The 72089-nt window shown below is 38.7% G+C and overlaps 1 protein-coding gene across 2 annotated transcripts; it reads right to left on the reverse strand.

The window, feature by feature from the left end:
* Positions 13800-41279, reverse strand: RAD21 (RAD21 cohesin complex component). Of its 2 annotated transcripts, none has more exons than XM_018058370.1 (14): positions 41026-41279; positions 33635-33809; positions 28274-28403; positions 27009-27108; positions 25453-25559; positions 24953-25159; positions 24372-24497; positions 23925-24047; positions 22077-22300; positions 20749-20908; positions 20190-20335; positions 17127-17276; positions 16122-16205; positions 13800-15487 (listed from the first exon to the last, which is right to left on the reverse strand). In XM_018058370.1, the coding sequence occupies exons 2-14, from the start codon at positions 33776-33778 to the stop codon at positions 15296-15298; spliced, it is 1893 nt and encodes a 630-aa protein (XP_017913859.1). In that variant the 5' UTR covers positions 33779-33809; positions 41026-41279; the 3' UTR covers positions 13800-15295. The 2 variants fall into 2 exon arrangements, with proteins under 2 accessions (XP_017913859.1, XP_017913860.1); XM_018058371.1 differs by lacking the exon at positions 41026-41279 and adding an exon at positions 40765-40980.

Here is a 72089-nt window from a genome sequence, read left to right on the forward strand (position 1 = left end):
ACACTTCAGAATGTCTGGCTCTGAGTGAGAGATTACATCATCATGATTATCCCGGTCATTGAGATCTTTTTCGTACAGTTCTTCTGTGTAAAAAGGTAAAGTGACAGAGCTGGGATTTTAAATTCAACTGTGTCTGATTATGAAGTCAGTAGTTTTTCTACCAGGGAGTCTAATGTTATATTTTCTCATTTTTTTTCATGGTTTCAAGAGACATGTTATGGTTGAAGACATATATAGTGGTCTTTATTGGATTGTGCTATACTAACCAGTAGGTCATACCACCTTAGAAATTTAACAGCATTTTTCTAAATGATAGGAATGTTTACTTGCTTTTAGGTTAGGATGATCGCAGGTGACTCATTCTAACTTCTAAGAATTTATAATTATTTTTCTATTATTTAGCATTGTATGGTTTAATATTTTTGGAACAAGATCCTTAAAAGAAAGTGTATTAAAATCTGCAGTTTCTTTCAAAGAAAGTGGGAAAGTTTTGCCAATTAACTATAATGATCATTCTTTCATTCATTTTTTTCTCTAAATTTATTGAGATTATATTGATATATAACATTGTACAAAGAGCACAGCATGTTGATTGATACACCTATCTATTACAAAATTATTACCAATATGGTGTTCACTAGTTCTGCTATCTCTTCACATAATTACCATTTCTTTTTTTGTAGGGAGGATATTAAATATCTGTACTCTCAGCAACTTTCAAGGATATAATAAAATATTCTTAATGATAATCACCGTCATATACATTAGATTCCCAGACTCATCTCATAACTGAAGTTTATTCTCTCATCAACAACTCCCCTTTTCCCCCACCTCTCAGCCTGTGGTCCTACCATTATACTCTGCTTATATAAGTTCAGCTTTTCTGGATTCCACACGTCAGTAATATCACACAGTATGTGTCTTTCTCTGACTTACTTCACTTAGTATAATGTCCTCAAGGTCCATCTATGTTGTAGTAAATAGCAGGATTTCCTCATTATGACTGAATAATATTCCATTGTCTGTGATGTATATTTACATACATTTGTATTTACATTGTATATTCACATTTTCCCCGTTTTTGTTGTTGTTGTCGTTCAAAAACACTAAAGTTGTTTCCGTCAGTTCAGTTCAGTTGTTCAGTCATGTCCGACTCTTTGCGACCCCATGAACCGCAGCACGCGAGGCCTCCCTGTCCATCACCAACTCCTGGAGCCTACCCAAACTCATGTCCATTGAGTCAGTGATGCCATCCAACCATCTCATCCTCTGTCGTCCCCTTCTCCTCCTGCCCTCAATCTTTCCCAGCATCAGGGTCTTTTCAAGTGAGTCAGCTCTTTGCATCAGGTGGCCAAAGTATTGGAGTTTCAGCTTCAACATCAGTCCTTCCAATGAACACTCAGGACTGATATGCTGAGGGACTCTCAAGAGTCTTCTCCAACACCACAGTTCAAAGGATCAATTCTTTTGCGCTCAGCTTTCTTGATAGTCCAACTCTCACATCCATACATGACTACTGGAAAAACCATAGCCTTGACTAGGTGGACCTTTGCTGACAGAGTAATGTCTTTGCTTCTTAATATGCTGTCTCAGTTCAGTTCAGTTCCATTGCTCAGTTGTGTCCAACTCTTTGTGACCTCATGAATTGCAGCATGTCAGGCCTCCTTGTCCACCACCATCTCTTGGAGTTCACTCAAACTCACGTCCATCGAGTCGCTGTCTAGGTTGGTCATAATTTTCCTTCTAAGGAGTAAGCATCTTTTAATTTCATGGCTGCAATCCATATCTTGGCTTATTCTTTGGTGATAGCCATTCTAGCTAGTGAGAGGTGATATTTCATTGTGGTTTCTATTTTTTCTTTTTTGCTTTGAAGTTGTATGACTTCTTTGTATAATTTGAATATTAACTTCTTATCAAGCAGATGATTTGCAAATATTTCCCCAATTCTGTAGGTTACCGTTTCATTTTTTTGATGGTTTCCTTTGTGCAGGAGCTTTTTACTTTGTAATCCCACTTATTTTTGCTTTTGTTGCCTTTGCTTTTGAAGTCAAATCCAAAAAATCGCCAAGACCAATGTCAAGGACTTTACACCCTGTGTTTTTGTCTAGGAGTTTTACAGTTTGAGGTCTTAAGTTCAAGTCTTTAATCCATTTTGAGTTGATTTGTCTGTGTGGTATAGGATAGGGGCCCATTTTCATTCTTTTGCAGATTTCTTGGGAAATCTTATGGACAGAGGACCCTGGTGGATTGCAGTCTATGGGACTGCAAAGAGTTGGACATGACTTAGAAACTAAAACAACAACAATCCAGATATCCCAATGTTATTTATTTGGTGCTTTTGTTGTTAATCAAATGATTTATATATGAGTGAATTTATTGCTGAGCTCCGTATTCTAGTTCTTTGATCTGTTTGTTTTTATTGACAATACTGTATTGTTTTAATTACTATAGCGCTGAAATATAATTTGAAATCAGGAACTATGATTCCTCCAGCTTTGCACTTTCTCAAAATTTCTTTAGCTATTCGGGGTCTTCAAAGTCAATTTCCCTTGGGGTTCTCAGTCCCTTTGCCAGATCCTCAAGTTGGGAAATCTGTTGTGGGTCCTAGAACTTTCTTAACAGTATGAGAATTTATTTGGTATAACTGTTCTGCAGTTTGTGAGTCATCTGCTTGGTGGCTCTATGGTAGGGTTAATGGCAACCTCCTCCAAGAGGGCTTATGCCACACCCAGGACAGCTGCATCCAGAGCCCCTGCCCTTGCGGCAGGCCACTGCTGACGTGCACCTCTATAGGAGACATTCAAATACTCAAAGGGAGGTCTGGCTCAGTCTCTGTGGGGTCTCACAAGGTTTTGTTTGAGCCCTCCAAGTGTCTTTGGTGTGTATGGGGTTTGATTCTAAATGTAATTTCGCCCCTCCTACCATCCTGCTGGGGCTTCTCCTTTGCCCTTGGACATGGGGTATCTTTTTTTGGTGGGATCCAACATTCTTCTGTTGATGGTTGTTCAGCAGTGAGTTGTAATTTTGGAGTTCACAGGAGAAGATGAGCGCATGTCATTCTACTCTGCCGTTTGTCATTCCATACAAATTTTTCAGTTCATTTCAGTTCAGTCACTCAGTCATGTCTGACTCTTTGTGCCCCATGGAGTGCAGCACTCCAGGCTCCCCTATCCTTCACCGTCTCCTGGAGTTTGCTCAAACTCATGTCCATTGAGTTGGTGATGCCATCCAACCATCTCATTCTCTGTTGCCCCCTTCTCCTCCTGCCTTCAGTCTTTCCCAGCATCAGGGTCTTTTCCAATGAGTCGGCTCTTTGCCAGAGTATTGGAGCTTCAGCTTCAGTCCTTCCAATGAATATTCAGGGTTATTTCCTTTAGGATGGACTGGTTGGACCTCCTTGATGTCTAAGGGACTCTCAAGAGTCTTCTCCAGCACCACAGTTCAGAAGCCTCAATTCTTTGGTGCTCAGCCTTCTTTATGGTCCCACTCGCATATCCGTACATGACTATTGGAAAAACCATAGCTTTGACTATATGGACCTTTGTCAGAAAAGTAGTGTCTCTTCTTTTTAATACACTGTCTAGGATTGTCATAGCTTTCCTTCCAAGGAGCAAGCGTCTTTTAATTTCATGGCTGCTGTCACCATCTGCAGTGATTTTGGAGCTCAAGAAAATAAAATCTGTCACCATTTTTACTTTTTCTCCATCTATTTTCCATGAAGTGATGGGACCAGATGCCATGATCTTAGTTTTCTGAATGTTGAGTTTTAAGCCAACTTTTTCACTCTCCTCTTTCCCTTTCATCAAGAGGCTCTTTAGTTCTTCTTTGCTTTCTGCCATAAGGGTGGTGTCATCTGCGTATCTGAGGTTATTGATATTTCTCCCAGCAATCTAGCATTTCTCCAGCGTCTCTCCATATAAGTTAAATAAGAAGGGTGACAATATACAGCCTTGATGTACTCCTTTTTCTATTTGGAACCAGTCTGTTGTTCCATGTTCAGTTCTAACTTTTGCTTCTTGACCTGCATACAGATTTCTCAAGAGACAGGTCAGGTGGTCTGGGATTCCCATCTCTTTCAGAATTTTGCAGTTTGTTGTGATCCACACAGTCAAAGGCTTTGGTGTAGTCAATAAAGCAGAAATAGATGTTTTTCTGAAACTCTCTTGCTTTTTTGATGATCCAACAGATGTTGGCAATTTGAAATCTGGTTCCTCTCCCTTTTCGAAAACCAGCTTGAACACCTGGAAGTTCATGGTTCACGTAGTATTGAAGCCTGTCTTCGAGAATTTTGAATATTACTCTGCTAGCGTGTGAGATGAGTGCAACTGCACAGTAGTTTGAACATTCTTTGGCATTGCCTTTCTTTGGGATTGGAATGAAAACTGACCTTTTCTAGTCCTGTGGCCACTGCTGAGTTTTCCAGATTTGCTGGCATATTGAGTGCAGCACTTTCACAGCATCATCTTTTAGGATTTGAAATAGCTCAACTGGAATTCCATCACCTCCACTAGCTTTGTTCATAGTGATGTTTCCTTAGGCTCACTTGACTTCGCATTCCAGGATGGTCTGGCACTAGGTGAGTGATCACACCATTGTGATGATCTGGGTCATGAAGATCTTTTTTGTAGAGTTCTTCTGTGTATTCTTGCCACCTCTTCTTAATATCTTCTGCTTCTGTTAGGTCCATGCCATTTTTGTCCTTTATTGTCCCCATCTTTGCATGAAAAGTTCCCTTGGTATATCCAATTTTCTTGATGAGATCTCTAGGCTTTCCCTCTCTGTTGTTTTCCTCTGATTATTTTATTTCTGTTGGAAAATTGTTAGGAATTACATTGAATCTGTTTATTGCATTAGGTAGTATGGATATTTAATAATATTCTTCTAATTCATAAGCACAGAGTATCTTTCCATCTATTCATGTCTTCAGTTTTTCTCATCAATATTGTATAGTTTTCAATGTATGCTCTTTCACTTCCTTAATAAAATTTATCCCTAGGTATTATATCCTTTTTGATATAATTGTAAATCAGATAATTTTCTTAATTTCTCATTCTAATAATTTATTGTTAGTGTGTTGAAATGAAACTGATTTTTGTGTACTGATTTTATATCCTACAACTTTACTAAATCTGTTTATTATAACTTTTTTGAGGGGGAGAGTCTTTAGGGTTATCTATATATACCCTGCTTATTTAACTTATATGCAGAGTACATCATGAGAAACGCTGGGCTGGATGAAGCACAAGCTGGAATCAAGATTGCTGGGAGAAATATCAATAACCTCAGATATGCAGATGACACCACCCTTATGGCAGAAAGTGAAGAAGAACTAAAAAGCCTCTTGATGAAAATGAAAGAGGAGAGTGAAAAAGTTGGCTTAAAGCTCAACATTCAGAAAACTAAGATCATGGCATCTGGTCCCATCATTTCATGGGAAATAGATGGGGAAACAGTGGAAACAGTGTCAGACGTTATTTTGGGGGCTCCAAAATCACTGCAGATGGTGATTGCAGCCATGAAATAAAAAGACTCTTGCTCCTTGGAAGAAAAGTTATGACCAACCTAGATAGCATATTGAAAACCACAGACATTACTTTGCCAACAAAGGTCCGTCTATTCAAGGCTATGGTTTTTTACCAGTGGTCATGTATGGATGTGAGAGATGGACTGTGAAGAAAGCTGAGCGCCGAAGAATTGATGCTTTTGAACTGTGGTGCTGGAGAAGACTCTTGAGAGTCCCTTGGACTGCTAGGAGATCCAACCAGTCCGTCCTAAAGACCAGTCCTGGGTGTTCATTGGAAGGACTGATGTTGAGGGTGAAACTCCAATACTTTGGCCACCTCATGCGAAGAGTTGGCTTATTGGAAAAGACCCTGATGCTGGGAGGGATTGGGGGCAGGAGGAGAAGGGCATGACAGAGGATGAGATGGCTGGGTGGCATCACCGACTGGATGCATTTGAGTTTGGGTGAACTCTGGGAGTTGGTGGTAGACAGGGAGGCCTGGCGTGCTGCGATTCATGGGGTCGCAAAGAGTCGGACACGACTGAGTCGGACGCAACTGAGCGACTGAACTGATACATACTATCCTGTGTAAGTAGATACAGCTTTACTTTTAATTTTCTGATTTGGATGCCTTTTATTTTTTTTAAATTTATTTTGCCTAATTGCTCTGACTATTGTACTGTTGTACTGTTTTTAATAAAAACTGTACTTTTTAAATAAAAAGTTCAAAGATTGGGCGTTCTTGCCTTACTCTTCATCTTAGAGAAAAAGCTTTCAGCCTTTCAGCATGTAGTATGATGTGGCTGTGGGCCTGTCATATATGGGTTTTACTATGTTGAGGTACATTGCCTCTATAGCCATTTTGCTGAGAGTTTGGATAATGAAAGATGTTGAATTTTGTCAAATGCTTTCTGTACCTCTGTTGATTTTTACCCTTTTGTTACTGAAGTGTATCACAGTGACTGATTGGCAGATATGGATCCATTCTTACATCCCTGGGAAAAAACCTAACTTGGCTGTGGTGTATGATCCTCTTAATATACTGTTAAAATCAGTTTGCTAATATTTTGCTATTTTTGCATTTATATTCCACAGGGTTATTGGCCTATAGTTTTCTTTTCTTGTAGTGTCCTTGTTTGTTTTTGGTATCAGGGCAATGCTGGCCTGGTAAGATAAATCTGCACGTGTTCCTTCTCTTCTGTGTTTTGGAAAGGTTGAGAAAGTTTGGTGTTAATTCTTCAAACGATGGATGGAATTCACCAGTGAAAGCATTTCCTCCTGGGCTTTTTTTTTTTAAATAGTGGATTGTTTTTGATTACTGATTCATTCTCACCACTTGTGATTTTTCTATTCAGATTTTCTATTCCTAATTCAGTCTTGTAGGTTCTAGAAATTTATCCACTATTCTAAGTTGCCATGTATTATTTATAATATTCCCATATAATACTTTGTATTTGTTATCAATTTGTCTCCCCTTTCATTTCTAATTTTGAGTCCTCTCTTCTTTATTAGTAGCCTAATAAACAGACATTTGTCTGTTTTATCTTTTAAAAGAAAAAGCTCTTAGTTTAGTTTTTTTTCCCCTAATATCTTTTTTAGTCTCTATTTCATTGATTTTTACTTGAATTTATTATTTCTTTCATTTTATTAACCTTAGACTTAGTTTTTTCTTTTTTATTGTTTATTCAGATGTAAAGTTAGGTGGGCTATTTGAAATCTTTCTCTTTCTTATGTAGGTATTTTTATTTACTGCTGTAACCTTCCCTTTTACAACTGCTTCTGTATCCCATAAGTTTGGGTTTTATCTGTTTCCAATTTTTATTTGTTCCAATTTATTTTTTATTTCTTTTTCAATTTCTTCTTCAACCCATCCGTTGCTCAAGGGCATTTTGTTTTATCTCCCCATACTTGTGAATATTCTAGTTTCCTCTTGCAATAGATTTCTATTTTCATACCATTGTTGTCAGAAAAGATGCTTGGTATTATTTGTTTTGTTTAATTTGGTGACATGTTTGATGGTCTAATACATAGCTATCCTTGAAGAATGTTCCATGTGTACTTGAGAAGAATGTGTATTCTGTTGCTTTTGGATGGAATGTTCTGTAAATGTCTAAATCCATCTTGTCTAATGTTATCACTTAAGTCCAACATTTCATTTTTGAATTTTGGTCTAGGTGATCTATCCAGTGTTGAATGTGGGGTACTAAACTCCCTACTGTTACTGCCTTTTTCTCCCTGCAGAGATGTTTATTATTTGCTGTAAAGCAAGGGCTTCCCAGGTGGTGCTAGTGGTAAAGAGCCCACCTGCTAATGCAAGGGACATGAGAGACGTGGGTTCGATCCCTGGGTTGCGAAGTTTCCCTGGAGGAGGGCATGGCAGTCCACTCCAGTATTCTTGCCTGGAGAATCCTCATGGACGGAGGAGCCTAGAGCTACAGTCCATGGAGTCCCACAGAGTTGGACACGACTGAAGCAACTGAGGACGCATAATGTGTATATTTGGGTGCCTTGATGTTGGGTATGTGAATATTCATAATCACTATATCTTGGTGAATTGAGCCCCTTTATCATTATGCATTGACCTTCTTTGTCTGTTATTAATGTTTTTGGCTTAAAGTCTGTTGTGTTTGGTACAAGATTAGTTGCCTCCACATGCTTTTTGTTCCTACTTGTAAGGAATATCTTTTCCCATCCCTTCACTCTGAAGTGAGTCTGTGTAGGTAGTATATGTTTGGGTCTAGATTTTAATCCCTTCAGCCATTCTGGGTGTTTTCACTGGTGAATTCAACTCACACATATCTAGAGTTGTTATTGATATATAAGGACTTAACTAATGCAGTTTTATTAATAATCAGTTTGTTTTATATTTCCATTGTTTATTTTTACCTCGTTTCTGGCTACTTTTGTAAATTGGTGATTTTTTATGAGCATATATTCTGTTTCTTCTTTCTTTATCTTTTACACTTTTACTATAGGCTGTTGCCTTGTGGTTACTAAGATGGTTACAGAAGACGTCTGATAAATAAAACAGTCTATTTTAAGATGACAGAAACTTTAATTGTCTACAAGAGCTTCACCTTTTTGCTTTTCTGCCTTTAAATTTTTGACGCATTATTTACTTTTTATATAGTGTGTTCATTAACAAATTATAATAGCTATAATTATTTTTAATACTCTTTTCTTTTGATGTTTTTTACTTCCCTGGTGGCTCAGATGGTAAAGTGTCTGCCTACAATGTGGGAGACCCGGGTTCAATCCCTGGGTCGGGAAGATCCCCTGGAAAAGGAAATGGCAACCCACTCCAGTATCCTTGCCTGGAAAATCCCATGGACGGAAGAGCCTGGTAGGCCACAGTCCATGGGGTCGCAGAGAGTCAAACATGACTGAGCGACTTTCTTCTTCTTCTTTTGATGTTTATACTGTAGTTAAGTGGTAACACATCGTCCTACTACAGAATTAGTTTTCTAAGTTTGAATGTTTATTTTTACCCATATGCTGTATGCTTTTGTACATTTTCATGTTACTGATTGGCATTATTTCATTTCAGCTGGAAAAACTACTTTTAGCATTTCTTGCAAAGCGGGTCTAGGGGTGATGAGCTCTGCTGGATTTTTTTTCTGCTCTAGAAAATTTGGGCTGGCAATTGTTTTTCTTTCAACTTTGAATATGTCATTGCATCTCTCCTGACCTAGACTTTTAGCTGAGAAATCTGGTTAGAGCCTGATGGGAATTTCTTTATAGGTTATTATCTTTTTCCCTTGGCTGCTGTTAGGATTATCTCTTTATTTTTGATTTTTGACAAGGTCATTATAATGTGTCTTAGATATGGTTTTATTTGCACTGAGTTAATAGGGTTATATTAGCTTTGTATACTTGGATATATAATTCTCTACCCAGACTTGGAAAGTTCTCAGCAGTTATTTCTGTTTTAAATTGAGGTGTTATCTCTGCAACCCCATGGACTGCAGCACCCCAGGTTGCCCTGTCCTTCACCATCTCCTGGAGTTTGCTCAAACTCATGGCCATTGAGTCAGTGATGCCATCCAGCCATCTGATTCTCTGTCACCCCCTTTTCATCTTGCCCTCAATCTTTCCCAGCATCAGGGTCTTTTCCAGTGAGTCAGCTCTTTGCCAAAGTATTAGAGCTTCAGCTTCAGTCCTTCCAATGAATATTCAGGGTTATTTCCTTTAGGATGGACTGGTTTGATCTCCTTGCTGTCCAAGGGACTCTCAAGAGTCTTCTCCAGCACCACAGTTCGGAAGCCTCAATTCTTTGGCGCTCAGCCTTCTTTATAGCCCCATTCTCATATCCATTTATGACTACTGGAAAAACCATAGCTTTGAGTATATGGACCTTTGTTGGCAAAGTGGGTATCTCTTCTTTTTAATACACTGTCTAGGATTGTCATAGCTTTCCTTCCAAGAAGCAAACGTCTTTTAATTTTGTGGCTGCAGTCACCATCTGCAGTGATTCTGGAGCCGAAGAAAATAAAATGTCACCATTTTTGCTTTTTTTCATCTGTTTGCCTGAAGTGATGGGACTGGATGCCATGATCTTCATTTTTTGAATGTTGAGATTTAAGCCAGCTTTTTCACTCTTCTCTTTCACCTCTCATCAAGAAGCTCTTCAGTTCCTCTTCACTTTCTGCCATTAGGGTGGTATCATCTGCATGTCTGAGGTTGTTGATATTTCTCCCAGCAATCTTGATTCCAACTAATGCTTCATCCAGTCCAGCATTTCGCATGATGTATTCTGCATATAAGTTAAATAAGCAGGGTGACAGTATGCAGCCTTGATGTACTCCTTTCCCAATTTTGAGCTAGTCCATTTTTCCATGTCTGTTTTTAACTGTTGCTTCTTGGCCTGCATACAGGTTTCTCAGGAGACAGGTCAGGTGGTCTAGTATTCCCATCTCTTTAAGAATTTTCCAGTTTGTTGTGATCCACATAGTCATAGTCAGTGAAGAAGAAATGATTTTTTAAAAAATTTCCTTGCTTTTTCTATGATCCAACAGTTATTTGCAGTTTGATCTCTGATTCCTCTGCTTTTTCCGAATCCAACTTGTACATCTGGAAATTCTCAGTTCACATACAGTTGAAGCCTAGCTTGAAGGAATTTGAGCATTACCTTGCTAGTGTGTGAAATGAGTGAAATTGTACGGTCATTTGAACATTCTTTGGCTTGCCTTTCTTTTGGATTGGAATGAAAACTGAGCTTTTCCAATCCTGTGGGCACTGCTGAGTTTTCCAAATTTGCTGGCATAATGAGCGCAACACTTTAACAGCATCATCTTTTAGGATTTGAAATAGCTCCGCATGAATTCCATCACCTCCACTAGCTTTGTTCATAGTAATACATCCTAAGGCCCACTTGACTTCACACTCCCAGATGTTTGGCTCTAGGTAAGTGACCACTCCTAGAGTGATCATGGCCATCTGGTTCATTAAGACCTTTTCAGTATAGTTCTGTGTAGTCTTGCCACCTTTTCTTAATTGCTTCTGTTAGGTCCTTGCTGTTTCTGTCCTTGATTGTGCCCATCTTTGCATGAAACGTTCCCTTGGTGTCTCCAGTTTTCTTGAAGAGATCCCTAGTCTTTTCTCATTCTGTCGTTTTCCTCTATTTCTTTGCATTGTTCACTCAGAAGACTTTCTTCTCTCTCCTTGCTTTTCTTTGGAATTCTACATTTACTTGGGTTTATCTTTCCCTTTCTCCTTTGCCTTTTGTTTTTCTTTTCTCAGCTATTTGTAAGGCCTCCTCAGACAACCACTTTGCCTTCTTGAGGTGAATATATCATCAGTTTCAAGTGCACAACATGATGATTTGATCTTTGTATATATTGCAAAATGATCACAGGTTAACATCCATCACCATATGTAATTACAAATTTTTTCTTGTGAGAATGTTTAAGATATACTATTATCAACTTTCAGTTATGCAGTACAGTATTAACAACTGTAGTCACCGTACTGTATATGACATCCCTATGACTTATAACATGAAGTTTATACATTTTGACCTCCTTCACCCATTTCACCAATCCCTCCTTCCCCATGTACCTTTGGCAACCACTAATCTGTTCCTTGTATCTGTGAATTTGGAAGTTTTTGTTGTTTTAGATTCCACATATAAGTGATATCACATGGTCTTTGGTTTTCTCTGACTTATGTCATTTAGCACTGTTCTCAAGTTCTGTTTTTGCAAATGGTGAGGTTTCATGTCATCTTTTATGGCTGAAGAATATTCCATTGTGTGTCTGTATGTGTATAAAAGACACAGTTTTTATCTATTCATCCATCATAGACACAGGTTGCTTCCATATATTGGCTATTATAAATAATGATGCAATAAATTTGGATGTGTGTCTTCTTCAGTTAGTGTTTTTGATTTCTTCCTGTAAATATTGAGAAGCAGATATGCTGGATCATATGTTGACTCTATTTTTAGTTTTTAAAGGACCCTCCATACTGTTTTCCATAGTGGCTGCACCTATTCAGTCTAACAGCATACCAAGTATTCCCTTTTCTCCACATCTTCACCAACACTTGTAATTTCTTGTCTTTCTGATAATAGCCATTCTGACAGGTGTGAAGTGCTATCTCATTGTGGTTTTGATTTCCATTTCTGTGATTATTAGAGATGATGATCTTATTTTTTTTCATGTACTTGTTGGCCATCTGTATTTTTTGTTGGAAAAATGTCTGACACTCTCCCATTTTAAAATGATTGTTTTGCTATTGGGTTGTATTTCTTCTAGTTTTACCTATTAATCTCTTATCAGATATATACTGTAAATGTTTTCTCCAATTTTGTTTTCAGTTTTCTGGCAGTTTCCTTTGCTGTGCAAATGCTTTTTGGTTTGATTTAGTCCTACTTGGTAATAGTCTTGTTGCTTTCTAAGGTCAGATCCAGAAAAATCTTAGTTGAGACTGATTTCAAGGAGCTTATCACCTGTTTTCTTACAGGAATTTTATGGCTTTACGTGTTATATTCAAACTTTGATTTGTAGTAAATTCTTTAATTTTCAGCCTCATTCTTTTGTACATGGTGGTGGTTTTCCCAGTACCATTTTTGAAGAGACTGTCATTTCCCAATCGTATATTCTTGACTCCTTTGTTGTAAGTTAACTGGCTGGTGAAGTTTGTATCTAGGCACCTTCCAGGTGGGCCTTTTGTCTGCTCCCTCTGATTAGGGCCTGGGTCTGTGTGCACGTGTACTCCTGAGTCAGTTAATTCCTTTGCTGTTTGCTACAGTCCTGTGGTTTGAATGTCAGCTTGTGAATCCTATTGGTTATTAGAATTAGCTCATGAAGGGTCCTTCCCTCAGGCAGCAGCCATAAAAGCTGGGGCATCAGACGTGTATGATCTCGTCTCAGGGATATACTGATGACTTGAAGCAAGCTAGAAGTGTCTGTTGGTTTTCCTAGTCTCTGAAGAGGATCACAGTCAGCCCCTACAGGAGTGCTCAATCAGAAGCCTGAACCCTAAGCATCAGCTTTTTTTCTCCCCTCTGTGTATTTATATTAAAAAAATATTTTTGAGTATAACTGCTTTACAGTGTTATAAGTTTCTGCTGTACAGCAATGTGGATTAGCTGCATGCATACATGCATCCCTTCCCTCCTGGGCCTCCATCCCACCCTTCTAGGTCATCGCAGAGCAGCGAGCTGAGCTCCCTGGGTTATGTAGCAGCTTCCCACTAGCTATTTCACACGTGGTACTGTATGCATGTCAGTGCTCTCTCCATTTGCTCCACCCGTCGTCTTCCCCTGCTGTGTGCACAAGTGCTCTGTACCTCTGCATCGCTACCAAGCATCAGCTTTCAAATAGAAGCTTTTCTTTGTCTGTTTCCTGAGTGCATGAAGTCTTAAGTGTCTTAAAAGTTCACAGCTGGTGGTGGGACAAGTCAGATGCTTGAATACAAAGATGGGCGTTCTATTGAACGCCCTGGCTAAAGTAGATTTCTCAGATGGAGCCAGCAATTCTCCAGGACATTGTTAATTGGCTATGTTTGTTTAGACCCCCAAGGACACACCTCCCCCATGTCATAATTTCTATGTACTTAGCAATTACAAGACTATAACTATGCCCCCAAAGATTCCTCAGCATCAGCCATTTACTGGTTTCATTTTAATCTTAATACATTCTAATACACCTTGTAAAGATTTATTATTTTGTACTCTAAATAAATATCTCTTTAAAAATTCACTATTTGTGTGGATAATTATTTCTAGTTAAGGCAAAAAAGATGAAGCAATATTCTTGCGGGATGCCACCAAGTGAACACCAATACTCCAAAATTTACAGCTTATAACACAACTTTTATTAGAAAAGTTATACATAACATAGCATCAACTATTTTCAAGAACAATATTAAACCCAATAAGCAACAAAAACCAGACTAACAAAATGTGTAACAAGAAACTAATGACCTTTCTATAATCAAACATTCAATTATCTACAATGTCTTTATACAAAGGGAGAAAAATCCATGGTTTACAGGCACATGATACTGAAATAAAGCGGCAATACCAATTTTATACAATTACCATTCTCAAGAAACTGAATCATCAAAACAGGAATTACGAGTTCACAAATTTAAAACATCTCACATAATTTAAAATTATTGGGTATACACTGAAGTCTGAATGATTTTTTTTTCCCATACAAGTGCCAACACTTAAGCTAGAACTTTTAGTGTGTAATTTTGCCCTAAAAAGTTAAGACACGTTTTGATAATCATAACAGTCACATAATTTCTGGTGCTACCTGGTCTGTTAATATTTAAAGCCTTTATTTGGATGTTTTTCTTCACTTAATTTATAGGAAACTATTGGATTTCTGTTGCAAAGCTATTACAGTTCCAAACAAAGGAGTGTGCAAGCTTTGGAAAAAAAGATCAGTACTAAAACTTACAATAAATATCAAAGAAGCCATTAGTTTTTACAGCACTGTCTGCTTAAAGGTTAAGTCTACCAGTTGTACAATTTCCCATCAGTCTGTCCTTTCAGTTAGCATAGCAATTTCTATTTTCATGATCTGAATACTCAAATATGTCCAGACATCTTTTTAAAACCTTGATTTATAGCTCCTGGAAAATTATAGATGCTTTTTATATTCATTCTACTCTAAAAAGTCTATTTCTGCTCATTTTAGAGTCTCACTAAAACAACAGATTTCAGCATAGTAAGATTCATTAAAAAGTTTCAAATGGAATGATTTACAAAATAGGGCACTTTAAACCAAGTCCTATCTTTTTATACAGTACAATTTCACATACCAACCCCTACCCCCGATGGTGAATTGTGAAATTATACTTTAAAACTTATCCCAAGACGACAGTCTATTTGGGGCACCATCCCTGAAGGACAGTACTCCCTTCTAAGACTGCTGGGTGTTGCTGATGGGAAAAGACAATTTCGGTCAAAGATCCACACTACTGTTCTTAACTGTCAGATGTTTTTTCCTGAAACGTTCTCCTTTATAATGCAGTAATGGAGAACTGAGATAAAAACTCCAACCTTCCGTTGCTACTCAATTATATGCGCCAATATTGCACACATCTGTTGCGGACTGATCTTGGGGTGCTTGCTTTCTCCACCAGAATACAAACACCATACAAGCAGTTCTGCTTAAAGAGGAAATGGGTAAATTTAAAATACTGGAAAAAATGAAAAGGCAGAGACTTTGTACAGACAAAAATCTAAATTTTCTGGAAGGGTTTTGTGTGCCCTACACATGGGGGCAATTTGTACACACTAGTGAAATGAACACTAGCTCTAATGCTTCTAGCTGCTCAAATAATGTGGAACCTTGGTCCCGGTGTTGCAATGATATCACTGTACGGTTCTTCCTGTGTCAGCTCAATAGCTTGCTGCTTTTTAAGAACCAAGAAGCTGTAGAACTTTGCTGCAGCTTGCTTTCTGTTTGTGTTTCGGCACAACTCAAGCAAACTGATAGATTCAGCTCCAGTTTTAGCAAGAGCTCGCTGAAATAAAACAAGAGAGGAAGGATTAAATGAAAGTAATCAGCAGACCAAATCAGTAATTTTAGAAGCATACTATTTTTGTATATTATGTGAATGTTTCTCATGTTAAAAAAAAGCAAAGGGACAATGTTAACACAGATTCATTTCTTTGTAGATTTAATTGAACGGATAAAACAGTAAAATATAGCACTTACAGTTTCGCAAACTTTCAACTATCCTTTGAATCTATTTTAGGAGACCCTGAGCATCTTGCCTGGTATTTCAGACACTCAAGCAATCTCCTCTGTATCTGATACATGAAGGCCCAAGGATAAGTGACACTCTAACCCTGTACAATGATTTGACAAATTTAATGATTCAACATATTAAATTTGCTCAACCAAAAATAAGATGTATACACACACCAAAGGAGCTCTGCTTTGCAGAGTAACAATGGGAAAGTGTTCACCTGGATGCTTTCCAGGCTCGATTTTAGCCTAACAGCTTATGTATTAAAGTAATTTAAGGTATGTGGTTTTGGAAGAAGTTTCACAAAAGGCAGACTTGCTGGCTATGTAGCATGTAACTTTTCCTTTTAAGGAAACAATGCCAAAAGCCTTTGACGAATTTTTTCTCTAAGCCTTCACCGGCATACCTGAAGACCATGAAGCATCTGCTGGGTCCTTTTGTTCCACCTTCTTTCCTCTTGATCCTGATCACCCCCTGAAGCATCTTCATCCTAAGTGAAAATGACCCCACACAAAACTGACAAAACTGCTACAAAATGAATCATTTCTGTTACCTCCTGAAAGCTCCAAATTGTGTATTTTGGTTAGTGGAAAAAACACTTAGCATTTAGTTCAGTCTTTTTTAAATTACAGAAGAATGTCCTTTGTGCGTTTAGCTGATTATATGATTCTGTACTGATCTAGAAGCATGGGCTCTACACAGTGTGGTCCATGGACTAATGCTGGCAAGCAATGGGTTATTGGCCGCTGCTAAGAAACTTATATCAGGTGTTTCAAAAGAAATGGGCTATAATTTATAATATATATTTAACTGTAATAGCCTGGTTCCTAGTCACCTGCCATCTACAGGATGGAGGTTAGCACTGGGCAAGAGCTGAGATACTCCCAAACTATGTTGGAACTATACATAATATCCAAAGGACCAGGAGTTAACAATCTCAAAAATATCAGAAAGCATAATTTTAAATACTAATTGAACACAGTCTGAGATACTCTAGAACATAGGTTGGAAGAACTCGGGGGTTAAATTCTTACTTTAAAACAATGTAAGGCTCATAATCAAGCCCTAAATGGTTATGAAACCTATGCTGGCATAAATTACAAATATGAACAGATGGTAATGAGAATTAGTCTTGGAATAAACTTTAAACATAAAGGTTTAAATAAAATATTTGACAGGACATCAAATAGAAAAATATCTAAGTCTTCTATAACAATCTTAAAGACCCAACAAAGGCGGGGGGTAGGGGGTTGGGAAAATAAAAGAATTTGGCTAAGTTTTGCTTTTATTCAAACATTTTTCATCACTCTAATTAACTCAGCTCCAATATGAAAAATAACAACAGCTGGTGGAAGATTTTCACTAAATCTGGATGGGAATGTACTTATCAGATCTTTTTACATTTCCTTACCTCCTCCTCCTCCTCATCTTCTTTCTCCTTCTCCTTCTCTTTTTCTTTTTCTGGTAAAAGTTCTAACTCTGGAATTAACTGACAGATATTTGGAGGTTCTTCTGGGGGCAGCTCTACAGGAGGTATTTCCATCTGCTCTGCCTGCTGAGGCTTAAAGCAATAAAAACAAGGCAATTTAAGGATGCACATTTTAAAGGTAGCTTCTTTTAAGTATGTAGTTGCTGCAGTTTTCAAAATGAAAAGAAATACTGGGGTCACACCTCCACACTTCCTCATAATCAAAAACTGATTACAAGTCTCAACATTAGTTTACAAAAGAAAATCCATTCTCTGTCTTATTATCCTAGAGCAAAGGTGCTTTGTTTTTACTTACTATTTGCAAACACTTAACAAAAAACCCTCAAAACTTTCTGTATTAACATTTTAGGAATAAATAGAATCCACTGACTCCAGAGCAATGCAAAAAGGCTCTAACATTAATTAGCCTGGCACAGGCAACCATAACTGTATAAGACTGCTTTAAGGTTATTGCAACTCAGCTTGAGTGCTAAATAGGCCTTTGGGCTCTTCCTGAAGCAAATAATACAAATGAGGAGACTGTTTTTCTGGATCCATTTCTTGTATTTTCTTCTCTGACTTAATACAAACAAATGAGAACATTAAAATACTGACAAGGGAACAATTATCCAGAGAGTGGTACTAAAGCAACCCACTATTACCTGCTCCCCTTCCTGAACTCAAAAAGAAAAATGCGCCCAGCCTTTTACAACTCCTTAACACCAGGGGGGGCTTAGAGAACTAGTTCTTAAAATTTGCAAGGAATATTCTTTTGCCAGTGTCTTGCTGGAGGCTGAACCAAGAGCCTAAGGTACCCAAAAGTCTCCCTTTGTCCAAATTAATATATTCTATAGACTTAAGCTTGGGAAGCTTCAAACCAGACCACCTTTCTTTTCACTTACAACAGGACACTGAAGTGAACTTAATGGTAGCCAGTTTAAATGAAGTAGCAAGATGCTACTTTACTTTTTGGACAACGAGATAGCCTGAAACTACTCTGTACTATAGATAGGCAGGAATGTTTGCTGAACAATAAACCAGAATCTGGAAGAGAACAGAGGCCTAGGAATAAATCCACACTATATGGTCAATTAATTTAGCACAAAGGAGCCAAGAGTAGACAAGGAGAGGACAATCTCTTCAATAAATGGTGTTGGGTAAACTAGACAGCCACATGTATAAGAATGAAATGGATTAAAGACTTGAATCTAAGATTTGAAACCAAAAACTCCTAGAAGAAAACACTGGTAAGAAACTTATTGGTCTTGACAGACCCTTTTGGATTTGACACCAAAAGCAAAGGCAATAAAAGCAAAAATAAACAAGTTGGACTTCATCAAACTAAAACACACTACAAAGGATACCATCAATAAAATGAAAAGGCAACCTACAGAACGGGGAAATATCTGCAAATCATTTATCTGATAAGAGACTAATATTCAAGATATATAAACAACTCAACTTAGCTCAAGAGCAAAACAAACTGAAAATGGGCAATGGATCTGAACACAAATTTTTCCAAAGACAATATACCTGATGACCAACAGGTACAAGAAAAGGTGCTCAACACACCTCTGATTAGTCAATGTAAATAAAAGCCACCTGACACCTGTCTGAATGACTAACCTGTTAGAACACCAAAAAAGACGAGAGCGCACCAAGTGCTGGCAAGGATGAGGAGAAAAGGGAACCCTCACGCACTGCTGGTGCAAGTGTTAATTGGCTCAGCCATTAGGGAAACAGTGTGGAAGTTCCTCAAAAAATTAAAACTTAAATTAAAACGTCCAGAAATTGCACCTCCAGGTATTTATCCAAAGGAAATGAAATTACTATCTGGAAAAGATGCTTCCATGCTCATAGCTAAGCCATGAAAACCACCTAAGGGTCCATCAACACATAAATGGACGAAGAGAATAGGACACACACACAGATCTATTATTCACCACAAGAAATTATGCCTTTTGTGACAACATGGATAGACCTGGAGAGCACTATGCCAAGTGAAATGAAAGACGAGTCCTCTATGACAGCTGTATCACTTATATATGCAATCTTAAAAAGGTGACATTCATAGCAGCAGAGAGTAAAATGGTGGTCATGAAGGCTAGAAGGTGGAGGGAATGAGATGTAGTAGATGTTGGTCAGAGTATACATCTGCAGTTATAAGTAAGTTTGGGGGATCTAACACACAATATGATGATTACAAATAACAATACAATTGTCCCTCTGTATCTGCAAGGGATTGGTTTCAGGATCCCTTCAAAATAGAAAAATTCATGGATTGCTCAAGTATCTTACATAAAACACTTACTCCAGACAGCCCTCAGTATACATCCATGGATATGGAGGTTCAACCAACTATAACTACAGACTTCAAAATTGCTCAGAGTAGATCTTGTGTGACAAGAAAAAAATCTAATTCTGTAAAGTGACTGATACTAACTAAACTTATCATATTAATCATTTCACAATATATACATGTATCAAGTCATTATACTGTATACCCCAAACTAATACAATTTATATGTCAATTTTATCTCAATAAAATGGAGGGAAAATGTTCCATTCTTGCTAACAGTTATTTATCAGCAGGAAGCTTGTTCTATTTTACTCAAAATGTATTTAACAGGTTCCTTATGTTGCTTTTCTTATTCTATCTAGAATTGTCTGATTCACCATGGGCTAATGTTTGAGAAATAAAATAAAATTAGAACCTAGTGTCAAGGATTCCATATTAGCCAAGGATGTTCAGGCCACTCTGAAGCAAGACTATCCAAGAAGAGTCAGAAAAAACCAAAAACTTCTAAACTAAAAACCACTCCCACTCAGGGCACACTGTGTTTAGATCCCTGGCTGCCGTTCTTTCTCTCTGGATCCATTCCTTGCTATTTTCTGCCCAAACCAAGATACTTCACAAGGCCTCCTTAAATAACACTTGCTACTAATAGCAATCCTTAAAATACTGTCTGAACATCCCAAACATTTTTGATGGAGAGATGTGCTTACAGGGATCACGGGTTCTGGGTCAATTTGTCCCGCTTTTCGTTTAACTCCCTGAGGTGGTGGTGGGGGCATGGCTGACTCATCCAAGTTTGTTCTGCTGGTTTCCATCGACTCCTGGAGGCGGCTGGGCTCTTCCAAAATAGGCTCATCTACAATTGGTCATATGAAGAGAAGACTTAGGTCATACAGTCCTTAAGAATATTTTAGAACCATTTAATATTAATATGCTACAACATAGGTACTTTCCCTAGTAAGGAAGACAGAATAAAATTTTACCTCCACAAAAGTTACTCAGTTTATAACAATACATTTAAAAGTAGGAGGGAGCTTTAAAAGGACAGATGCCACTTCCAGTCCAAGGCAGGACAATCCCTCAGCAGACTAGCACTCAGCCAAGTCCTAAACCTCTATGCAGTCAGAGAATATAAAGCATGTATCTTCCTGTTCAGAATCTGAGTATACTTCTTCGTTCCTGACTTCTTTTACTTTGGCAATATACAGGTAAAACTTAAGCCAAATGTTCACTTCAACTTTATGGGGGAACTATTCTAATAAAACAGACCGATAACATCACGCTGCTGATGTTGCTGCTGTTGGTCCTCTCTGGGAACCTCTGGATTTTCAAATTCTTTGAGGAATTCATCCAAATTATCAGCCTCTCCTCCTTTCCTCCTTTTTCGAAGATCTTCTGGTACTAGTGGTGTAAGACAGCGTGTAAAGAGCTATAAAAAATAAAAAGATCAATTATACAATCTTTACTACCAATCACAAGAAATGAAAACCTACCACTAACATTACAATGTTTTAATAGTTGGTGTATATATACATAAAATTGAACACGATTTCTACTTAATGTTATACCATATTCACACTCCATTCTATAATTTGAAGTCCTGTAGGATTTTCATTGCAGCAATTTTAGAAAATTTGAGGAAATTTTTTTATCCATTGTCTAACTTGGAGATTTAGTTTTAAATTTATTGACCTGCAGTTTATTTTCACATTTATACACTTAAAACTCAATCTAACTGAAATCATACCCAATAGCTTTACATGGTACCCTTTTCACTTAATGATATGGTAATTTTATTAACTATTACTTCTAGTATTTTTAATGACTGAATATTCCACTGAGTGGAAATATATGTGGGTGTGCATATATATGCCACATTTGATTTTTTTAATATTTTAAAGTTCTTTAGAAAAATTTAACTGTAAATAATTATTTAACATCTTCATGGAGTAGTTTTCCCCCATATTTTAAATTATCTCCTCAGGAAAAATTACTGACAATGAAACCACTAAGTCAAAACAAACAAACAAACAACTTAAGAACCTTCTTCCAAATGACTGTGCATCCGAAAAAAAAGCAGTTTTAACAAAGTTTGCTGCTTTAGAGACTTTCGATTATTAAAGAAAAAAAAAAAATTGGTTCTAAGAGTATTTCACCTCTAGAAAAGGGGTTGTAAATGGAAAGAAATTCTCATAAAGCCAGAAATCTGTATTGTGGGTAAAGTAGAACCAAGCCATGTTTTAGCCAGAAAGCACCATCTACAGAATATAGACTTGAACCACAGTACACACTAAGGCAACAGAACTAATACTTTATCACAGGAAGTTGAGGAGAGAGAACTATTACTAAAAACACCAGTGGCTTTTTAGAATAGTGAAAATTCATTCACATCTTTTAGAAATGTAGGTGTCACTTATCATAATCTTTCAGATCAGGTTTATGTTCAGTGTACTGTGGTTTAAGGGAGAAAACAGAAGATGCCATATGGCTGGCTAAACAATACCTGATCAAAAACGATGTAAAGAAAAGGTTTTAAAGTTTGTTTAAAAAAATGATCAAAATCTGTATGAAATTTAAAATCCTGCAAACGCTATTACCTTCAGTAGTCTGTTATTCCATAAAGGCTGAGCAGGTAAAGAGAAGAGTTTTTCCACTCCTCCTGTCTCTTTCCACATCATCAATTTCTTGGTGGGTGGTGCCAGATCCAAAGTAGTAACAATATCAGAATAATCACTAAGCTGGGCTCTAATTGTCTTGCTATCCAACTCTTTGACACTGTCAACGATGAGCTTCCTCTTCCTCTTGGCTTTTGTTTCTTTGACTGGCATGATAAAAGAAAATAAGGTCATCTTTCTGAGAGGCCAGCAAGAACTGTACAACTTTGGTCTCATTGTATTTCTGCCTTTCTACATGCCTAGAAGAAATGTTAAACTTTCATGAGTACACAATCTATTTTAACTGATGTTTCCCAAGCACCATATAGAAGCTGACATATGATGAATATTCAATAAAAATTTGCTGAATGAATATGTATAGACTTTTAGCACAAAATCGGCAAAAAAAAAAAAAAAAAAAAAAAATTCTAAGAACCAATTCATTTTTGCCCATGTAGTTTTATACTGTAAACACGAAACATATCACACCTCATTCAGAGTTAGACCCAAGAGCTAGGTTTTGCAAATTAGGTGAGTGACCATTAAAAAAAATTAACTTTACTTTGCTAACCTCTTTATTTTCTCATCTGAAATATGGCCAACCATTTACAAGGGATTGTAAAATAATTAGTATAGTGTCTGGCATAGATTGAGGACTCCATAAATGGTTGCAATTACTATGACTTTTATTAGAAAAGTTACAATTCCTATATGGCAGCTGCATAAGCACCTTGATGAAGTGAAACAAGCCCAAACCCAGTTAAATGAACCTGAAACTCCATCCTGTACACTTTTTGTGTTTCCATTTCTAATCCTTACTAAATTCTTACAAAGCAGGTAACATTATCTCACGTTTCTTAAGATACCGAAAGGCTCGTGGTGTTAAATCAATTCCTCAGGATTTCATTCTGTCTTACGTTCTATAACTCTATTGGTTTTAAAGATAAAATATGCACGTCGTTCAAAATTCAAGAAGCTGTTAACACAGTGACAGCCTCTGTCCAGCCCCTGTCCTCCAGCTACTGAGTTTCCTTCCTTGAAATTTAAAGTTCAAGTTCTTGTAACAGCTGGCTAAACTCAGCTGTCTTAAACAATGCAGTATTTGTCCTTTTAAAGATCTCTGTGATATCTGTCAATAATAGAGTACATAATTTACTTAATTACCCAGGTTACCCTACTACTGAAGTTCCGGGAGGAAAAACTTGTTCATTTTTATATTTTCAGTTCCTAAATCGAGTTCGTTACACAGAAAGTACTGTTTTTAAACCAGAAGCCATGTACCAATTTTGGTGATCAGATTCTAAGTAGAAAATCTCGAAAAGTTAATCTTGTTTTAACCAAGAAGTAATAACAATATCTTGAGTCACACTGTAAATAACTTATTCCATCCCATTGTACCCAAAAATCATTTAGAAATTTTTAAGTTTCACATCCAAATTACATATTGCCTCTTCTACTCAGAAGAGGCACCTCCAATTATACTTTGCTATGCTTCTTATTTAAGCACTATAACTGATTTAGTCAATCTTGTTATTTTACTGAAAAATGCCTTGCAGTGTTTTTAAACTATTATACATGTGACCTGTTTGCATTTTTTTGTGACCCCCAAAGACTGAGATACATATTTGCAGGAAGCCTGTTTCATCCTTTGGAAAGTTATTTCACAGCAACTTGTAAAAACATTCTGTAAGATACTAAAATTGTCATTGATTAAAGATTCTAAGACAGATGCTGGACAAAGGAGAAAAGTTATTTAAAATGAGGAGATTACTAGAAAGTATGTTTGCTCACCAGTGATATCAATAGGTTCCAAAGCAAAGGCTTCTTCCTCATTTGGAACAAGCGTTGTCTGATCAGTCATAGTTGGCATTGGTTCGACAGGATCCACTGAATCAGGACTATCAGGCCCACCCACTATAAAAGCAGAAAGTTGGTCACAGAAGGCTTGGAATTTACTATACATCCAACAAATGGCAGGGAAAAAACCCCTGTGAGTAACTGAAAGAAACCCACTGGTACCAAAGAGAAAACATTTTTCTAATTATAAGGTCTTTCCAGTTGACCTCCTGGCCAAAACACAGCAAGGAGCACAGGGTTAAACATGTAAGAGACTCAAGCATAAGCACCTTTTAAATTTCAGTTCATTAAAAGCTGAAATGGTTAGTTTTTGGTCTTCTACATGAAATATGTTTTGGATGCCATACAATCACATGCAATCACTGAGCATGAAATGCTTACTTGACACGTTATCATCCTCGTCCATATCATCATGTGCAGGCTGCTCTGGCAACATCACCCCCGCCTCAGACAGGGCAGGGGGGTCGTCAAAGATACCGCCATCATTATTACTAATCAGCTTGTCATCTGAAATAGGGAATGTAACTTAGTTGCAGTTTAGAAAAGAAATGCTGAAAGATCAATAGCCAATCACTGGGAAAATAAAATTATGTCAAAACGGAAATTTTAAAAATTTAAATCTGTATTCAGTATGCATCTGTTCTCTTCATGGTAGTATATGGAAGTATAAAATATTTCCACACATGGGAAAAAAGTCTCCTTCTTAATTTTAAAACTTATACTTACAGACACAGATAGAGAAGCCTGAAGAATTAGTAAAACTTAAAATTCCAAGATAAGCACTTATAAACAAAATTAGGTATTGCTAACATTTTAAGGTTACAGGCTTACAGAAAACTTCAACTGAACCAACTGGTCACAATTCACATATATATACCTAGAGAGATGCTCAAGACTGAGAATTAGCAGCCACTCTAAAACACTGCAACTAAATAAGAATTTATCACCTTGTAGTGACTCACCTAATATACCACCATCATTTCCTTCTCCAAAATTGTCATCCTTATATTGGTCTTCATATTCTAAATGGTTAATTTTCTCATTAAGATTGCTGGTGCTCTGCTCAGGCTCTAATAGGAGATTAGAAGCACCAGTGCTTGCTAACATGTCATCATCCTCGAAAGCGCTGCCTTCTCTCATTATTTCACGATCATCCATTCCAAAGTCACCTGAACAAATTTTAGTCAGTCATTAATTGAAAAAAGTTAGAAATACTGCTGACACAAAAGAAAATGCCTTATGATTTAATTATAATGCCATATTTGCCTAATAAAGTCTTATGTATCTTTGAATATTGAAACATCTGGTTTAAACTTTAAATCTTCAGCATCTGCATTGCATAAACCAATTCTGGGGCGTGATCAGAAAATTCAAATAAGATCCAAATTTAGGTTATCCTAAGTATGTCTAGTGACATAACTTAAACATTAGAGCTAGTGCTAGTGATTTCCTTCTCTATTACCAAAATCATTTTCTTGTAGAATACTGATGTTTCCAACTTCTTCTCTCATGGTTATCTCTTCCACTCTACTCTGGTTCAGGCTGAACTGCTGGGCCACATCGATGTCACTATAAAAGAATTCCAAAAACACTTTAGTCTCAATTCTCACTGTATTGTTTTATAAGGGAAAACATATCTCAAATTCTATTCTATAAGGGGGGAGAAAAGCAAACACACAAGCTATGGAGCCTAAATATTTGACATTAAATAAATACAATCCAAGAATCTAAATGATTTAGAAGCGAATTTCATTTGTATTTAAATTTTAAAAATGTTAATAACCAGTGAGCAAAATATAGTATGCTGAAATCACTACATAAAGCAACATGGTATACAGAGAGGAAGAACTTAGAGATGCCTGGGTTAGAGAACCATAGGTTTCCATCAGGGCCCTGCAATTTATAGGCTATGTGAACACTGACATTAACTGCCTTTTCTGGAACTCTGTTTAATATGAACCAACCTCAGATTGGGTGATACTGCAGCATGCATTTAGTGGGGAAAAAAAAACACCTGCACATAAGCAGACTCTTGCAGGTGAAAATGGTGTTAAGTGTCAACTGTACACATTATATACAACTGGCAATATATTGATAATGAAAGAAACTGGATGATCAGTACCTGGAGTTCATAATACTAATCACTCTTACTTTTTAGCTGTGTTAAAAAGGAAAAATTCCACCATAAAAATTAAACAAACAAACCCACCAAAGTATAAAGAGAAAAAGTAAAGCAGTCAAATAGTGCCAAGCGCTAATTAACACAATAAATTCAAAGTAATAAATTTAAATTTAAGCCACAGATTGTTTTTTTAAAAAGCAAAGAAAAAGTTAAATAAATGGGGCTTGAGGTAGAGGGTTTCCTGGTTAACTGTGCTACTTAATCACTTGGTCGCAGTCGCATGCCCCGTCACGGTCATGAGACCTGGCTTCTCACAGTCATGAGACCTGGCTTCTGAAGACCTGAGAAGAGGCAGACAACCCAGCAAAGCGCGCGGTTACAATGGCCATCTCTGTACAACTTTCTGTTCTCAAGTGTGTGTTGTGACAATGACCTTCACTCGCTCTTTGTATAAAGTTATCTCACATGTTTATTAAAAGAAGAAAAGAAAAAAACTTGTGGCTGAGTATAGCTTGGTCAAGATGATAAAATGCTAGAAGATGTTAGTAAATACCTCTGGAAAAAAATCATGAAGCTACAGTTCAAGTTTATTGATATTCTCATGTAAAGCGAACAGCTAGACAGCTGTTCAATTTACATAATGGCCTAAGCAAATCAAATTCTCCTTAGCAGTGGTAAAGCTGACATCGTTTACATGGTTTTCTTACAGAAGACACATTTCCTAGTTATATGTTTCATATTTATATACTATCATAAATACAGCATATGCATTTTGGCTACATGTTAACTCAATGTGAAAACATCCCAAGAAAACTATGTATTTATAAGCCAGTAATGTTTTTTGGTACACCAAGTCAATAATTTAAAAAAAAAAAGAAGAAGAGAGAGAGACATACTCTAAGTCAGGCAGTGGCTGATCAAAATCATGAAATTCTTCAGGTAAAGTAATGGCATTGTACGCAGCTTCTCGATTTTCCTCAGGCAGGTCAACAACACCTGGAAAAGTAACAGTAAGCTTCAAGCCCTGGCTATACCAAAGATTATCAAGGGGTCAAGGAAGGTAAAATATCAGTTTAATTTCCTAAGGTTAGATACCAGGAGGGTTGCTTCAGTACCACTGAAGCACAAGTACTTTTAAGTTTTTCTAGAATCATAATTCACACTACTTGAATCACAAGAAAAAGGTCAAAGCACTAATTATGAATTAAACTGAGAAATCTTTAATAAAAGGACATAGCAACAAATAAGTATTAGTAATAGCTTTCTATATAAGCATGAAATTTATGAGGAAAAGGAATGACTGCAAGAGTATCCCACACGTTAAGAGGAATTAGTTATTTTAGAAAAGTGGGATTGAATTATTTTTTATTTTCTTTACATTTCCCCCTATATTTTAAAGTGGTCTATAATAAACATACATTGATTTAAGATAAAAAGAAACAAAATGTTATTTCAGCAAAATATGCTTAGTAGCCTACAAAGTAGGAAACAATCAAGTATCATGTCCTCTGCCTAAGCATTTTACTTTTAATCAAATCTTAGAATCTCAAAGATTTCACTATTCATGTTACAATAATTTGAAATAGAAGAATACCACATCAGTAGAAATTAACAGTATAAAGCAGCTCTCCTACACACTGAGATTTTAATCAGAATAAAATTTCATCAATACTTAAAAAAAAAATTATACAATTGTAATTATCTATGCAGATGGAAGTTTGGTTCCAAGGGTTCAGTTTTAGAAATCAACTATTACCTGAAACAAAACAACAAAGAAATATGGAGAACATTTAAAGTTTTAACAACTTCAGTTTAAAGTGAATTTGATTTTAAGACTACATCAAAATTGTAAGATTTTTTTTCTGAGCTGTATTTTTAAAAACATAGAACAATGAGTTTTCAACACTTCAACCTCTGATGACTGCTGAAAAAGGAGTTAAAAGGGTAGCTCCAAAGGAATAACAAAAAAGGTCTGCCATAATTCCATCCACAGAACCAAACTGAAATGGGCTATCTCCCTTGAAACACTGCCTCTCCAAGCTTTGCCCATTTTTGAAGGGCTCCTTGTACTGCAATTAAACTATGCCCATCTAGAAATACATGCTTAGCAGTTTTTCACCCTGAACACAGTAAACTTCAAAGTTAAAAAAGTCAACAATACCTGGTCGAAAAGCCATCTTTATCTTAATGAATGCCTCATTACAATCTGCCAGGAGGTATTTGGCTTTTCTGTGATAGATTCGAACTACTCCCAGTAAGAGATGTCCTGATGTTCGGAGTGCCATCTTCACCTGCGGATTAACATTAATTTATATAGTAATGTTCTGGTTTTAAAGAAAATTTCAAAGCCTGTATGTTGTGCAATTTATAGGCACTTTATATCTCTTCATACTTTTAACCATTTATTTGAAGTTACCTCATAATCATAACTGAGCAACTTCACTTTCACTTTCCTGCATTGGAGAAGGAAATGGCAACCCACTCCAGTGTTCTTGCCTAGAAAATCCCAGGGACGGGGGAGCCTGGTGGGCTGCCGTCTATGGGGTCCATACAGAGTTGGACACGCCTGAAGCGACTTAGCAGCAGCAGCATAATCATGTATATTTTTTCTCACCTGTAAATTTCCTGAGTATACCCAAAGAACAGATGACAGAAATCCATGAATGAACATGGATGTGAATGGACATATTAAGCAAGTATTAAGGCAACCCATGAAGTGCTATCATTAGCACACTAAGTATGTGACACTTTTGGATGCCAATCCAGAGTCACTGCTCCCTGTCAATTAACTGAACTCTGATTTTATGTGGGAAGTGAACATCCCCAGACTCGAAAGATGATGGTCTCGTTCATCTCTGCTGATGCTTGTTTCTGAGTGGGCATATAACCTAGTTCAACTAACAAGGAATATTAAGTAGGTCAGAGAATTCTGAGATTTTCCCAATTAAAAAAACAAAACAAAAATCTCCACAAAAAAACTGAACACTCTTTTCCTTCTCCCCTCCTGCACTTTGAGTAGGTGGAGCTTATAGCTGCCTGCAGTAGCCCTGTAACCACAGGGCATAAGCATGAGGACAAGGACAAGAAGCCAACAAACTAAGAAAGGTGAGTCTAGGTGAGTCCTTGGATGACATATTTGAACTGCTGAACCAATCCTAGATCTTCCTACTTCTAAAACTTCTAGTTAAACAAGACCGCTAATTTCCTGTCTAAGCCACTTTAGTTTTTATTACCTGACTGGAAAGCATACTAACCGATAAAGGATAACAGTACTCTTTTTTTTTTTAACAAGAAATCACACTCCTCAGCCTGTATTTTATCAAGGTGGATTTTGACCAGTGTTTATGGGGCGGGTCTAGACTGAGGTCCCATCACTTCATAGGAAATAGATGGGGAAACAATGGAAACAGTGTCAGACTTTATTTTGGGGGCTCCAAAATCACTGCAGATGGTGACTGCAGCCATGAAATTAAAAGATGCTTACTCCTTGGAAGGGAAGTTATGACCAACCTAGATAGCATATTCAAAAGCAGAGACATTACTTTGCCAACAAAGGTCCATCTAGTCAAGGCTATTGTTTTTCCAGTGGTCACGTATGGATGTGAGAGTTGGACTGTGAAGAAAGCTGGGTGCTGAAGAATTGATGCTTTTGAACTGTGGTGTTGGAGAAGACTCTTGAGAGTCCCTTGGACTCCAAGGAGATCCAACCAGTCCATTCTAAAGAGAGGAGTCCTGGGTGTTCTTTGGAAGGAATGATGCTAAACCTGCAACTCCAATACTTTGGCCACCTCATGCAAAGAGTCGACTCATTGGAAAAGACTGATGCTGGGAGGGATTGAGGGCAGGAGGAGAAGGGGACGACAAAGGATGAGATGGCTGGATGGCATCACCGACTCGATGGACATGAGTTTGAGTGAACTCTGGGAGTTGGTGATGGACAGGGAGGCCTGGCCTGCTGCAATTCATGGGGTCGCAAAGAGTTGGATACGACTGAGCAACTGAACTGAACTGAACGGATGGACTCCGCTAACAAACTGAACATCTACTGTTAAAAGACAGCCATTTTGCTTTTTTGCATTTCTTTTCCATGGGGATGGTCTTGATCCCTGTCTCCTATACAATGTCATGAACCTCCACCCATAGTTCATCAGGCACGCTATCAGATCCAGTCCCTTAAATCTATTTCTCACTTCCACTGTATAATCATAAGGGATTCTTATGAAGTTTAGAGTTATAAATTCTTATTTAAAACTGTAATAAATTTCTGACTAAATCTAAGACACATCCGATGCTGAATCTCTTACCCAATTAAAACACTGCTCTTAACTGAAAAATCAGACTCTCCCTTTATGGCTTGCCTTAGGAAATTTGAAATTAATAATGACTATGCCTAACCCTTCACGTGAGAAAAAAGGAGGCAAAAAACTCAACAATGGTATGCCATTATCTTGTCCAGAATTAGCAACTTTTAGAAGGAGGTATACAAAAAACAGAGTAGCGGTTTCCTTAGGAGAAGGGGATGGGGGAGAGGCAAAGGGGCAGAGGGATCAGCTCTATGGGAGTGGATAGAAACAAAACTTTAGGTGGTGAGCTCGGTGCACGGGATACAAAAGTAGAAATACAAAATCTATTATGTAATGTTATAGATCAATATCACCTCAAAGTAAATTACTTACAAATGAAGATAACAGTTTAAAAAAATGTAGTGTTTGGGCAAAGGCTTTCTTTCTTTCTAGATTAGTTTGGTTCATAATTTAGTCTAGAAGGAGGTAAAATGAGGAGTGGAATTTTTGCTGCTGAGCTTGCTCATTATTAAGCATGTAGGTATGATCAAGAACACAGGCTATATACATCCAAGGACAGCTCTACAGGGGCTAAGAGGAACCGTTCCAACCAGAGTGGGGGAAGGCACGGAGTTCTGAATGTACCATCTGTCTGACACTTGTTCTAAACGACTAAATCAACATTTCCCCACAAGAACTGCACAACCAGAGCAAACATTAGAAATTTTTAGGTCATTTCACCCTGTGGAGGTATCTATTGTGATACATTCGATCACAATAAACCAAAATCTAAGAACAGACTTAGAAATGATTTTAAAGTTATAAGTGTCCCTAATGGCGTACAAAGTACTCTGCATGTATTATGAAAAAATGTTTTTTTAAAAGCCAAATCAGCTTCAGTATTTGCTTATGGATTTTGTTAAAGATTAGCCACACATATCCATTTCCAGAAAAGAGTGCAATTTCTCCTTTCTCCGCTTACTTAATTCAGTAAGCATACCTATAAAAAGAAAACATTTCTCAATTCGACCAGCAGTGCACACTGGCACAACTTCCCCCCAGACTGCATTGGTAATGCATCAGATATCTTAAAAATAAGTGTATCACCTGCTCCAACAATCATATTCCTAAAACATCAACATTAAAGAAAGACACAGAACAAAAGATTTTACAAGTAACGGTTACCAAATGGTAGTTTTTTAAAGAGCAAAATAAAAACTTGTAATCATACCACTTAGAGCAATCTTTAGTAATGTTTTAACATGCCTTCTAGGCTTTTATATGTGCATACACACAATTTTCCTTTTTGTATGTATATGTGTACATAAAACTGCATATTGTTTTGTAATGAGCCTTTATCCAGGAAAAGCTCTGTCTATAGTATTATTGTAATTTTTAATGGCTGCATTACAAAACCAGAGCAATTCAGAAAATTTGGGGAAAACTATGGATCAGCTCCCTCCTTTCAAAGACTGCAGCTGGTGAAACGAATCCTGCACAGCCACAGCTATGAATTGAAGTCCAGTCCCTTCCTCTGGAGTCCTAGGGGCCAACTGCGTTTTGGAATTCAAAGCTTTTTTGAATATTATAAAGTCAGTGCAGTACACATGCCATTTATCAAAACATTCCCAGAAGTGTCTGCAACAGCGCCCCCCACCCCCCCCAATCATACGCTTTAGTGTTTCCACAGTGAATTTATGAAAACACAAACGACCTCACTTCAATTACAGTCAAGTGTGTTTCTGGGTTTTTCTCTGTATTTTAAGTTCTGTGCATAAGACACTATGACACTGTACAATACAACTGCTAAAACGACGGCAGAGTTATGAATAGAGCTTTTCCCGAACGCAGTCTTGTTACAAAACATACAATGCAGTTTTTGTATACATTCATTAAAAGGGAGAAAATTACATGTATAACACATGCACCCATGAAAGTCTAGAAGGCATACCAAAATACTAAAGGTTTTTCTAGGTGGTAGAACTAAAGGTCACTTATTTTCCCATTTGCAGAAAGTTTTCTAATTAGTATTGTCTTAGAAATTATAAAACATCTTTAATACCATAAGTTCTATATTAATAACTCTAAAGCTGGCTGAAGTTCCATAGAAACCTTATAATGTACTCTAATTCCAAATCAAACTTTCACTTCTCCCCTGTAAAACATTTTTCCACATAACTTTTCTGAACAAGTGTCTGCTACATCCCAGGTTTATTCCTGGATCCTCTTGCTCTTTCAGCAATGAAGAACTACTCTCATTTAACTGTCAATTGTAACAGTAGCTCCCAGTGCTGATCCAGAGATCTGGAATCTTTAAAAACAGGAAAACTGGTAGATTTATGTGTATACGCATATGTAAAAATACAACATACAGGAAAGGACCTTTAAAACACAGACGTACTATACGTATAAAAAATTACATTCAAGGACTATACCTTTATTTTGAGATTAGCCCTTCATACATTTTTAAAATCAACCTGTTTGTTCCTCAATGAAATGCTAATAATGTTAGTAGCTTTGTGTCTGTGTGTTTTAATGGTCCTTCTTTGGCAACACAAAAAACATGTATTAAGTCATACTATTTGTGAAATCCAAGGGTGGAAACCACTGCTTCAGAAGTTTCAGAGGATATCAAGAAAATCTCTAGAAGCAGAGCAGCGAACAAGGCAGATAAGGTTAGGACATTCCCGAGCCTTCCACTCCAGGGGCACACAGCGATTAAGTATTTAGGGAAAGGGCATGGCCAAGTACAAAAGTTCTATGATGGGAAAAGGTTGGTATCTTCAAGAAAGAGCAAGCAGGCCTGTGAAGCTGAGGTGGAGCAAGTGTTCTGGACACTGTTCACCATATGGATAAAGTAGTTAGATCTGGCCCCTGTAACATTTTCCAAATGATGGGTCCTTATTTTGAAAACTTTATATAAATTCTATAAATTCCTCAATCAAGAACACCTATACACATATTTAGTACAAAAACATCTAGAAAGTCAAATATAAAATATTTGGGTACTGCTAGACCATCCTTATCTGTCATTAAAAGAGGCAAATGAAAATTATCTTTGTACTCACCACAGAATTTTTAGAGAAGAGAGTATCAAATTGAAACTCTGGGTAATCTATGGATTTTCTTTACCCCCAATATACACAGATGCCTGCCTAATAAATCGTTTTTATAGAATTCTATTTCATACATCAGTGAACAATCAACAAAGTGAATAAAAATATCAACATCAAACATACCTTTGGTGAGATGATACTCTCCACACTGCTCTCTAAATTACACTCAAACACATGGGCTTTGGTTAGCTTCTTATCCCAGTGGGCCGCAAGCCAAATTTTGGCCAGCGGCCCTCTTTTACTGAGGACAAAATGTGCGTAGAACATTGTTCTGGTTGACTATGAAACAGGAGGAAACCTGAGGGGGAAGAAAAATATAAATGCCACATGAGAACTGAATTATCAAGATGTACAAGAATTCGGGCTTCCCTGACAGCTCAGTTGGGAAGGAATCCACCTCCCATGCACGAGACCCCGGTTTGATTCCTGGGTCAGGAAGATCCCCTGGAGAAGGGATAGGCCACCCACCAGTGTTCTTGGGCTTCCCTTGCGGCTCAGCTGGTAAAGAATCCGACTGCAATGAGGGAGACCTGGGTTCAATCCCTGGGTTGGGAAGATCCCCTGGAGAAGGGAAAGGATACCCACTCCAGTATTCTGGCCTGGAGAATTCCATGGACTGTAAAATGGAGTCTCAAAGTGTTGGACACGACTGAGCGACTTTCAAAAAAATCTGAAAAGTTTCCTTTTAAATCTGAGAACTATGTATGAAAGGCTCAAGTGAAGTAGAGCATAAATTAAAAGAAAAAAAACCTATTGTTTAATTTTGATAGCATTAAGAAAAAGACTACTCCTCCCATACTACGGTGAAAGGGGACAAAGGTCAGATCACTTTCATGCCACACTGTCATCTTATAATAAAAGTGCTAGTATGTTTTTTCACTTTAAGTAAAAATTGTCATCAGAAAATCTACTCTTTTTGAAGTTCCATCCAGTGTTAATTCTATTCCAATCCAGATTACTAACTGTGAAAGTAAGAAGTAAGTTTGCTTTTGGCCAAAAGTTAGAAAATTTATTCCTCATGATAAGAAAAAAATGTCCAGGAAAAAAACCACTCAAGCACAGACATTAATCAATGAGGAAACTTCCATTTTAGAACCCCATTTAAAAATGAGATTTTCAGCCAAAAGCATTATACAATAATTGCTACCTCATGTCAAGCATTTTACATTTCACCAAGTTGATAAGTAAGTGGGTTGGCCCCATTTTACAAGTGAGTAGTTTAGAAAAGCTAAGCCTTAAAAAAGAAGCATTATCTAAGTTTTCTCAACTCAGGAGTCTGGAAAGCACCTGCCCTCTTATAATTTAAATACTAAGTCTAAAACAATGATACAGTATACAATTCATCATGACTGAAATATTCTTAGTAGAAATACAAGTATGTTATTTTCCTTTTAGTAATCTAATATATAAATACTAAAGCAAAAAAACAGCCTGAAATACTCTAGCTTAGAGAACACACTAACTGTGTCAAACGGTCATTTCCCTTATACCATGTAGTTTTTCTTTTCCACAGAATTTTAAAAATCTTTTACCAAATGAATTTCTATTTTTTTCTAAAATGTCCGTAACTGGAAAAAGGTAAGTCATACCTCTACAGAAAGCATGAAAAGTAAGTAAAGTTTTAAAACTTACTGCACACCTATCCCTTGCTCCCTACCATTCCTAAGTTCCGGCCAAACACCAAATTTTCTTTAAACTTTATCATTTTTTGAATGTTACAAAAATGGAATCATACAGTATCTGACTTTGGAATAGCTTTTTGGATTCAGCATCAGGTTAAAAAATCTATCAAGGTGTTTGGTGCATGTATTAATAGTTTGTTTCCTTTCGACACTGAGCAGCATTCCCTGGGATGGGTATGGTACCACAATTTGCTTAGCCATTTTACCTATTGAAGGACATCTGGTTGTTTCTAAGTTTTTTGACTATTTCAAATAAAGCTGCTATAAATACTTGTGTATACAGACTTTTGGTGAATATAAGTTTTCACTTTCTAAGACAAACAGTCTGAGCTGTGACTGGACAGCACAATAAATATTCCTTTAATTTTTAAAGAAACTTTAACACTGCTCCTATCAAAATTCTAATGAGGCTTTTTAAAGTAAGCTACCGACAAGATTTTTCTAAAATTCATAAGGAGAGGCAAAAGACCTAGAATAACTAATTTGAAAAACAAAAACTGTGAAGACTCATTCTACCCAATTTTAAGACTTATTTTAGAGGTATACTAGTCAATTACTGTGTGACCAGAAAGACACAAATCAATGGAACAGAGTAGAGAACACAGTAATATATCCACACAGTTAAGTCCAACTGATTTTTCACAAAGATGCAGAATCAAAGGAGGGAGGTAGTCTACTGGACTTTCTGACAAATGACCCTTCAGTGATTAGGGATCACCCCACAGGCAAAACAAACAACAGAAACACAAGACCCTCACCCCAAATCTCACACATTATATAAAAAGTAAACTACAGACTTAAATACAGAACTATAAAATTTTAAGGTGGGGGAAAAAACACAAGAAAACACCTTTAACACCTGAAGCTTTGTAAGAACTTTTAGACATCACACCAAAAACATGTCCCATAAAGGGGAAGAACCTATTATGAAGGAACCCACTGAGGATGCAAAGACAAGACAGAAAATGAGAAAACATACGTGCAAGCCACATATTTGAAAAAGACCTGGATCCAGAATATAAATAAAAGAACTCTCAAAACTAAAGAGTTAAAAAAAAATCCAACTAGAAAAGGGTGAGTATTTCAAGGAAGACAATGTACTGAAGGCAAATTAAGAACAAGATGCTCAGCACTGCTAGTTAAGAAAATGCAAATTAAGACTCAAGGAGATATCACTGCACACCTCTCGTAAGAGCTAAAATAAAAAATAACGGCAACAGTTCATGCTGGTGAGATACAGAGAAGCCGCGTATCTCATAAATGGCCTACTGGGAATGCAAAATTTCCTTTTGAATTAGCTTAAGAAAAAAAGATCCAGACTAAGTCAATTTGAGTTTTCATGCTTTCATAAAGGGACCCTAACTTTAAATAAGAACTTTGCTTACTGTATTTTCAATTAAAACCTGTGCTCATTCTTTCCAGTACGGTACAGAAAATACATATATACTAAACATATTCCAGGCAAGAGATTTCACACCTGTCAAAAAATTGGGAGGGTGGTGGTACAAGAGTAATAAGGTCAGGTTTGCCTCATCTTGATGCCAATAATTTGATGGAATTTTCATTCTCTGAACCAGATGCTTTCAGGGGATCATTAATTCACACAAGGAAAAATTTTTCAAAAGAAAAAATAGGCTTCATCAACTGCCTAAAGTTGTGAAGTTTTTCTTGCACATGTGGAGTTAAGAAAAGAACTAAAGAAGAATTCAGGTCACTCTAAAGTAAAAGGACTAAACCTCCCCACGAAAAAACAGCACAAGTGTACCTTGTACCCTAGTAAATCAAAATACGCTTCCCATAATCAAGAAGAGCCTCCTATGTTGTAGCACTTCTACTTCAAGCCTTAAAGTCTGTTAGTATAAAAATCAGACTGCCTCTATAGCATTATAAATATAATCCACAGGATTTTGCAGAAATCCAATATGGCTTTGAAATGTTACTAAAAACACTGACTTAGAAATCAAGTCGGTGATGCACAATAAGCCCCAAGTTTTACTACAGAAGACAGTCATGTTCCAAATAAGTTAAAAGAACTCTTACTATTTAGCTCCTACAAGACTCTGCTGCAGTCAAATACTAAATATGTATTTAATGAAAATGGAAATGAAATACACCAAGTGATCTCATAATTGATACATGTAAAAAATTTTGGAAATTTTAGAAATTGAAACTAGCATGTCTCAACAGGTGTCAGTAGCTCACGGCCAGCACTTCAGCTGCTGGTTAAGAGTTCCATGCTTAAAATATCCCAGCTATGCCCAGACAGAGATTCCTAAACAGATGCTTTCTTGGCATTGGATGGTGAGTAACTAAAGCAGAGTGGTGCTAAAATTAATCTGGGAAACAATTAGCAACAGGAAATCACCTTAATAACTAAAGGAAGCCTGATGGACAGTAGTGATCAACTATTGGCTTTTATCTAGATAACAGTAAAATTTGATCATCCTCGCCTTTTGCAGCATTTCTTTCCCTTACTGATACCAAACCTTTAGCCTGGCCCCCACCCCCACAAAAAAAGGTTGATTAAAAGTTCTCAAGATTCTAAATTTTGGAACTCCCTTACAATAGATCTTAGCAGAAAGCCTACATTTCTGCTTACCAGAAACATAGCTTACCAATTTCATAATTTCTCAATTTTTTTCTAAAGCAGCAACTTTTAAAAACTGATCCTAAAAAGTAATTTAAAAAATCTGATATGAAATGGCAGACTAGCATTTAGGAACATATTCAGGAACGCAAAAAATGGCAATTTCTTTAAGATATGTCGGGAAAACCAAAGTCAAATTACAGCTCATGTTTCTACAATGTTAAATCATTCTAATATTTCACTTATCTGTTAGAAAGCAGGGCAAGATAGTGGTTGTATAAATTGGTATGCCCTCTTTGAAGGGCAATTTGGCAAAATCTTATACTCTCTAGCCAGAAATTGGGCTTCCATTAATAAGCCAAAGGTATACTTGAGGACGTATAATAACGACAGATCAAAAATTAAACTTACTAAGCGCTAAGGATTTTATGTGTGCATCCGCTTCATGACAGCCTTAGAAAATAAATACTGGCCCATTTTATAGACCAAGAAAGAAAAGGAGAGGAATAAGGAACTTGGCAAAGGTGACCAGTATTCAATGCAAATACAACTTGAACTTCAGAGCTCACAAGCCTAACTAAATGTTTTGTTGCCTTGCCAGCTTGACTACAACAAGGTGTTAGAAAAAAACCTACCTGGCCCCTAAGACGGAGAAAGCAATGGCACCCCCACTCCAGTACTCTTGCCTGGAAAATTCCATGGACAGCAGAGCCAGGTAGGCTGCAGTCCAGGGGGTCTAAGAGTCGGACACAACTGAGCGACTTCCCTTTCACTTTTCACTTTCATGCACTGGAGAAGGAAATGGCAACCCACTCCAGTGTTCTTGCCTGGAGAATCCCAGGGACAGGGGAGCCTAGTGGGCTGCCGTCTATGGGATCACACAGAGTCCGACAGGACTGAAACGACTTAGCAGCAGCAGTCCCTAAGAAATGATTTTAAGCAAATCAATACAATCAGGCAATAGAATTCTATGCATTCTCAAAACAATGATAAAGTATTGAAAAAGAGAATTCTCTCTATACATGTATGTTAACACGCACTTGCAGGAGCATAAAATACCTGCAGAGTGAAAACAGAACTGATGAAACTGGTCACCTTTGAAAAGTAGGTCCAGTGAGAAAGTAAGGCCTACCCTTCTGCACCGCCGGGCTTTTTTTTAACTTAAAGCATACACAAATGTCACCTATTCAAAGTAAAAACAATTCTATTGGGAGTGCTTTCCCAGTAATTAGTGAATTAGGCTGGTTATTATGTGGTGTTCATTTTTCCTAACCATAAAAAACTGGAAGGTGGAAATTCAGTGATTACTAACCTTGAAAAACATCAACATCTAACTCAGGTAAGAATGGAACTGTCTTCTGGGGGGTGTTTGGGGGGAGGGTCTCCAGAACAAAAGGTATTTGCAATGCTACACATTAGAACTGCGTCCCTTTTGATACTAAAGTTCTTTGAAGGAGCGTTTTACAACCAGATAGTCCTAGGTTCAAGTTCAGCTCCCTCCTTAGCTGTTCTGTAACTGTTGAAAGCGATTTAACATGTGAGTCTCAGCCTTCTCAGCTCTAAAATGGGGATGTTTCCTAAACAGGATTTTGAGAATTAAATAAAACATCATACCCAACACAATGCCTTTATAGACGCAGTTACTATGAGAAAAAAATCTCCTCCAAAGTATACAGGAGTTATCAAGAACATGCCTAACAACTCGGATATCACAACATTTAAACATAAAACATAAAATCTTCATTTTCAATATCAAGAACTTTCCTTTCTGTACCAAATTATACGAGAGAAAACTCAGAATCTTTGTGTTCCAATAAATGGGAACTCACCAGGAGAATCTCATCCTCAAGAAGTTAATTCTAGAGTGCAGTAATGTGTTGCCTCTAAACACAAAAATGGTAAGGATTATGCGCTACCAGCATAATTGACTTGTATATAAAAAAGCACAAAGTCCACTGAGTTATTCACTACTGTCATCTCATCTGTAAACTGTTAAATAATTTAATCACTGGATATGGCACCGGTCCCCATCAACGTCTTTTTAAAAGTAATTGATTAGCAGCCTCCAACAATAAGCAATTTAATGACCCTACAACTTCAAAAAGCTTCCCCAATCTGTCTTCAACATTCTGCACCATCACACAGCTCACTGGCACTGACATTCATTGGAAGAAAATAGAAATTTATTTTCTGCAATTCACTGATTACTCTATAAACAGCGTAAGGAGAGCAGATGTTACACTTTGGCTTGCAAAGAGAAGCCGATAAACATTAGCCTTTACCAGAAACCCTTAAAAACACAAGCGCGTTTTCGAACGCTGGTAGCCTATCTATCAAATCTAAAGGCGGCCAAACCCTCCAGCATTTCCCTCTTTGAAGCGGGTCGCGAAGTCTGGCAGCACAGCTCGACAGGGTCACCCCTGAACTATTACAGATCCTTCTCAAAGCCTTCTCAGCGAGGAAAAAGAGACACCACCTATTTGTCAGAAACACACACTTCCCTCCCAAACACAACATTCAATATCCTCAATCTCCAAGAAAAGTCTGGGAGGAAAACCAATTATGCTAATTTCCCAAGAATCAGAGGCAACTTCCCTTGGTCGCTTTTTCTATTGGTCTAACATTTGCTATCCCCACCGTAACCATTTTCCTTAAAAAAAAAAAAAAAAAAAAAAACCGGGGAAAGGGGGAGCAGCAGCAGTCCCCGGTTGGGGGCCCGCCGCATCCTCCGGGCCCTCGTGTCTTCGATCCCCGCACCCGCGCGCGAAAGACGGTTGCGGCCCCTCGGAGCTGGCATCGCGGGCTGTCGCCGCCTCCCGCCCCGAATCCCGCGTCCTCCCAGACAGCCATTTTCACCCGAGGAGTAGGCGGCCCGGTCCGAGAGCGGGCTCGTTTAAACCTCCTCCTCGCCCTCCGCGGCCCAGGCTTTCCCCCGCTCCCCGAGGGACCCGCCGAGTAACGGCTCCTGTGGCCTAGAGACAGACCTGGACCATTTGTTAGCTAACAAGAGACGATGCGGGCCCAGGCGGCGCGGGTCCCGGCCCAGGGAGCCGGGGCGGGCGGCGCTGCCGTCCCGGAGCTCAGAAGAGGCAGCACGGCTCCGTCCCGGGGCGCGGGCCGTGCCGCGGTCTTCCTCGCCCTCCCGCCCCGCTCCGGAGTCCGGCTCCCCGACGGCAAGACGGCGGGGATCGGGGGTGGGGGGGGAGGAAGCTGGAGCAACAGAAGGGGCCGGCCGTCTGTCTTACCTTGCTCTCCGCCGGGAGTTGGGCGGGCTGGGTGGCCTGGGGAGGGGAAAAGGGTCGGGGAGGGGGCGGGGAAAGGGAGGGGAGCCCTAGTGTGGTGTAGCTTCGCAGCAGCTCCCGCTGCCGCCGCAGCCGCCGCCTCCTTTTCCGATTCACTCAAACAAACAAGATGGCTGCCGTTACGCCGCGGCTCTTCCTGCCGCCCAAATCCTCGGTTCAAATCGGCAGGATGTTTACGGTCAAAAATGGTACCTGTGCGCCTGCGCAGCCAGCCTAGGACCCAGAAGGAGCGACGCAAGCGCAGCGACCATTTCCTTTTCCTAGGAACCCGCCCTCTGGTTGAGCAGCCCCGGACTGAGCAAGCGCAAAGGGGTTTCTCTTGCTAGAGGGTCTTCTAGTTTCGCGACACTGGCAAGTGGCTCACGCGCAGTGCTTGCCAGTGAAGCGCTAATTGGATTCAGTTTTATTCTTTGGCTTATTTTAAAGGGGGAAAAAAGACAACAACTTGTCTTTGTGCAGTTTTATGTGCCCCTGACGCATTGATTTTAATGATTCTGTAGCAACTAAGGTAGCATAAAACCATTATATAAATTATTTAAAATGTAGGGGTTCATTCATTCAGTCAACCTATAGTTATAGACGGTCTTTGAAACACATGCTAGGGTCTGGAATCTAATGACTATATAATGAGATAGTATCTGCCTAAGTGCTATTTCCCAAAGTGCTTAAGAAAATACAATGGTCTTGCCCCCGCCTCCTGCTCAAGCTTCCTGGCCCCTCTCTACCTCACTGTGCTCCAGTCACTCCGCCTTTTAAATTACCGAATGCACTACGAACGCTCCTGCCTCAACGATTTTTCCACTCGTTGGCCCCCGTGGTTAAAACAGTCTTGCAATTCCATCCCTTCCCCTTTTGTCTGATTTCTTTTGCTTTTAATTTAAGAATGTTTTATTGGAGCATAGTTGATTTTCAATGTTTCAGTCTCAGGTATATAGCAAAGTGAATCAGTTATACACACACACATTCTATCCACTCATTGGTTCTTTTCCTAAGTAGCCATTACAGAGTATTGAATAGAGTTCTCTGTGCTACAGTAGGTCCTTATTATTTTATATATGGTAGTGTGTATGTGTCAACGCCAGTCTTTCCATTTATCCCCCACCCTCTTACCCCCTGGTTACCATAAATTTTGTTTCCTACATCCCTAACTTTATTTCTGTTTTGTTAGATAATCTTACACATCTTAGTTGAAAAGTCACCTCCTCAAGAGTCTTCCCTGATCCTCTGTATTATGTAGGATAACACTATTACTATAAGAAAAGGTCTTCATCCTGCCCCAAACTTAAGGGCTTTACAACAAGGCCCTGCCAATTTCTGCTGGTATGACCGTGAGTAAGTAACAGCCTCTCTCTGTGCTTTTGATTTATCACCTGAGAGGACTGTTGTGAGGATTCATGAATGAATATGTGTAGAAGCTTTTGGAATGCCGCATGGCCTATTACACGTAATATGTTTTATTACTTAATATCTTCATTATCATTATCAAAATTATTCTCCCCTATAATTTTCCCCCCCTAATGAATGGCACCCTGAGCTAGACATCATGCTCCAAGCCAGAGGAGGAGAGTAGGATCATCATCTTTGGATGTGGACACCTAGTGCTTTTAATCCAGCCCAGTTGTGTGCTAGTTTTTCAACTGCCCTGGACCCTTCCAGTGTTTTTACACTATGCAACTCACTTTTAACTTTCTTGTGTTGTAGCAACAGGTTGATAAGAAAGTGAGCAGCTTTCTGCTCCACTTATTCTGGGTCACCTGATTTTGGCTTGGGGCAGGGTTCAACTCACAAGCTGGAGTCCATTAGCCTAGTGGTCATGTCAGCAGGAACTCGGTAACTCCTATTTTAGTTGGGCAATTTTTTTTTTTTTTTGCTGTTTTTTAATGGGGACTTTGACTACTGGAAAAAACATAGCCTTGACTAGACGGACCTTTGTTGTCAAAGTAATGTCTCTGCTTTTTAATATGCTGTCTAGGTTGGTCATAACTTTCCTTCCAAGGAGTAAGTGTCTTTTAATTTCATGGCTGCAATCACCAACTGCAGTGATTTTGGATCCCCCCAAAATTAAGTCTGACACTGTTTCCACTGTTTCCCCATCTACATGCCATGAAGTGATGGGACCAGATGCCATGATCTTTGTTTTCTGAATATTGAGCTTCAAGCCAACTTGTTCACTGTCCTCTTTCCCTTTCATCAAGAGGCTCTTTAGTTCTTCTTCACTTTCTGCCATAAGGGTGGTGTCATCTGCATATCTGAGGTTATTGGTATTTCTCCGGGCAATCTTGATTCCAGCTTGTGTTTCTTCCAGTCCAGCGTTTCTCATGATGTACTCTGCATAGAAGTTAAATAAGCAGGGTGACAATATACAGCCTTGACGTACTCTTTTCCTATTTGGAACCAGTCCATTGTTCCATGTCCAGTTCTAACTGTTGCTTCCTGACCTGCATGTAGGTTTCTCAAGAGGCAGGTCAGCTGGTCTGGTATTCGCATCTCTTTCAGAATTTTCCAGTTTATTGTGATCCACACAGTCAAAGGCTTTGGCATAATCAATAAAGCAGAAATAGATGTTTTTCTGGAACTCTCTTTTTCCATGATCCAGCTGATTGTTGGCAATTTGATCTCTGGTTCCTCTGCTGTTTTTAAAACCAGCTTGAACATCTGGAAGTTCACGGTTCACATATTGGAGAATTTTGAGCATTACTTTATTAGCGTGTGAGATGAATGCAATTGTGCAGTAGTTTGAGCATTCTTTGGCATTGCCTTTCTTAGGGACTGGAATGAAAACTGACTTTTTCCAGTCCTGTGGCCACTGCTGAGTTTTCCAAATTTGCTGACACATTGAGCGCAGCACTTTCACAGCATCGTCTTTTAGGTTTTTCCAGTAGTCATGTATTGGATGTGAGAGTTGGACTATAAAGAAAGCTGAGCGCTGAAGAATTGATGCTTTTGAACTGTGGTGTTGGAGAAGACTCTTCGGAGTCCCTTGGACTGCAAGGAGATCCAACCAGTCCACCCTAAAGGAAGTCAGTCCTGGCTGTTCATTGGAAGGCCTGATGTTGAAGCTGAAACTCCAATACTTTGGCCATCTCATGCAAAGAGCTGACTCATTGGAAAAGACCCTGATGCTGGGAAAGATTGAGGGCAGGTGGAGAAGGGAACGACAGAGGATGAGATGGCTGGATGGCATCACCAACTCAATGGACATGGGTTTGGGTGGACTCTGGGAGTTGGTGATGAACAGGGAGGCCTGGTATGCTGCCGTTCATGGGGTCACAAAGAGTCGGACACGACTGAGCGACTGAACTGAACTAAACTGAATGGGGACTTTAAGAGGCTGGCAATAAGGATAGCTGTTGAAATTCCAAGCTAAGTAGGGAAGGGGTGCAAGCACTGCTGTTATTTTCAATGTTATTTCCCTCAACCAATACAGATTAAATGTTTAAAACATTTACAGAACTTCCGTGGTGGTCTAGTGGTTAAAAATCTACCTGCCAATGCAGGGCACATGGGTTCGATTCTTGGTCTGGGAAGATTTCACATGCAGTGCTGCCAACTAAGCCCATGTGCCATAACTACTGAGCCCATGCTCTAGAGCCTGTGAACTGCAACTTCTGAGCCCAGGCACCATAACTGCTGAAGCCTGCACACCCAGAGTCTGGGCTCAACAAGAGAAGCCACCATAATGAGAAGCCCACACACTGCAACGAGAGAGTAGCCCCCTCCACACAACTAGAGAAAGCCCGTGTGCTGCAGTGAAGACCCAGCTCAGCCAACAACCAAAGCAAAAACAAAACTGTTATAGAAGTAGATGATCAACACACGGTAACAGAGTTCTTTAAGATTTAAACAAAACTTCACAGACCTAATCATCAGAATTGCAAGACTTTCAAAACATAATTCTCTATGGCATAGAGAATATGCCATACACTATACTACATATAGTGTAGGTAGGAGAGGTTAGATTAACAGAGCAATAAGGCAAATGGACAGATTTTCAGGATTAATAATGGAGTGTTAAGTATGAGTGTTAAGTATGTTGTAACAGAATTTAAAAGTTATTTAAATAAATAAAAAATCAAAGTATAAAATATTTGTTTTATGAGGTTACTAAAGTTCATTAGAGTCGAGAAAGAGTGAATAAACCCTTTAAGATTTGGTATAAACATTTTCCAGTCATTATCTGTCCATTTTTCTCTGTTTAGATTCTGACTTTTCTTCTAATGTCAACAAATATTTTTTATCCCTAAAAAGGATGGTACTATTTTGATCAAAAAGGGAACACATTCTAAGGACAACATAGTCAAAAATGTTATAATCAGATGTATTATATTTAAGAAGCAGCAGGACTAAGGACAAAACATTGGTATTGAAATATCATATTAAGATATTAAGTTAGCTAAATCACAGAAATGTTAGATTTCATTCACAATCACATGCTCAGCTTCCGGAATGTGGGTTTGAATCAGGATCCTGCTCTGGAGAGGTGCTGCAAACATCCCTGTCAAGGCCGTACTAAAGGTCTGTTCTGGCAGGTAGCTGTCTGCAAAGAAATATCGCCAGGGGCCAGGAGTGGCCCCAGGGATGCTGCAGGTCTCTGGACCAGGTAGGAATGTGAATTTGTCAACCCCTGAGATTGAGGCTTCTCAGGTTGCTCAGTGGTGAAGAATCCACCTACCAAGCAGGAAAGGTGGGCTCGATCCCTGGGTCTTGAAGAAGGAAATAGCAACCCACTCTGGTATTCTTGCTTGGAGAATCCCATGGATAGAGGAGCCTGGAGGGCTACAATCTGGGGGGACATGACTGAGTAACTACGCACACACAGTTAGTCCCTATAGTCTTCTATCTTTTATCTTGCTTACCTACTGTTATCATTCATTTCTTTCATGCAGTGAGACCATGAGAATCAGAGGCAAAGGTGATCATTGTATCTTATGTTTGGGATCCAACAGATCAATGGCTCTTCATCCAGTGTTGCCACCCTCTATGTCTGTGTGGTAACCATACACCTAATTACCATTCAGCAAGTACCTTTGATAATTACTATACGATAACACTGTTTTCAATCTATTTTTTAAATTTTTTAATATTTTAAAACCTTTCCATTCACACTACATCCCCTTCCTGCCATTGCACCATTTTCAACTACTCTTTACATCAAAATTTCTTTAAAGAATTGTTCATGTTTTGCACCTCCAATTCCTTCCTTTCCACAATCTTTTCACTGCAGTGAAGTATATACAATACAGAATTCACCATTTTAACCACCTTAAAGTGTATAGTTCAGTGGCGTGTAGTATAATTACAATGTCCTACAACTATCACTACTGTCTAATTCTAGAACCTTATCAACCAAAAAGGAAAACCTATACCTGTTCAACTCTCTCTCCCTATTCCATCTTCCTTCTGGCCCCTGGAAACCACTAATCTCTGGATTTTCCTGTTCTGGATATTTTATATAAATGGAATCGTACAACTTGTGACCTTCTGTACCTAATTCTTTAGCTTAGTATAATATTTTCTAAGTTCATTCACATTGTAGTGTAATTTGTACTCCATTCCTTTTTATATCTGTATAATATTCCATTGTATGGATATGCCACTTTGTTTACTCATTCATCAGCTGATGGACATTTGGCTTGTTTTCACCTTTTGTCTATTGTGAATAGTGTTGCTATCAACATTTGCTTAGTCATTTGTTTGAACGCCTATTTTCAGTTCTTTTGGATTTATCCCTAGAGGTGGAATTTAATCATTGCGGAATAGCCAGACTCTTTCTCCAGTGTCTGTACTATTTTATATTCCTACCAGCAATGTATTAAGTTTCCAATTTCTCTAAATGCTCACCACCACTAGTTATTTTGTTTTATTTCTTAATTCTATCCATCCAAGTGGATGTGAAATGGTATCTCATTGTGGTTTTGACTTGCATTTCTTTAATGACACTGAGCATTTTTTCACCTGCTTGTTGGCCATTTATATTTCCTCTTTAGAGAATGTCTATTTAAATACTTTGTCTGTCCTTAATTGGATTGTTGGTCTTCTCTTGCTGAATTATATGAATTCTTAATATATTATGGACGCTAAGTTCTCATCAGGTATATTATTTGTAGATATTTTCTCTGTATGGGTCATTCTTGACAAAGATTAGCACAAAACCCAAAATTCTCAAATGTTACGATATTTCATTGTGTGGGTTGAGTAGAGTGTTTTTTTTTAATTTAGTTTGCCTACAGGCTTATTATTAGTAGAGATACAAATTTTGAAATCCTTTGTTGTCATTGTTGTCGTTCCATCACCAGGTTGTGTCCAATTCTTTGCAATCCCAGGGACTGCATCACGCCAGGCTACCCTGTCCTTCACTATCTCCTGAAGCTTGCTCAAATTCACGTCCATTGAGTCAGTGATTCTATCCAACCATCTCATCCTCTGACACCCTCTTCTCCCTTTGCCTTCAATCTTTCCCAGCATCAGAGTCTTTTCCAATGAGTCAGCTCTTTGCATCATGTCACCAGCCAAAGTATTGGAGTTTCAGCTTCAGCATCAGTTCTTCCAGTGAATACTTAGGGTTGGCTTACTTGAGGATTGACTGATTTGATCTCCTTGCAATCCAAGGGACTCTCAAAAGTCACCTCTAGCACCACAATTTGAAAGCATCAAATATTCAGCACTCAGCCTTCTTTATGGTCCAACTCACATCAGTACATGACTACTGGAAAAACCATAGCTTTGACTATATGGAAATGCAAAAAAGCAAAATGGCTGTCTGGGGAGGCCTTACAAATAGCTGTGAAAAGAAGAGAGGCGAAAAGCAAAGGAGAAAAGGAAAGATATAAGCATCTGAATGCAGAGATCCAAAGAACAGCAAGAAGAGATAAGAAAGCCTTCTTCAGTGATCAATGCAAAGAAATAGAGGAAAAGAAAAGAATGGGAAAGACTAGAGATCTCTTCAAGAAAATTAGAGATACCAAGGGAAATTTTCATGCAAAGATGGGCTCAATAAGGGACAGAAATGGTATGGACCTAACAGAAGCAGAAGATATTAAGAAGAGGTGGCAAGAATACACAGAAGAACTGTACAAAAAAGATCTTCACGACCCAGATAACCATGATGATGTGATCTCTAATCTAGAGCCAGACATCTTGGAATGTGAAGTCAAGTGGGCCTTAGAAAGCATCACTACAAACAAAGCTAGTGGAGGTGATGGAATTCCAGTTGAGCTATTTCAAATCCTAAAAGATGATGCTGTGAAAGTGCTGCACTCAATATGCCAGCAAATTTGGAAAACTCAGCAGTGGCCACAGAACTGGAAACAGTCAGTTTTCATTCCAATCCCAAAGAAAGGCAATGCCAAAGAATGCTCAAACTACCACACAATTGCACTCATCTCACATGCTAGTAAAGTAATGCTCAAAATTCTCCAAGCCAGGCTTCAGCAATACGTGAACCGTGAACTCCCTGATGTTCAAGCTGGTTTTAGAAAAGACAGAGGAACCAGAGATCAAATTGCCAACATCCGCTGGATCATGGAAAAAGCAAGAGAGTTCCAGAAACACATCTATTTCTGCTTTCTTGACTATGCCAAAGCCTTTGACTCTGTGGATCACAATAAACTGTGGAAAATTCTGAAAGAGATGGGAATACCAGACTACCTGACCTGCTTTTTGAGAAACCTGCTTGCAGGTCAGGAAGCAACAGTTAGAAGTGGACATGGAACAACAGACTGGTTCCAAATAGGAAAAGGAGTACGTCAAGGCTGTATATTGTCACCCTGCTTATTTAACATCTATGCAGAGAACATCATGAGAAACACTGGACTGGAAGAAACACAAGCTGGAATCAAGATTGCCAGGAGAAATATCAATAACCTCAGATACGCAGATGACACCACCCTTATGGCAGAAAGTGAAGAGGAGCTAAAAAGACTCTTAATGAAAGTGAAAGAGGAGAGCGAAAAAGTTGGCTTAAAACTCAACATTCAGAAAACTAAGATCATGGCATCTGGTCCCATCACTTCATGGGAAATAGATGGGGAAACAGTAGAAACAGTGTCAGACTTTATTTTGGGGGGCTCCAAAATCACTGCAGATGATGACTGCAGCGATGAAATTAAAAGACGCTTACTCCTTGGAAGACAAGTTATGACCAACCTAGATATATATTCAAAAGCAGAGACATTACTTTGCCAACTAAGGTCTGTGTAGTCAAGGCTTTGGTTTTTCCTGTGGTCATGTATGGATGTGAGAGTTGGACTGTATAGAAGGCTGAGCGCTGAAGAATTGATAGTTTTGAACTGTTGTATTGGAGAAGACTCTTGAGAGTCCCTTGGACTGCAAGCAGATCCAACCAGTTCGTTCTGAAGGAGATCAGCCCTGCGATTTCTTTGGAAGGAACTGAGGCTAAAGCTGAAACTCCAGTACTTTGGCCACCTCATGTGAAGAGTTGACTCATTGGAAAAGACTCTGATGCTGGGAGGGTTTGGGGGCAGGAGAAGAAGGGGATGACCGAGGATGAGATGGCTGGATGGCATCACAGACTCGATGGACGTGAGTCTGAGTGAACTCCGGGAGTTGGTGATGGACAGGGAGGCCTGGCGTGCTGCGATTCATGGGGTCGCAAAGAGTCGGACACGACTGAGCGACTGAACTGAACTGAACTGAACTGACTATATGGACCTTTGTTGGCAAAGTGATGTCTTTGCTTTTTAATATGCTGTCTAGATTTGTCAGAGTTTTCTTCCAAGGAGCATCTTCCATTAAGCATTTTTTAATTTCATGGCTGCAGTCACTGTTTGCAGTGATTTTGGATCCCAAGAAAATAAAATCTAACACTGCTTCTACTTTTCCCCCTTCTATTTGCCATGAAGTGATAGGACCAGATGCCATGATCTTTGTTTTTTTTTTAAGTTAAGTTTTAAGCCAGCTTTTTCACTCTCATCCTCTCAGGTCTTTTAGTTGTAGGCAATTCTAGAGCCTATATCTAATATCCAAATATTTCCCTAAACACTGGAGTTTTTACACATGCAATTTAGTTCTCGGACTATTTGAAATATGACCATGGAACCATAATTAAAATAAATGTTAATGGGTTTAAGAAAGGCCACCAACAGAAATTCAATGTCTCTGAATCTTTCCTGATTTCTGAACCTTTGCGAAAGAATTTAAATTTAATGTACTAGATTATCAGGCTTGGAAATTTGGTTGTACATGTCTAACATTACAACTGATAGGCTGATTTATTTTGGAAGTTAGTAGACTCCTGAAATTTTTGTAAAATAAAGACAGCCCATGCAGAATTGCTATGAATTACCTACAGAAGATGTGTCAGTCAGGGGCTAACTAGGAGATAGAAACCACTCAGTAAATTGAATGGAACATTTAAATATAAAGCATTATTATCTAGTAATGAACTACTAATAGCAATTAAGTAACTAAGGGATAAATAATTAATAGTTAACTAAATAAGAGGAGGTGACATCTTAGCAATAAAGTAAACTTGACCGAATACAAGAATAGCAGATGTAGGGAGGGGCTACTACCTCTACAGCTGAGGCTAAAACCCATGGAAGGAGAAGATTTGGAAAGAAGCCAACACTGACATACAGGCCCTGTTGGAGAGGGTGTGGCTATGGCCTACTTAACGACAGAGAGTTTGCTGAAGTGCCACCAGCCAGGGCTGGCTGGAACCCACCTGTTGGGGCCCTAGGAAAACTAGCTGGGAATCAGCCCTGTGGGATGCTGGTGAAACTCACTTTCTGATTTTTGCATATCGCTGGCAAAACATGTTGGTGCATGAGTGCCTATGTGCTGCATGGGTGTCCTATATGTTGCTTTCTGTCAAGAGCTGTAGGAGCAACCTCCCCCCACAGCCCCAACCCTCCATCTTCACACAAGAACCCAAAAGAGCAGTCCCTGCCTCCAGCAATAGCACTGCCTCGCCCTCCGCTGACAAAGCCTAACATCGCACTAGCTGATCTGGGGAAATGCTTGCAGGGTCCAGCTAGCACAAAGCAAAGCAAACAAAGTTGAATTAGGAGCTCAGAGACAATCAATTGATAACTGGCACAGACGGTGACTATGACTGTTTGAGGGGAGAACCCAGGTTTATGGTTTGTGAAGGAAAGTTTCAGAGGTGGTCATTTGTGGAATTAATGGTAGCACTGTGATTAGTCTGAGGACAAAAGCTTAGCAATGGCTGAAGCAGGAAATCTGTAATAATTGAAAAACAGATTATGTTGCAGGTTATCTGAATTTGTGAGCCAAGAACTTCCCCAAACAGGAAATTCTCTCTTGGAACAGACCCAAAGATAATGCCCAAATAGGTACTATACAAATACGTATGAGTCAATTTCACATGTTCTGGATAAAGTGTTACGTTGCATGAAGAATTGGAGACATCAGCAAACAAATGATTTCGTGTTTTTCTTTATCCGAGAAGACTGTTGTGACATCAGATCAGGCCTACCTTTCAGTACCTGGAAAAAAGATGCACTCTTCCTTTTAGGGGTTTATCAATGAAGAATTCTTTTTTTTCTACAATAACAGTGGTTTCAGGGACAAAGAATAAAACATTTACATTGGATATTAATCCCTTATGGGTCATATCATTTGCAAATATTTTCTCCCATTCAGGAGACTGTCTTTTCATTTTGCCAATGGTTTCCTTTGCTGTGTAAAAACTTTAAAAAATTTAATTAGGCCCTATTTGTTTATTTTTGTTTTAATTTCCCTTGCTTTAGGAGACAGATTCAAGAAAATATTGCTGTAATTGATGTCAAAGAATGTTCTGCCTATGTTTTCCTCTAGAAATTTTACAGTATCTGGATTCTTACTTTTGTATATGGTGCTATCAGTTCAGTTCAGTCGCTCAATCATGTCCGACTCTTTGCGACCCCATGAATCGCAGCGCGCCAGGCCTCCCTGTCCATCACCATCTCCCGGAGTTCACTCAGACACGTCCATCGAGTCTGTGATGCCATCCAGCCATCTCATCCTCTGTCGTCCCCTTCTCCTCCTGCCCCCAATCCCTCCCAGCATCAGAGTCTTTTCCAATGAGTCAACTCTTCCCATGAGGTGGCCAAAGTACTGGATCTTCAGCGTTAGCATCAGTTCCTTCCAAAGAAATCCCAGGGCTGATCTCCTTCAGAATGGACTGGTTGGATCTCCTTGCAGTCCAAGGGACTCTCAAGAGTCTTCTCCAACACCACAGTTCAAAAGCATCAATTCTTCGGCGCTCAGCCTTCTTCACAGTCCAACTCTCACATCCATACATGACCACTGGAAAAACCATAGCCTTGACTAGACGGACCTTAGTCGGCAAAGTAATGTCTCTGCTTTTGAATATGCTATCTAGGTTGGTCATAACTTTTCTTCCAAGGAAATGCCCTAATTTCATTCTTTTACATGTAGCTGTTCCATTTCCCCAGCACCACTTAGCAGAGACTGTTTTTTTCCTTCATTCATTGTGAATTATCACTTCTGTCCTCATAGATTAACTCACCATTAGTGTGTTGGTTTATTTCTGGGCTGTCTGTCCTGTTCCACTGATCTATGAGTCTGTTTTTGTGCCACTACCATACTGTTTTGACTACTGCAGTTTTGGAGCATAGCCTGAAGCCAGGAAGTGTGATTTCTTTAGATCTGTTCTTCTTTCTCTAGATTGTTTTGGCTGTTTGGGGTTTTTGTGTTTCTGTACAAATTTTAAAATTATTTGTTCTTGTTCTGTGGAAAATGCCCTTAGTATTTTGATAGAGATTGCACTGAATCTGTAGATTGCCTTGGGTAATATGGTCATTTGAACAATATTGATTCTTCCCATCCAGGAACACAGTATATCTTTCCATCTTCAATTTCCTTCATCAGTGTGCTATAGTTTTCTGAGTACAGCTCTTTTTATCTTCATAGCTCATACAGCTCAACATCAAAAAAAAAAATCAAATAACCCAATTAAAAAACGGGCAGAAGAACTGAATAGATATTTTCCAAAGAGGAAATGCAGATGTCTAACAGGCACATGAAAAGGTGCTCAACATCATTAATTAGCAGGGAAATGCAAATCAAAACCACAATGAGATATCACCTTATACCTGTCAGAATGCTGCTGCTGCTGCTGCTGCTGCTAAATCACTTCAGTCGTGCCCAACTCTGTGTGACTCCATAGACGGCAGCCCACCAGGCTCTTCTGTCCATGGGATTCTCCACACAAGAATACTGGAGTGGGTTGTGATTTCCTTCTCCAATGCATGCATGCATGCATGCTAAGTTGCTTCAGTCGTGTCCGACTCTGTGTGACGCTATGAATGTGCGACCCTATGGACAGCAGCCCACCAGGCCCCTCTGTCCACAGGATTCTCTAGGCAAGAATACTGGAGTCAGTGGTAGCCATTTCCTTCTCCAGAATGACTCTCATAAAAAGTCTACAGGGACTTCCCTGGAGGTCCAGTCATTAAAACTCTGTGCTTCTACTGCAGGGGCATGGGTTTGATCCCTGGTCAGGGAACTAAGATTCTGAATGCTATGTGGTGTAGCAGAAAACAAACAAATAAATAAGTTGGCAAATGTTGGTAAGGCTGTGGAGAAAAGGGAAAACTTGTACAATGTTGGTAGGAATGTAAATTGATGCAGCCACTGTGAAAAACAGTATAGAGCTTTTTTTGAAGAGTAAAAATAGAGTTGCTATATGATCCTGCAATCCCCCTCGTGGGCACACACCTGCAGAAAACCATAATTCGAAAAGATACATGCACCCTAATGTTCATAGCAGCACTATTTACAATTGCCAAGATATGGAAGCAACCTAAGTACCCATCAACAGATGAATGGAAAAAAAAAGAAAGATGTCACACACATAGACACATACAATGGAATACTACTTGGCCATAAAAAGAATGTAATTTTGACATTTGCAGCAACATGGATGGACTTTATGCAAAGTGAAATAATTCAGAGAAAGACAAGCATTACATGTTATCACTTAAGTATGAAATGAAAAAAATACAACAAACTAGTGAATATAACAAAAAAGAAGCAGACTTACAGACATAGAGAACAAACTAGTAGTTACCAGTGGGGAGAGGGAAGTGGAGAGGGGCAGTATAGGGGTAGGGATTAAGAGGCACAAACTACTGGGTACAAAATAAGCTACATGGATCTATTGTACAATATGGGGAATATAGCCAATATCTTATAACTGTAAAGGAACTATAACTCTTAAAAACTGTGATTCACTGTTTTGCACACCTGAAACTTATGCAATATTGTAGGGCAACTATACTTCAATAAAAAAATAGAAAAAATATAAATTTGCACTTGGAAGCAAAAAAAAAATATATATATATATTAACATAAGAAAACATCTGGAGCAAACAGTTCCTTGATAAACTCAAAGCCTCACATCTTTTACATCTTCCTGCCCTATCAGCCTAAGAATACTGGCTTCATGGTTGAAATATGATGCCTGTTATGGTAGGTATCATTTCATCTTTTAAGTCAAGAAGAAGGAAGAAAGGAATTAACATCTATATATGTGCTCAACAGGTATCATTGTTCTCAAATTGTTTGACCAACATGTATTGAAACACCATGTGTGTGGCAATGTATCAGACCTTGGAATTTAGTGATTAATTAAAATATGTATATTCTGGGCCCTTTAACAAATCCTACAGGTTCAAATATGAGGCTCTCCTTCCGAGGGTTTCCTTTCCCACCTCATTCATGCAGAATCTATCTTGAACTCCTGCATACTCACAGTAGGAATATTCCTCTATCCTGAGTCTTCTTGGTACATCCTGGGAGTTAACTTATTTATACTCACTATATCATATGTTTAGGATAATATTTTATGTAATGGTGTTTTGTGGCAGAATTCCTTAATGTAAAACCCTTTTAAAAAATATAAATTTTATTAATGGTCATCAAGAGTATTTATTTTCTCTCCTGCTTTCTCTCTTCTCCTGTCTTCAACACCTAACAAGCTATTATGTTAGATGATATAAGACTCCCATTTTTAAAGTGCATTCTCTTTGTTGTTAGGGTCTGACTTTCATCTGAAGTGGGAAATATACTGACTAGGACAACCAAAAGAGAAACTCTCTTTTGAAAAATAATGTTCAGTGACAATTTCTCATGATATAAATTACAACTTTTGAAGGGACAGTCCCTTCTGCACTTTTTGGGAACCAATTGTTTTTTTTGGCTGTGCTGTGCAGCTTCTGGGTTCTTAGTTCTCTGACCAGGCACTGAACCTGGGCCCTCGGACATGAAAGCGCAGAATCCTAACAACTGGACCACCAGGGAATTCCCTGGGAACCAACTCTTAAAAACTTGTACAATAACTCTTTAACAAATAGAAAAAAAAACCCACAGTGTGTTAAAAGTGCAATATAATTGACTCACATGTTATTCAGTAACTTTGTATTACAAATTTTCATACCCATGAAAAAATATGTTGGCCCTCTCCATCCTCTGATACCTTCTACTTCACCCGCTTTCTGTATTAGGAAATCTCCTCTTACCAGGTTTGTCTTTTCAGAGGAGTAGCCTGTCCTTGGCTTGCCTCTATAAAATTATACAAACAGTGAAGAGGATTTTCCCTCTATGATGTTTTTCTGAGATGGTTTTCTCTTTGAAAAATGTTTTCAGTTTCAAAGGCAAACACCACAGATATACCAAAAAAAAAAAAAAAGAAGAAGGAAAAAACCACACTAGACACAGAGTTTAGCTGCTTCAACAGAATGTACAGAAGACAGGAAGCAACAGCCAGATTCTCAGGCTCTGATTGTCCCAAATCACACAAGTCATCAACTGAGTAATCAGAAAAGGAAAACAAGCCATTTTTAGTTGAAAGAAGATTTGAATCCATAATATGCACTGCAAATCCACAATGGATGGTTTATAACCAAACAGCTGGTTTTTGTGACTTAATTTGAGTTACCCAATGCAACATATCTTGAAAATTCCACAAAATATCCTACAGGATACATTATGCAAAATGCTCAAATATTGAGATGCACAATTTTCTTGCCTCTGGGGAGCAGTCTTAACAGTCATCCACAGCAGGTGCAAACTATTCCAGACAGAGGGCTGGGATGGAAAGAATGTATTTTTTCATCAATTCCAGAAATCCATGTTTCTGAGGGATTAGGAAGAGAAATTTCTGAAATGGAGTAGGTGTTACTCAGTCATTGGAAGAGGAATTTAGAATTGTTCATTTAGTTTGTGGGGTCAAATAAACTCGGGTGTGGCTTATTGCGGTCATTTAGTGTTCCTGATGATCAGCTTTCTTGATGTCAGATGAGGGTATAGTATTAGTCAGGGTTCAGTCTTAGATAACAGGGCACATTTGGATAAACTAAGATGAATGAGAGAGATGGTGAAGAAAAGCTGACTCTCTCTGGGTCTCCAGGAGAGACTCCCAGAATATCCTCTAAAACAAGGGCTACCTCTGCAACTGTCAGGAAGCTGGGGAATCAGAAAGGCCCTGTTGGCACACTTCCAGAATTAGCTACGGACTGGAGTCAGAAGTTCCCTCCAGTCTTAGAGCTCCAGGGAGAGACCATGCCTACTACACCCACTCCAGCAAAACATTACTGGCATCCACACCTTTCCTTCTTTTTATTTACTAAGTGAACACACACATATTTTTTGAGTACTTACTACAACAAATGACTAAAATATATAGTACACTAGAAGGTGATAGGGATTCCCTGGTGGCTCAGTTGGTAAAGAATCCGCCAGCAATGTGGGAGACCTGGGTTCGATCCCTGGGTTGGGAAGATCTCCTGGAGAAAGGAATGGCTACCCACTCCAGTATTCTGGCCTGGAGAATTCCATGGACTGTATAGTCCATGGGGTTGCAAAGTCAGACGCGACTTAGTGACTTTCACTAGAAGGTGATAAGTGCCATGGAGAAAAATAATGTTGGGCAAGTAGAGAGTAATGAGTGGGTGAAGGAAGGCTCCCTAAGAAAATGATACTTGGGACTTCCCTGGCAGTCCACTGGCTACCACTCTGTTCTTCCACTGCAGAGGGCACAAGTTCAATCCCTGATCAGGGAACTAAGATTCCGCATGCCACATACTGTGCCCAAAAATTTTAAAAAAAGAATGACAATGATATTAATACTTGTGTGGAGATTTGAGGGAAGTGAGAGGGTGAGCCCCGTGAGTTCCTAGGGAAGGAGTATCCAGGAGAGGGAGCAGAAAGAGCCACGATTCTGAGACAAGAGGCTCCCTGGAAGTCTTAAGGAACAGAAAGGAGACCAGCGTGGCTGGAGTAGAGTGGAGCGAGGGGATAAGCCTTCTATGAGACAGTCAGACTTATTCCAAAGTAGAAATTTCTTAAGATGCTTCTTAAATAATTCATTGCTTGGTTTGCTATATAGACTATGTATTTTGAACTAGGATATTAAAGATTTGGACAGATTTTAAACTAACACGTACATCTTGAAATAAGAACAGATCTATTAATACTAATCTATTTGAAGCTATTGTGCTTTCAAATAATATATATATATATATTTTTTTTTTACAGATAATAAGGGCTAATATTTATTGAGCATTTTGGGTAAGGGGAGGCACCAGCTGCAACTTAAGGTAGCATATCTAGTTTGGCGTTTTTTCTTTGTATTGTTTAAGTTTCATCATAAAGAATTTAAAAACACCCATCTTTGATGGAATGGTTTTGTGCGAAGAATTAATCAGTTACAAGATTGAATTCTACACTTTGGGAGATTCTTACAATTAGCTTCATCTTTATTATGGTACAACTATTACATCCAAAAGAAAATCTGAGTATAAGTTGTCAGATGCATCATTGAAACATATCTTAAGGATGGAGAATAATAAGTAGGCCAGCTTTGACAAGTATCTCTTCTCAAAAGAAGGCTAAACATGAAATAATGAACTCGTACCTCTGTGAGATAGAAACTTACATTTGACAAAATACTTTCAGAAATAACATGCATATTCTAAGAACACTGGTTTTTATCTGAGACACAAGTGATCTTATTGTAAGAACCATTGTATTGCCATTGTAATCAAGAATTAGCCTAGGGATTTAGAAGAATACATGGGAGGTAGGCTGAGGAGGAAACAACACAGAAGACATCTAAGAGACAGAAGGTGTTGGAGCAGGCTTTCCCAGACTCGGCGTGACTGTCCTTGTGCCACCTGTGGCAGCTGTCCAGTGGTCCGGGTCTTCAGCAGCATTTCTGGCCTCTGTCTACTAGTAATATCTCCCTCTCCCTCCTTATGTGACAGCCCCAAGCGTCTCTGGTTTGAGGACCACTGAGTTACAATCAGAAGAGTGAACAACCTGCAAAATTGATCTGACTTTGAAATCTGGAAGAGAAATCTCCACCTATGGATCTGGGAACAAAAGGACCTTCTGAACAGAGACCTAAAGAATTTAAGATTGAATCTTAGATGCAATTTTAATATTATTTGCAACCTTTGTTAAATAATTATTGGTAAAAATAATTAGTTAAATATCTGTGTACAAGTTTTTGTGTGGACATAAGTTTTTAACTCTTCTGAGTAAACAGCAGGGAGTAGAATTTCTGGATCATATGGTAAGAACGTGTTTAGTTTTGTAAGAAGCTGTCAAACTGTCTTCCAAAGTGGGTGTACCATTTTGTATTCCTAACAGCAATGCACATTCCTGTTGCGCTACTTTTTCATCAGCATTTGATGGAGGCAACATTGTGGATTTTGGTCATTTTAATAAGTGTGTAGTGGTGTTTCATTGGTATTTCCACTGGTATCTTCCAGATAACATATGAGGGCTTCTCTGGTGGCTCAGCTGGTGAAGAATTTGCCTGCAATGTGGAAGACCTGGGTTCGATGATGTGAAGTGTTTCTTCACTCACTTATTTGCCCATCTACATACATATCTTCTTTGGTGAGGGATCTGTTAAGGTCCTTGGCTCATTTTATAATTGAGTGCATGTGTGCGTGCGCTAAGTCACTTCAGCTGTGTCCGACTCTTGGCGACCCTCTGGGCCGTGGCCTCCTCTGTCCATGGGATTCTCCAGGCAAGAATACTGGGGTGTGTTTCTGTCGCCTTCTCCAGGGGATCTTCCCAACCCAGGGATTGACTCTGTGTCTGTTACACCTACCCACACTGGCAAGTGGGTTTTTTTTTTTTTTAACCACTAGCATTATTACAGATATCAAAAAATAAAAAGACTAGGAGAAAAACCTTGCAAAATACCTATCTGACAACTGACTAGGTTTCTTACTATTGAGTTTAACACTTTTTGTGTATTTGGAATAACAGCCCTTTATCAGATATGTATTTTGCAAGCTTTTTTCTCCTAGTCTTTATATTTTCTCAATATCTTTTGCAAAGCAGGAATTTTTAATTTTAATGAAGTCTAGCTTATCATTTTTTTTTGTGGACTGTGGCTTTGTTGCTCCATAGCAAAAGAAGCAACCGCAATGAGAAGCTGTACACTGCAACCAAAGAGTAGCCTCCACTTGCCACAACCAGAAAAAGCCCAAGTGCAGCAACGAAGACCTACCGCAGCCAAAAAAATTAAAAAATATAAATATTTTTAAAAAACCAACTAAGAATAGAACTACCATATGACCCAGCAATCCCACTCCTGGGCATATACCTAGTGAAACTATAATCCAAGAAGACACATGCACTCCAGTGTTCATTGTAGCACTATTTACAAGAGCCAGGATAAGGAAGCAACCTGTGTCCATCAACAGAGGAATGGATAAAGATGTGGTACATATATAAATGGAATATAATTCAGCCCTAAAAAGAAATTGGGTCATTTGTAGAGATGTGGATGGACCTAGGGGCTGTCATACTGAGTAAAGTAAGTCAGAAGGAGAAAAACAAGTATCATATATTAATGCATATATGTGGAATCTAGAAAAATGGTACAGATGATCTTATCTGCAAAGCAGAAACAGAGACACAGATGTAGAGAACAATGTATGGACACAAAGTGGGATGGGATGAATTGGGAAGTGGGTTGATATACATATACTACTGATACTATGCATAAAATAGATGACGGATGAGAACCTACTGTGTAGCTTGAGGGGCCCTACTCAACGCTCTGTGGCTACCTAACTGGGAAGGAAATCCAAAAAAGAGCCGACGTATGTGTATGTTAGCTGATTCTCTTTTTTGTACAATAGAAACTAACACAATATTGTAAAACAAGTATACTCTAAAAGATTAATTTTTAAAAAAGCACGCAAAAAACAGGCCACAGAGACTAAGTCGTCTGCTTCATGAAATAAGGGCTGGCAGGCGGAGCCTTTGGTTTTCTAATGAGGAAGTGGAGGATGCCAGTAATAACTTCCCATGTTTCCATGAACATGTATTATTGGTGCTTGCATTCACAGAGTTGAATCCATAAATTTATAGAAAATTATACTCATTTTCTTCATCTCAGAAATCAAAAGTTTCCAAGTAGGAAAGCAAACTGACTTTCCTGTAATTTTCTTAGTTCATTTCAGTTCAGGAGCCTTTTACTATCTGAAGTTTCCAAGTGTAGCTCAGAGGCAAATGAATCTTTCACTTTAAATAGCATGAAACATCTGGGAGTTGCTTCTTGTCTGTTAAATTAACAGTTCATGGAATTCCATGAACTGTAGAGTTTGTCCTAAATTCACAGTAGAATGAAAGTCCCTTTCCCTGATGGAAAACTTTCGGTGGTGCGCTGAGATAGGTTTTGCTCAAGACTGCATTTTGCACATTGATTTAATTGGGTGATTCTCATTCTATGTCACTTTAAGATGATGTCTCTATGGGATGAAGTGAATTTTTTTTAAACAGAGATATGATGCAGGAGGAATTAGTTATTAGCTAATATAAGAGACTGCCGATCCAGTCATTAGACTGCCAGGCTGAAGTGACCTGAGATTGGGAGACTTTTCAAGAGCCCTCTTCTGATGGTAAAAACTGAACAATGTGCCATATGAGTTCTTCCCTTATATTAGAAGTTCACCTTTTGGAATTCAAAACATCTGGTAAACCTGAAATTCTCTCTCAAAAACTTTCTATAATATATATTCTTTTAAACATTTTGTGCAGAAAGTTTATTTCACTAAAACCTAGCAAGCCCAAGCATGCAACTCCAACATACAAGACTGTTCCCTTTTGTTCTAAGCATAGCACTGGGTCCAACTTTCACAGAAAAGACCTGATTGATCCTCTCTCTCATTATAAACCTTCAATGATATGGACTACCCAAACACAATGCAAAATAAGAACAGACTGAATCTTAACCGCATTTGAAAACAGGCTGAATTCATATTAGTTTTCTGACCACTTTTAACCCACGCTAAGTTTACTGTCAAGAAAAGCCTCTCTGATTTAAAAAAATTATTACTATATCTGCTGCTGCTAAGTCATATCTTTCCATATTTGTGCAACTGCTTCTTACATTTATCCTTAGTTAATTTCCTATTAGTGTATTTTGGTTCATCTTAGTACACATCAGTATTTTTTACTTTTGATTTTGTCAACAGTGTCATCTGGAAATTTGGGGTATGTAACTTTATCCAAGTCATTAACAATAAACAATGACGCAAATAAATATTAACTGGCTAGCACCAAGGACAGAGTCAATATATAGTTAAAGCAGTTAGATAGATTCTGTTACCATGTGTATATTTACATAGATCCAACTTCAGTATTAATGTACACTTTTCTAACAAAAGACTAATTCTTATACCAGAAGGCTAATGGATTGATTTGTAACAGAAGATTTAACTGCTGTGACTAATGTTATCATCATGTCCATAGCTGAAATTCTTATTATCATCAAGATATCTGGGACTCCAACTCAATAATCGGAAAAGAATGTTTTGCAAATGATCTTGCAAAGCAAAATCAAATTTAATATACCTAAGAATTATTTCATCTCATCTTTTTATATTCACTCATACAGATCAACAAGAAATCCAATTTACCAATTGGTTGTGATTCAAAAGTCACTTTGGGATTGTTTTGGTTAGAGTTTGTAACATATTTCCCCTAGTAATGATATTACCATGGTAGTTAAATTCCCAGTTATTTCAACAAAAGCCCGTTTGAACTGTAATGTGGATGAAACAATGTACTTTTAGCCAAAACAGGAAACGATACCTGTCTTAAAACTAATAATTAAGTTAAACACACACAATGAATGAAAAACGATATTCACAAAAATTCTCCTGCCTTCAGTTTCTCTTGTGGTAAACTGGCCCCAGTGTGCTTTCAACACTTTCCCTCCATCCTCATGGCACAATGGGCATATCTGTAAAGTGGAATTTATTATGCTGAAATTTAATTATCAACTTATTTTTGCTCTATTCTTTACTAGAAGAATCTTTTGTAAACTCTGACTTGCTAATGGAGGTTTTGAGATGTTTTTAAAGAAACCTTTGGAGGATTTAATTCTCAGCATCATGCACGCAAAAAGGCCAACAGAAGGCCAGTTCAGTGATCCACTATTGGTAAGAACATTTATAGGAAAAGAGGATGGCTGTCTAACCTTTGCTGAACTACAGAAAAAATAATGTTTCACAACAATCACTGAGTGAGAGTCAGATGACTGGTTTCTCAGAACAAGTCTTAAACCCTTTTAGTCCCAAATTGCTTATGCATTTTTATCAGGAGTGCTAATTTCTTCCCAGAGGAAGCATTGGAATAACAAAAATAGGGTTCTGTTCCATACCAAGTTTGGACAATTTTTTTTTTTTTACAGACGTAATGTGGTCTTGTATATATAAACAACTCTGATTTTTTAAAAAAATATGTGGTTTGGTTCAGTCTTACTAATGAACCCAAATTTAGCTCTCCACATTTAGAGGTCATAGGTATGCATTTATGAGAATATTACAGAGAGAGACTGTGTGTGTGTGTGCGGACGCTTCACACTCTCTCTCTATGGAATCAAGGTCAGGAATACTGTGCCCTCAAGCACTGTGATGATTTATGACAAAGCAGATGTTACAGAGCACGTTGAAACAACACAGAAAGAATGCAAGTGTTAACAACATTGCTTTTCAAGCCAGTAAGGACTAGTTCAAAAATATGAAAACCTGCAAGGTATTCAAGCTGCAAGGAAATCAATTTTGCCTTAGGAAAACAAGACCACATCAGTGTATTCTGAATGACAGATGAAGACGATTAGTAAGAAGAGTTATCCAATATGCATGCATGCTCAGTCACTCAGTCATGTCCAACTCTTTTGCGAACCCGTGGACTGTAGTCTGCCAGGCTCCTCTGTCCATGGAACTCTCCAGGCAAGAAAACTGGAGTGGGTTGCCATTTCCTTCTCTGGGGGATCTTCCCGACCCAGGGATCAAACCTGCGTCACTTGCATTGGCAGGCAGGTTCTTTACCACTGAGGCAACCAGGGAAGCCTAATGCCAGCATTATAAATAGGCTCTATGGCTCAGAGGTTAAAGCATCTGCCTCCAATGCGGGAGACCTGGGTTCGAGCCCTGGTTCAGGAAGATCCCCTGGAGAAGGAAATGGCAATCCACTCCAGTATTCTTGCCTGGAGAATCCCATGGACGGAGAAGCCTAGTAGGGTACAGTCCACGGGGTCGCAAAGAGTCGGACACGACTGAGCGACTTCATCTCACCTCGACTTCACCTCACTGAGTAGGAACGTTTCTACTTAAATAGAAAAGTTAAAAGCCAAAGATGTTCTTCCAGGAGTTAATTATTAAGCACCTCTCTGTAGATATTTATGATACTTGGATGATGGAATCAAATTTTGTCTTTCTAATAACTACTTGAGATTATGAAATCCAGTAGAAATAATTTATTATATTAATTAAGAGACACTGTAGAGAAAGGTTTAATAGTAATAGGAATCAGACAGTATTATTAAGGTTGGGGTGGATATATAAAATAAAGCTTTTCATGACTAAAATTTATCTTGATTCACTTTCTTAAAATAACTCTTAATGTATTTCATTTCTGTGATACTTTTATTACAATTCTCTATGAATATCATTTAGCCTAGGTAGGATATTTCATTAATTAAGTATAAATTGTATTATGTCAAGACAGGAAATAATAAAGCTATGTGTGAGTGTTAACATATCTGGGACTAAAAGAAAAAAAATTAATCTAACCAAGATGCCAATCACAAAAATAAATTACATGAGCTGAAGAAAAATGTGAATGTCAAATAAAAAAGAGAAATAGCATTCTAAATCTAGCAAGGTGAATGGGTAGAACTGAGTTCCAGATAAAGAAATATTTAAACTCATAACTATTACTAGACTTAATTTCAAGCCGACAAATTTCAATTTAGATTTTCTCTTACCCTGAGTTGCAGCAATATGTCTCCATTTATTGATGAATCCTGTCAAGAATGACAATGGAAGACGAATTAAACCATCAGGACACTCCTCACACTCCTCCTAGGATAGAATGCCATCTATATGAGGGAACAGAAAACAAATTAAGTGCGAAATTAATGTGCATCACCAGCATCCTCAAAACACTGACTCATAATCAGGATGCAGTAAGCCTTTGTTATATATTCTTCAGCTTTCAATTGTCGGTAAGCATCGGATCTTCAAACAAAAACAAATGTCTCCCCAGAAAGGCTATGGTAAGTAATGATAAATTGTCAAAGGACACATTCAAGAAAAGCAAAAAAATTACATAGGGCTATTTTTATTTAACTTTTTCGTTCAATTTTAAATTATAATTTATTTTTAAAACTTTTGCAAAATTTCCCTTTGATTAGTAAGAGGAAATTAATAGGCTTATTTTAGGGAAAAAAAAAAAAGAGAGAAACTGAAAGCAGAAAAGTAGCCTGTGAAATGTTTACTAAAGAAAAGCACTCTGTTATTCTATACCTCTCCAAACTTTCATTGTTTCTTTAAGCTAACTGTGCCTATACTGAATATATATTCAAAATGTAGATTGTATTCTGTATCTGATATGTTTGTATATACATATATTGTCTGCTGTACTTTTATTCACTTACTGTAATATAAGCATGCTTGCATGTTACAACATCCTGTTGGTAAAGATAATTCTTAATGCAATGACGGTATTCTGACTAGTGTATACAATCCCAAGATATAAAAAACTTTTTAACTTAATGCATACAAATAGCTATCCAAGATTGTACCAACTTGCACCATTATGTCACCATCATATTAGGAGACTGCTTATTTCATTCTTCTTCCTAATATTAGTCTATTTCTGGACTGTTTGCTCCATTTCTTAGATCTCTTTATCAATTCCTATCCAAGTACTCCACATTTTAAATAACAAAGCTTTAGAGTGTATTTTGATATTGAACAGCCAAATGTCTCCAAAGATTCCTCCTTTTTCATCAGGTCTATAAAAAGTTTATTAGGCCTTCCCCCATATTCATATTGCAATTACTTTTAAAAGCAATACAAATAATCTTACAACTCTGTCTTATTGCCTCAAGCCCTTCAATGACTTACCTTTTGTCTACTGTGGTGGTGATCAAGTAGGGGCTATCCCACCCCCCAGGGGACATGTGGCAATATCTGGAGGCATTTGGTTGTTGCAGCTGGCATGTGGTGGCTCAGGGTCAGGGACACTGCTGAACATTCTTCACTGCACTGTAGAGGATGACCTGCCCCAACAGTAAAGAGTTTCCCCCAATTTCCAAAATGTCAACAGCGTGGAGGTTCAGAAACCTTTGTAAATGGAGATAAGTTGAAAATTCCATTGCTTGGCACATCAGTCTCTCTTTCATCTAAGTTAATAGTCTTCAAACTGAGGTATGTATACTGATGGTCAGATTCCAGATTCTCAACATGATCTTCTGGAGAAGGAGCCCAAGTTCAAAATAATTCTTCAACATTAGAAGGAAGAAGAGGACAGGGAGGAAGAGGCATATTTTTCATCCATTTCAAATCTTACTATGTTGCAATGCCCCTAGGCTAAAAAAAGAAAACACACTAGGAAGCCTACTTACATCAAGACAGTGCATTAATCCACACAGCTACATCCATGCGGCTTCAGCCTTTTTTTTAAAATGGACTATACTAGTGTATTTAATAAATGCTAAGCTTATCTCTATGCTTAATTTTTAACTAGATATTTCACAGGTTATGATTCCATTTGAACTTAAAAACTGGTTTTGTTAAAAAAAAAATCCGTTGGGCATATTTTAATTGGGTTACATTGATTTTATGGATTAATTTAGGGAACAAAGCTAGTGGAGGTGATGGAATTCCAGTTGAGCTATTTCAAATCCTGAAAGATGATGCTGTGAAAGTGCTGCACTCAATATGCCAGCAAATGTGGAAAACTCAGCAGTGGCACAGGACTGGAAAAGGTCAGTTTTCATTCCAATCCCAAAGAATGGCAATGTCAAAGAATGCTCAAACTACTGCACAATTACACTCATCTCACATGCTAGTAAAGTAATGCTCAAAATTCTCCAAGCCAGGCTTCAGCAATACGCAAACCGTGAACTTTCAGATGTTCAAGCTGGTTTTAGAAAAGGGAGAGGAACCAGAGATCAAATTGCCAACATCCGCTGGATCATGGAAAAAGCAAGAGAGTTCCAGAAAAACATCTATTTCTGCTTTCTTGACTATGCCAAAGCCTTTGACTGTGTGAATCACAATAAACTGGAAAATTCTGAAAGAGATGGGAATACCAGACCACCTGACCTGCTTTTTGAGAAACCTGCTTGCAGGTCAGGAAGCAACAGTTAGAAATGGACAAGGAACAATAGACTGGTTCCGAATAAGAAAAGGAGTACGTCAAGGCTGTATATTGTCACCCTGCTTATTTAACTTACATGCAGAGTACATCATGAGAAACGCTGGGCTGGAAGAAGCAGAAGCTGGAATCAGGATTGCTGGGAGAAATATCAATAACCTCAGAAATGCAGATGACACCACCCTTATGGCAGAAAGTGAAGAAGAACTAAAGAGCTTCTTGATGAAAGTCAAAGAAGAGAGTGAAAAAGTTGGCTTAAAACTCAACATTCAGAAAACGAAGATCATGGCATCTGGTCCCATCACTTCATGGCAAATAGACAGGGAAACAGTGGCTAAATATTTTTTGGGGCTCCAAAATAACTGCAGATGGTGATTGCAGCCACGAAATTAAAAGATGCTTACTCCTTGGAAGGAAAGTTATGACCAACCTAGATAGCATATTATAAAGCAGACATTACTTTGTCAACAAAGGTCCATCTAGTCAAGGCTATGGTTTTTCCAGTAGTCATATATGGATGTGAGAGTTGGACTGTGAAGAAAGCGGAGCACCGAAGAATTGATGCTTTTGAACTGTGGTGTTGGAGAAGACTCTTGAGAGTCCCTTGGACTGCAAGGAGATCCAATCAGCCCATCCTAAAGGAGATCAGTCCTGGGTGTTCATTGGTAGGACTGATGTTGAAGCTGAAACTCCAATACTTTGGCCACCTGATGTGAAGAGCTGACTCATTTGAAAAGACCCTGATGCTGGGAAAGATTGAGGGCAGGAAGAGAAGGGGATGACAGAGGATGAGATGGTTGGATGGTATCACCAACTCAATGGACATGGGTTTGGGTGAACTCTGGGAACTGGTGATGGACAGGGAGGTCTGGCGTGCTGCGGTTCATAGGGTTGCAAAGAGTTGGATGTGACAGAACTGAACTGAAGGGAATGCTGATAGACATGTATTTGTCTTATTGTATATCCTTTAGTGGACTTCCCTGGCAGCTAAGATGGTGAAGACTCTGCCCACAATGCAGGAGACCCAGGTTCAATCCCTGGGTTGGGAAGAACCCCCGGAGAAGGGAACGGCAACCCACTCCAGTATTCTTGCCTCGAGAATTCCATGGACAGAGGAGTCTGGCGGGCTATTCATGGGGTCGCAGAGTAAGACATGACTGAGCGACTAACAATATCACTATATCCCATAGTAAAATATTATAGTTTTCTCCCCATTTCTTGTTAAGTTACTTGAATAAGATTTTTTCTCCCTTGATACTTTAAAATGATATCTGAACATGCAGTTGGCCTGATATAGACTTCCTTCCCTGTGACTCTTGATTCCTCACACTTATTTGTCTGGTGTACTGGTTGGTTCTCACTCATCTATATATTCTCAGCACTGGGTAGGGCGCCTTACACATTGCAGGTGGGCCACACATGTCTATTGAATGAAGAAATGATAGAGGCATTTATAGCAGGACATCTGAGTTTTAGTACCAAGTATTCCTCATAGAGCCCTCTCCTTCCCCCTTTTTTAAAAAATAAGTATTCAGATTATTGTATTATTATTATTATGGGGAAATAGATGCATAGATTAAAGCAATTCCTGCCACTGTTTGTATTTTCTCCTATAACAGTGATAAACGCTGCTTGGCAGTTATATGCTTGGTATTGTGCTAAGAGTTTTGCCCATATGTACCCAATTCAGTTTTTTTCCCCTAAAGCCTACTGCTGCTGCTAAGTCACTTCAGTCGTGTCCAACTCTGTGCGACCCCATAGACAGCAGCCCACCAGGCTCCCCCGTCCCTCGGATTCTGCAGGCAAGAACACTGGAGTGGGTTGCCATTTCCTTCTCCAATGCATGAAAGCGAAAAGTGAAAGGGAAGTCTCTCAGTCATGTCCGACTCTTAGCAACCCCATGGACTGCAGCCCACCAGGCTCCTCCGTCCATGGGATTTTCCAGGCAAGAGTCCTAGAGTGGGGTGCCATTGCCTTCTCCGAAAGCCTACTACTAATCAATTAAATAATACACTTTAGGACTTTCCTGGCGGTCCAGTGGTTAAGACTCCATGCTTCCACTGCGGGCTACATGGGTTTGATCTACTGGTCACTTGTGACCAGATCCCATGTGCCACACAGTGCTGCCAGAAAAATAAATACACTTAAAGAAACAGACTTTAGTTTAGAGAAGTTTTAGGTTCATAGCAAATGGAGCGAAAAGTACAGAGTTGCCCTGTCCCCTGTGCACATATACACACACATACAACTCCACACATGCAGTTTCCCTCACAATCACTGTCAGATACCAGGGCAGGATATTTGTTACAACTGATGAACCTACAATGACACATCATTACCCACACACATACACACGCACACTGACATTTTCATTACTAGCTTTTTTATTTTGAAGGACTGTATAATGTGTCTTGTCTTTTTCATTATAAAATGCAAATAAGCTTTCTTTTCTGAAGGCAAAGAATAGGATCTACTTCTCTTAGTCCCACAAGCTCTAATCCTGCCCTGGGCAAGACCTGGTGTGAGGCTTTTCTAGAACTATCCCAGGAGGCAGGTGGCGGGGTGCTGGTTGTACTTGAACACTGGGTGGGTAGCAGGCAACTGGGAATACCAGGCTCCCAAAAGACATTCTTAAAACCAAATAGAAGAGTTCTTTTCTGACTCCCATCAGAAAAGAACAATCCAAAGACTGGCCTTTTCTTCCCCTAAAAGAACACAATGAAAAAAAGAAAAAAAATCATTACATCACTGAGGCAATCAGTGCTTTATTGAGAAAATACTGGTGGTCATGTTCCATTCAGAGGTGATATATTGACCAGAAATTGCATTTCTAGAAATCTGTCCTAAGGAATGAAGTAGAGTTGGGTGCGAAAACATGCAAATAATACATGCATCTGTAGCATGCTTACAATGTGCTATGCAGTTCATGTCATCAGTGAGGCTGGTGATGTAATCCTTATTTTATGAGGGAAACTGAGGCTCAAAGTGGGAAATTGCCCCAAGTCACAAATCTATGAAGTCAAGTCCAGATCAACTCAAAATCTATCTGATGACCTTGACTTTTGGGGGGGTGGTGTGTGTGTGTGTGTGTGTGTGTGTGTGTGTGTGTGTGTGTGTGTGTGTGTGTGTGTGTGTGTGTGTGTTTTATGTCTGTCCCTGTGTGTGTTTCAAAGTAGTTTTGTCCTAAGCAACGTCAGGGAAATCACAGTTTGATGTCAGTTATATTTCCCCCCAACCAGTCCGAATACATTCCATCTACAATCTTCAGAGAGGCCGGCTCTCTCTTTTACGCTAAGGTCACCAGTACCCTGGTTGAAAGGCTAACACCATATGGCCTGAAGGCAGGACTGTGAGTGTAGAGCCCAGCAGATCTCAGGGTCTCTCATGGATGGAGAGATTAAGCTCAAATACTTTAATAATGGTACTGGATTCCTGGGCTTATCCTATTCCTGGCATCCAAGAGCAGTGTATCTTAAATTCTTATCAATCGCTTATAGGAAACGTCATTCATTACACCACTGTAAGGATTAATGCTGAAGTTGAAGCTCCAACACTTTAGCTACCTGATAAGAAGAGCCAACTCACTGGAAAAGACCCTGATATTGGGAAAGACTGAGGGCAGAACAAGAAGGGGGCGACAGAGGATGACATGGTTGGATAGCATCACTGACTCAATGGACATGAGTTTGGGCAAACTCTGAGAGATACTGAAGGACAGAGAAGCCTGGTGTGCTGCAGTCCATGGGTCACAGAGAGTCAGATACAACTTAGCAACTCAACAACAAAAATGCTAATTAACACATCCTCTGATGTAGATGTCAATAAGAATACTTTACCAAATAACCTACTCTGAAAATGTTGATCCTTTTTAGGACATCTCAAGTGCCATTTAATTGTCTCTGCTGCTGCTGCTAAGTCACTTCAGTCGTGTCTGACTCTGTGCGACCCTATAGACAGCAGCCTACCAGGCTCCTCCATCCATGGGATTTTCCAGGCAAGAACACTGGAGTGGGGTGCCATTTCCTTCCCCAATGCATGAAAGTGAAAAGTGAATGCGAAGTCGCTCCGTTGTGTCTGACGCTCAGTGAACCCACGGACTGCAGCCTACCAGGTTCCTCCATCCATGGGGTTTTCCAGGCAAGAGTACTGAAGTGGGGTGCCATTGCCTTCTCTAATAATATAAAGAAGTGTACCAAAAAGATCTTAATGACCTGGATAACCATTATGGTGTCATCAGTCACCTAGAGCCAGATATCCTGGAGTGCAAAGTCAAGTAGGCCTTAGGAAGCATCACTATGAACAAAAATAGTGGAGGTGATGGAATCCCAACTGAGCTGTTTCAAATCCTAAAAGATGATGCTGTGAAAGTGCTGCACTCAATATGCCAGCAAATTTGGAAAACTCAGCAGTGGTCACAGGACTGGAAAAAGTCAGTTTTCATTCCAATCCCAAAGAAGGGCAATGCAAAGAATGTTCAAACTACAACACAAGTGCACTCATTTCACACGCTAGCAAGGTAATGCTCAAAATCCTCCAAGCCAGGCTTCAATAGTACATGAACCAAGAACTTCAGATGTACAAGCTGCGTTCAGAAAAAGCAAAGGAACCAGAGATCAAATTGCCAACATCCACTGAATTATAGAAAGAGCAAGGGAATTCCAGAAAAACATCTACTCCTGCTTCATTTACTATGCTAAAGCCTTTGACCATGTGCATCACAACAAACTGTGGAATATTCTTCAAGAGATGGGAATACAAGACCACTTTATCTGCCTCCTGAGAAACCTGTGTGCAGGTCAAGAAGCAACAGTTAGAACCAGATACGGAACAGACTGGTTCAAAATTGGGGGAAAGGAGTACATCAAGGCTGTATATTGTCACCCTGCGTATTTAACTTCAGAGAGTTGGACACGACTGAGTGACTGAACAAGAACAAAGGATGTGACTTAGGGATAATTTGCATTAGGCTCCCGAGTACAAGCCTACACACAGGTGCGCACACACACACACTCACCACAAAATTCTTATATTGTTGTAGCTTAAAGTCAGTTATCACACAGGCCATAGAACAGCCTCAGCAAAAAGACACTACTAGTATTTTCACGTCAGTGTTATTTACAATAATTAAAAAAAATTAAAGTTGAGTAAGAATCGCTTGGTTCAAAAAGGAAATCCTGACACATTCTTGGATTTCTCACTGGCAACACTTTGATATTTTGGGCTGTAGAATTCTGTTTTGGGAGACTGTCTTGTGCTTTGAAGGATGTTTAGCAGCAGCCCAGCTTCTAACTCACTAGATGCCAGCAGTACTCCATTTCTCC

The sequence above is a fragment of the Capra hircus genome, chromosome 14 (genome assembly GCF_001704415.2).
Source record: "Capra hircus breed San Clemente chromosome 14, ASM170441v1, whole genome shotgun sequence".
Lineage (NCBI taxonomy): Eukaryota > Metazoa > Chordata > Mammalia > Artiodactyla > Bovidae > Capra > Capra hircus.

What these genes read in the sequence shown, in the direction of transcription:
- RAD21 (XM_018058370.1), bottom strand. Translation starts at nt 33,778, where the DNA reads ATGTTCTACGCACATTTTGTCCTCAGTAAAAGAGGGCCGCTGGCCAAA. An exon ending in TCAGCAGCGTGATGTTATCG is followed by an intron (nt 20,336 to 20,748) that starts GTCTGTTTTATT and finishes GACCAATTGTAG; the next exon opens with ATGAGCCTATTTTGGAAGAG. An exon ending in AAGATGAGGAGGAGGAGGAG is followed by an intron (nt 16,206 to 17,126) that starts GTAAGGAAATGT and finishes ATTTTCACTTAG; the next exon opens with GATGAAGATGCTTCAGGGGG.